Below are 70,886 nucleotides of genomic sequence, written 5' to 3'. Positions count from 1 at the left end.
GATGTGTCAGTCCATTCCAGAGGAACCTGTTTTCCCTGCACTGCCTTGACATTCAAGCCGAGGATCGACTCCCACCACGTGTGCACGTGGGACAGCCCTGTGGGAAAGCCTCGTGGGAAAGCCTCGTGGGAAAGACTCGAGGGAAAACCATAGATCCTTTGAGCCACGCGGCGGGCTGCGTGACACTGCTGCCACAGCTCTGGAGGAAAGCGCAAGTGCATGCCCGCATTCGAGACGAGGACTGACTCCCCTGGGGAGACTCCAGAAGTACCTCAAGATCCATGTCAGCACTGGAGAGGAATCCTCAGGTTCCGGCCTCGACTCCACACAAGGTCTTAGGCCCCGGCATTGACGGGAGAGGAATCCCGATAGGCCCCCGAGGAACTCGCATGGGGACTGGCCTTTCCTGAGGCCACCAGAGCGGGTCCCTGAGGTCCCCGTCGTAAGTCGAGAGCACCTGCCACAACTCGAGAAAATCCACGAGGTTTTGCCCTTCAGGCGAGATGAGGCCCATTTCCGCTGAGGCTTCTGGAGGCTAATCACATCTAACCACTGGAACATACAAAGGGTCCTTCTCACCCTTGCTGCAACTCAAGAAGTTCCCCGACATACCCGTCTCCACTCGAGAGGAAGCACGAGGGTCAAGCACACATCCAGGGGAGCCCCGTTTCCGCCTCCTAGCTCGAGATGAGGGATCCTTTCCCTGTTTCGTAGGGAAAGAATTCCCGGCGTTCCCGTCGCATCTCAAGAGGAGGCGCTCTCCACAGGAAAGGCGAGAGGAACTCCAGGGTCGTGCCACCATTCCAAGGGTCCCCCAGATGTGTCAGTCCATTCCAGAGGAACCTGTTTTTCCTGCACTGCCTTGACGTTCAAGCCGAGGATCGACTCCCACCACGTGTGCACGTGGGACAGCCCTGTGGGAAAGCCTCGTGGGAAAGCCTCGTGGGAAAGACTCGAGGGAAAACCATAGATCCTTTGATCCACGCGGCGGACAGCGTGACACTGCTGCTACCGCTCTGGAGGAAAGCGCAAGTGCATGCCCGCATTCGAGACGAGGACTGTCTCCCCTGGGGAGACTCCAGAAGTACCCCAGGATCCATGTCAGCACTGGAGAGGAATCCTCAGGTTCCGGCCCCGACTCCACACAAGGTCTTAGGCCCCGGTATCGACGGGAGAGGAATCCCGAGAGGCAACCGAGGAACTCGCATGGGGACTGGCCTTTCCTGAGGCCTCCAGAGCGGGTCCCTGAGGTCCCCGTCGTAAGTCGAGAGCACCTGCCGCAACTCGAGAAAATCCAGGAGGTTTTGCCCTCCAGGCGAGATGAGGCCCATTTCCGCTGAGGCTTCTCGAGGCTAATCACATCTAACCACTGGAACTTCCAAAGTGTCCTTCACACCCTTGCTGAAACTCAAGCAGTTCCGCGACATTCCCGTCTCCACTCGAGAGGAAGCACGTGGGTTCCCGCACACATCCAGGGGAGCCCCGTTTCCGCCTCCTAGCTCGAGATGAGGGATCCTTTCCCTGTTTCGTAGGGAAAGAATTCCCGGCGGTCCCGTCGCATCTCAAGAGGAGGCGCTCTCCACAGGAAAGGCGAGAGGAACTCCAGGGTCGTGGCACCATTCCAAGAGACCCCCAGATGTGTCAGTCCATTCCAGAGGAACCTGTTTTCCCTGCACTGCCTTGACGTTCAAGCCGAGGATCGACTCCCACCACGTGTGCACGTGGGACAGCCCTGTGGAAAGCCTCGTGGGAAAGCCTCGTGGGAAAGACTCGAGGGAAAACCATAGATCCTTTGATCCACGCGGCGGACTGCGTGACACTGCTGCTACCGCTCTGGAGGAAAGCGCAAGTGCATGCCCGCATTCGAGACGAGGACTGACTCCCCTGGGGAGACTCCAGAAGTACCCCAAGGTCCATGTCATCACTGGAGAGGAATCCTCAGATTCCGGCCCCGACTCCACATAAGGTCTTAGGCCCCGGCATGGACGGGAGAAGAATCCCGAGAGGCCCCCGAGGAACTCGCATGGGGACTGGCCTTTCCTGAGGCCACCAGAGCGGGTCCCTGAGGTCCCCGTCATAAGTCGAGAGCACCTGCTGCAACTCGAGAAAATCCAGGAGGTTTTGCCCTCCAGGCGAGATGAGGCCCATTTCCGCTGAGGCTTTTCGAGGCTAATCACATCTAACCACTGGAACATCCAAAGGGTCCTTCTCACCCTTGCTGCAACTCAAGAAGTTCCCCGACATACCCGTCTCCACTCGAGAGGAAGCACGAGGGTCCCGCACACATCCAGGTGAGCCCCGTTTCCGCCTCCTAGCTCGAGATGAGGGTTCCTTTCCCTGTTTCGTTGGGAAAGAATTCCCGACGTCCCGTCGCATCTCAAGAGGAGGCGCTCTCCACAGGAAAGGCGAGAGGAACTCCAGGGTCGTGCCACCATTGCAAGAGTCCCCCAGATGTGTCAGTCCATTCCAGAGGAACCTGTTTTCCCTGCACTTCCTTGACGTTCAAGCCGAGGATCGACTCCCACCACGTGTGCATGTGGGACAGCCCTGTGGGAAAGCCTGGTGGGAAAGCCTCTTGGGAAAGACTCGAGGGAAAACCATAGATCCTTTGATCCACGCGGCGGACTGCGTGACACTGCTGCTACCGCTCTGGAGGAAAGCACAAGTGCGTGCCCGCGTTCGAGACGAGGACTGACTCCCCTGGGGAGACTCCAGAAGTACCCCAAGGTCCATGTAAGAACTGGAGAGGAATCCTCAGGTTCCGGCCCCGACTCCACACAAGGTCTTAGGCCCCGGCATCGACGGGAGAGGAATCCCGAGAGGCCCCCGAGGAACTCGCATGTGGACTGGCCTTTCCCGAGGCCACCAGAGCGGGTCCCTGAGGTCCCCGTCGTAAGTCGAGAGCACCTGCCACAACTCGAGAAAATCCAGGAGGTTTTGCCCTCCAGGCGAGATGAGGCCCATTTCCGCTGAGGCTTCTCGAGGCCAATCACATGTAACCACTCGAAATTCCAAAGGGTCCTTCACACCCTTGCTGTAACTCAACCAGTTCCGCGACATACCCATCTCCACTCTAGAGGAAGCACTTGGGGTCCCGCACACATCCAGGGGAGCCCCGTTTCCGCCTCCTAGCTCGAGATGAGGGATCCTTTCCCTGTTTAGTAGGGAAAGAATTCCCGGCGTACCCGTCGCATCTCAAGAGGAGGTGCTCTCCACAGGTAAGGCGAGAGGAACTCCAGGGTCGTGGCACCATAGCAAGAGACCACCAGATGTGTCAGTCCATTCCAGAGGAACCTGTTTTCCCTGCACTGCCTTGACGTTCAAGCCGAGGATCGACTCCCACCACGTGTGCACGTGGGACAGCCCTGTGGGAAAGCCTCGTGGGAAAGCCTCGTGGGAAAGACTCGAGGGAAAACCATAGATCCTTTGATCTACGCGGCGGACTGGGTGACACTGCTGCTACCGCTCTGGAGGAAAGCGCAAGTGCATGCCCGCATTCGAGACGATGACTGACTCCCCTGGGGAGACTCCAGAAGTACCCCAAGATCCATGTCAGCACTGGAGAGGAATCCTCAGGTTCCGGCCCCGACTCCACACAAGGTCTTAGGCCCCGGCATCCACGGGAGAGGAATCCCGAGAGGCCCCCGAGGAACTCGCATGGGGACTGGCATTTCCTGAGGCCACCAGAGCGGGTCCCTGAGGTCCCCGTCGTAAGTCGAGAGCACCTGTCGCAACTCGAGAAAATCCAGGAGGTTTTGCCCTCCAGCCGAGATGAGGCCCAATTCGCTGAGGCTTCTCGAGGCTAATCACATCTAACCACTGGAACTTTCAAAGGGTCCTTCACACCCTTGCTGCAACTCAAGAAGTTCCCCGACATATCCGTCTCCACTCGAGAGGAAGCACGAGGGTCCCGCACACATCCACTGGAGCCCCGTTTCCGCCTCCTAGCTTGAGATGAGGGATCCTTTCCCTGTTTCGTAGAGAAAGAATTCCCGGCGTTCCCGTCGCATCTCAAGAGGAGGCGCTCTCCACAGGAAAGGGGAGAGGAACTCCAGGGTCGTGCCACCATTCCAAGAGTCCACCAGATGTGTCAGTCCATTCCAGAGGAACCTGCTTTCCCTGCACTGCCTTGATGTTCAAGCCGAGGATCGACTCCCACCACGTGTGAACGTGGGACAGCCATGTGGGAAAGCCTCGTGGGAAAGCCTCGTGGGAAAGACTCGAGGGAAAACCATAGATCCTTTGAGCCACGCGGCGGGCTGCGTGACACTGCTGCCACAGCTCTGGAGGAAAGCGCAAGTGCATGCCCGCATTCGAGACGAGGACTGACTCCCCTGGGGAGACTCCAGAAGTACCTCAAGATCCATGTCAGCACTGGAGAGGAATCCTCAGGTTCCGGCCTCGACTCCACACAAGGTCTTAGGCCCCGGCATTGACGGGAGAGGAATCCCGATAGGCCCCCGAGGAACTCGCATGGGGACTGGCCTTTCCTGAGGCCACCAGAGCGGGTCCCTGAGGTCCCCGTCGTAAGTCGAGAGCACCTGCCACAACTCGAGAAAATCCACGAGGTTTTGCCCTTCAGGCGAGATGAGGCCCATTTCCGCTGAGGCTTCTGGAGGCTAATCACATCTAACCACTGGAACATACAAAGGGTCCTTCTCACCCTTGCTGCAACTCAAGAAGTTCCCCGACATACCCGTCTCCACTCGAGAGGAAGCACGAGGGTCAAGCACACATCCAGGGGAGCCCCGTTTCCGCCTCCTAGCTCGAGATGAGGGATCCTTTCCCTGTTTCGTAGGGAAAGAATTCCCGGCGTTCCCGTCGCATCTCAAGAGGAGGCGCTCTCCACAGGAAAGGCGAGAGGAACTCCAGGGTCGTGCCACCATTCCAAGGGTCCCCCAGATGTGTCAGTCCATTCCAGAGGAACCTGTTTTTCCTGCACTGCCTTGACGTTCAAGCCGAGGATCGACTCCCACCACGTGTGCACGTGGGACAGCCCTGTGGGAAAGCCTCGTGGGAAAGCCTCGTGGGAAAGACTCGAGGGAAAACCATAGATCCTTTGATCCACGCGGCGGACAGCGTGACACTGCTGCTACCGCTCTGGAGGAAAGCGCAAGTGCATGCCCGCATTCGAGACGAGGACTGTCTCCCCTGGGGAGACTCCAGAAGTACCCCAGGATCCATGTCAGCACTGGAGAGGAATCCTCAGGTTCCGGCCCCGACTCCACACAAGGTCTTAGGCCCCGGTATCGACGGGAGAGGAATCCCGAGAGGCCCCCGAGGAACTCGCATGGGGACTGGCCTTTCCTGAGGCCTCCAGAGCGGGTCCCTGAGGTCCCCGTCGTAAGTCGAGAGCACCTGCCGCAACTCGAGAAAATCCAGGAGGTTTTGCCCTCCAGGCGAGATGAGGCCCATTTCCGCTGAGGCTTCTCGAGGCTAATCACATCTAACCACTGGAACTTCCAAAGTGTCCTTCACACCCTTGCTGAAACTCAAGCAGTTCCGCGACATTCCCGTCTCCACTCGAGAGGAAGCACGTGGGTTCCCGCACACATCCAGGGGAGCCCCGTTTCCGCCTCCTAGCTCGAGATGAGGGATCCTTTCCCTGTTTCGTAGGGAAAGAATTCCCGGCGGTCCCGTCGCATCTCAAGAGGAGGCGCTCTCCACAGGAAAGGCGAGAGGAACTCCAGGGTCGTGGCACCATTCCAAGAGACCCCCAGATGTGTCAGTCCATTCCAGAGGAACCTGTTTTCCCTGCACTGCCTTGACGTTCAAGCCGAGGATCGACTCCCACCACGTGTGCACGTGGGACAGCCCTGTGGAAAGCCTCGTGGGAAAGCCTCGTGGGAAAGACTCGAGGGAAAACCATAGATCCTTTGATCCACGCGGCGGACTGCGTGACACTGCTGCTACCGCTCTGGAGGAAAGCGCAAGTGCATGCCCGCATTCGAGACGAGGACTGACTCCCCTGGGGAGACTCCAGAAGTACCCCAAGGTCCATGTCATCACTGGAGAGGAATCCTCAGCTTCCGGCCCCGACTCCACATAAGGTCTTAGGCCCCGGCATGGACGGGAGAAGAATCCCGAGAGGCCCCCGAGGAACTCGCATGGGGACTGGCCTTTCCTGAGGCCACCAGAGCGGGTCCCTGAGGTCCCCGTCATAAGTCGAGAGCACCTGCTGCAACTCGAGAAAATCCAGGAGGTTTTGCCCTCCAGGCGAGATGAGGCCCATTTCCGCTGAGGCTTCTCGAGGCTAATCACATCTAACCACTGGAACATCCAAAGGGTCCTTCTCACCCTTGCTGCAACTCAAGAAGTTCCCCGACATACCCGTCTCCACTCGAGAGGAAGCACGAGGGTCCCGCACACATCCAGGTGAGCCCCGTTTCCGCCTCCTAGCTCGAGATGAGGGTTCCTTTCCCTGTTTCGTTGGGAAAGAATTCCCGACGTCCCGTCGCATCTCAAGAGGAGGCGCTCTCCACAGGAAAGGCGAGAGGAACTCCAGGGTCGTGCCACCATTGCAAGAGTCCCCCAGATGTGTCAGTCCATTCCAGAGGAACCTGTTTTCCCTGCACTTCCTTGACGTTCAAGCCGAGGATCGACTCCCACCACGTGTACATGTGGGACAGCCCTGTGGGAAAGCCTGGTGGGAAAGCCTCTTGGGAAAGACTCGAGGGAAAACCATAGATCCTTTGATCCACGCGGCGGACTGCGTGACACTGCTGCTACCGCTCTGGAGGAAAGCGCAAGTGCATGCCCGCGTTCGAGACGAGGACTGACTCCCCTGGGGAGACTCCAGAAGTACCCCAAGGTCCATGTAAGAACTGGAGAGGAATCCTCAGGTTCCGGCCCCGACTCCACATAAGGTCTTAGGCCCCGGCATCGACGGGAGAGGAATCCCGAGAGGCCCCCGAGGAACTCGCATGTGGACTGGCCTTTCCTGAGGCCACCAGAGCGGGTCCCTGAGGTCCCCGTCGTAAGTCGAGAGCACCTGCCACAACTCGAGAAAATCCAGGAGGTTTTGCCCTCCAGGCGAGATGAGGCCCATTTCCGCTGAGGCTTCTCGAGGCCAATCACATGTAACCACTCGAAATTCCAAAGGGTCCTTCACACCCTTGCTGTAACTCAACCAGTTCCGCGACATACCCATCTCCACTCTAGAGGAAGCACTTGGGGTCCCGCACACATCCAGGGGAGCCCCGTTTCCGCCTCCTAGCTCGAGATGAGGGATCCTTTCCCTGTTTAGTAGGGAAAGAATTCCCGGCGTACCCGTCGCATCTCAAGAGGAGGCGCTCTCCACAGGTAAGGCGAGAGGAACTCCAGGGTCGTGGCACCATAGCAAGAGACCACCAGATGTGTCAGTCCATTCCAGAGGAACCTGTTTTCCCTGCACTGCCTTGACGTTCAAGCCGAGGATCGACTCCCACCACGTGTGCACGTGGGACAGCCCTGTGGGAAAGCCTCGTGGGAAAGCCTCGTGGGAAAGACTCGAGGGAAAACCATAGATCCTTTGATCTACGCGGCGGACTGGGTGACACTGCTGCTACCGCTCTGGAGGAAAGCGCAAGTGCATGCCCGCATTCGAGACGATGACTGACTCCCCTGGGGAGACTCCAGAAGTACCCCAAGATCCATGTCAGCACTGGAGAGGAATCCTCAGGTTCCGGCCCCGACTCCACACAAGGTCTTAGGCCCCGGCATCCACGGGAGAGGAATCCCGAGAGGCCCCCGAGGAACTCGCATGGGGACTGGCATTTCCTGAGGCCACCAGAGCGGGTCCCTGAGGTCCCCGTCGTAAGTCGAGAGCACCTGTCGCAACTCGAGAAAATCCAGGAGGTTTTGCCCTCCAGCCGAGATGAGGCCCAATTCGCTGAGGCTTCTCGAGGCTAATCACATCTAACCACTGGAACTTTCAAAGGGTCCTTCACACCCTTGCTGCAACTCAAGAAGTTCCCCGACATATCCGTCTCCACTCGAGAGGAAGCACGAGGGTCCCGCACACATCCACTGGAGCCCCGTTTCCGCCTCCTAGCTTGAGATGAGGGATCCTTTCCCTGTTTCGTAGGGAAAGAATTCCCGGCGTTCCCGTCGCATCTCAAGAGGAGGCGCTCTCCACAGGAAAGGGGAGAGGAACTCCAGGGTCGTGCCACCATTCCAAGAGTCCACCAGATGTGTCAGTCCATTCCAGAGGAACCTGCTTTCCCTGCACTGCCTTGATGTTCAAGCCGAGGATCGACTCCCACCACGTGTGAACGTGGGACAGCCATGTGGGAAAGCCTCGTGGGAAAGCCTCGTGGGAAAGACTCGAGGGAAAACCATAGATCCTTTGAGCCACGCGGCGGGCTGCGTGACACTGCTGCCACAGCTCTGGAGGAAAGCGCAAGTGCATGCCCGCATTCGAGACGAGGACTGACTCCCCTGGGGAGACTCCAGAAGTACCTCAAGATCCATGTCAGCACTGGAGAGGAATCCTCAGGTTCCGGCCTCGACTCCACACAAGGTCTTAGGCCCCGGCATCGACGGGAGAGGAATCCCGAGAGGCCCCCGAAGAACTCGCATGGGGACTGGCCTTCCTGAGGGCACCAGAGCGGGTCCCTGAGATCCCCATCGTAAGTCGAGAGCACCTGCCGCAACTCGAGAAAATCCAGGAGGTTTTGCCCTCCAGGCGAGATGAGGCCCATTTCCGCTGAGGCTTCTCGAAGCTAATCACATCTAACCACTGGAACATCCAAAGGGTCCTTCTCACCCTTGCTGCAACTCAAGAAGTTCCCCGACATACCCGTCTCCACTCGAGAGGAAGCACGAGGGTCAAGCACACATCCAGGGGAGCCCCGTTTCCGCCTCCTAGCTCGAGATGAGGGATCCTTTCCCTGTTTCGTAGGAAAAGAATTCCCGGCGTTCCCGTCGCATCTCAAGAGGAGGCGCTCTCCACAGGAAAGGCGAGAGGAACTCCAGGGTCGTGCCACCATTCCAAGGGTCCCCCAAATGTGTCAGTCCATTACAGAGGAACCTCTTTTCCCTGCACTGCCTTGACGTTCAAGCCGAGGATCGACTCCCACCACGTGTGCATGTGGGACAGCCCTGTGGGAAAGCCTGGTGGGAAAGCCTCTTGGGAAAGACTCGAGGGAAAACCATAGATCGTTTGATCCACGCGGCGGACTGCGTGACACTGCTGCTACCGCTCTGGAGGAAAGCGCAAGTGCATGCCCGCGTTCGAGACGAGGACTGACTCCCCTAGGGAGACTCCAGAAGTACCCCAAGGTCCATGTAAGAACTGGAGAGGAATCCTCAGATTCCGGCCCCGACTCCACACAAGGTCTTAGGCCCCGGCATCGACGGGAGAGGAATCCCGAGAGGCCCCCGAGGAACTCGCATGTGGACTGGCCTTTCCTGAGGCCACCAGAGCGGGTCCCTGAGGTCCCCGTCGTAAGTCGAGAGCACCTGCCACAACTCGAGAAAATCCAGGAGGTTTTGCCCTCAAGGCGAGATGAGGCCCATTTCCGCTGAGGCTTCTCGAGGCTAATCACATCTAACCACTGGAACTTCCAAAGGGTCCTTCACACCCTTGCTGCAACTCAAGCAGTTCCGCGACATTCCCGTCTCCACTAGAGAGGAAGCACGTGGGGTCCCGCACACATCCAGGGGAGCCCCGTTTCCGCCTCCTAGTTCGAGATGAGGGACCTTTCCCTGTTTCGTAGGGAAAGAATTCACGGCGTTCCCGTCGCATCTCAAGAGGAGGCGCTCTCCACAGTAAAGGCGAGAGGAACTTCAGCGTCGTGCCACCATTCCAAGAGTCCCCCAGATATGTCAGTCCATTCCAGAGGAACCTGTTTTCCCTGCACTGCCTTGACGTTCAAGCCGAGGATCGACTCCCACCACGTGTGCACGTGGGACAGCCTTGTGGGAAAGCCTCGTGGGAAAGCCTCGTGGGAAAGACTCGAGGGAAAACCATAGATCCTTTGATCTACGCGGCAGACTGAGTGACACGGCTGCTACCGCTCTGGAGGAAAGCGCAAGTGCATGCCCGCATTCGAGACGAGGACTGACTCCCCTGGGGAGACTCCAGAATTACCCCAAGGTCCATGTCAGCACTGGAGAGGAATCCTCAGATTCCGGCCCCGACTCCACATAAGGTCTTAGGCCCCGGCATCGATGGGAGATGAATCCTGAGAGGCCCCCGAGGAACTCGCATGGGGACTGGCCTTTCCTGAGGCCACCAGAGCGGGTCCCTGAGGTCCCCGTCATAAGTCGAGAGCACCTGCTGCAACTCGAGAAAATCCAGGAGGTTTTGCCCTCCAGGCGAGATGAGGCCCATTTCCGCTGAGGCTTCTCGAGGCTAATCACATCTAACCACTGGAACATCCAAAGGGTCCTTCTCACCCTTGCTGCAACTCAAGAAGTTCCCCGACATACCCGTCTCCACTCGAGAGGAAGCACGAGGGTCCCGCACACATCCAGGTGAGCCCCGTTTCCGCCTCCTAGCTCGAGATGAGGGTTCCTTTCCCTGTTTCGTAGGGAAAGAATTCCCGACGTCCCGTCGCATCTCAAGAGGAGGCGCTCTCCACAGGAAAGGCGAGAGGAACTCCAGGGTCGTGCCACCATTGCAAGAGTCCCCCAGATGTGTCAGTCCATTCCAGAGGAACCTGTTTTCCCTGCACTGCCTTGACGTTCAAGCCGAGGATCGACTCGCACCACGTGTGCACGTGGGACAGCCCTGTGGGAATGCCTCGTGGGTAAGCCTCGTGGGAAAGACTCTAGGGAAAACCATAGATCCTTTGATCCACGCGGCGGACTGCGTGACACTGCTGTTACCGCTCTGGGGGAAAGCGCAAGTGCATGCCCGCATTCGAGACGAGGACTGACACCCCTGGGGAGACTCCAGAAGTAGCCCAAGATCCATGTCAGCACTGGAGAGGAATCCTCAGGTTCCGGCCCCGACTCCACACAAGGTCTTAGGCCCCGGCATTGACAGGAGAGGAATCCCAAGAGGCCCCCGAGGAACTCGCATGGGGACTGGCCTTTCCTGAGGCCACCAGAGCGGGTCCCTGAGGTCCCCGTCGTAAGTCGAGAGCACCTGCCGCAACTCGAGAAAATCCAGGAGGTTTTGCCCTCCAGGCGAGATGAGGCCCATTTCCGCTGAGGCTTCTCGAGGCTAATCACGTCTAACCACTGGAACTTCCTAAGGGTCTTTCACACCATTGCTGCAACTCAAGAAGTTCCCCGACATACCGGTCTACACTCGAGAGGAAGCACGTGGGGTCCCGCACACATCCAGGGGAGCCCCGTTTCCGCCTCCTAGCTCGAGATGAGGGATCCTTTCCCTGTTTCGTAGGGAAAGAATTCCCGGCGTTCCCGTCGCATCTCAAGAGGAGGCGCTCTCCACAGGAAAGGCGAGAGGAACTCCAGGATCGTGCCACCATTCCAAGAGTCCCCTAGATGTGTCAGTCCATTCCAGAGGAACCTGTTTTCCCTGCACTGCCTTGACGTTCAAGCCGAGGATCGAGTCCCACCACGTGTGCACGTGGGACAGCCCTGTGGGATAGCCCCGTGGGAAAGACTCGAGGGAAAACCATAGATCCTTTGATCCACGCGGCAGACTGAGTGACACGGCTGCTACCGCTCTGGAGGAAAGCACAAGTGCATGCCCGCATTCGAGACGAGGACTGACTCCCCTGGGGAGACTCCAGAAGTAGCCAAAGATCCTTGTCAGCACTGGAGAGGAATCCTCAGGTTCCGGCCCCGACTCCACACAAAGTCTTGGCCCCGGCATCGACGGGAGAGGAATCCCGAGAGGCCCCCGAGGAACTCGCATGGGGACTGGCCTTTCCTGAGGCCACCAGAGCGGGTCCCTGTGGTCCCCGTCGTAAGTCGAGAGCACCTGCCGCAACTCGAGAAAATCCAGGAGGTTTTGCCCTCCAGGCGAGATGAGGTCCATTTCCGCTGAGGCTTCTCGAGGCTAATCACATCTAACCTCTGGAACTTCCAAAGGGTCCTTCACACCCTTACTGCAACTCAAGAAGTTCCCCGACATATCCGTCTCACTCGAGAGGAAGCACGTGGGGTCCCGCACACATCCAGGGGAGCCCCGAATTCTCCTCGTAGCTCGAGATGAGGGATCCTTTCCCTGTTTCGTAGGGAAAGAATTCCCGGCGTTCCCGTCGCATCTCAAGAGGAGGCGCTCTCAACAGGAAAGGGGAGAGGATCTCCAAGGTCCTGCCACCATTCCAAGAGACCCCCAGATGTGTCAGTCCATTACAGAGGAACCTCTTTTCCCTGCACTGCCTTGACGTTCAAGCCGAGGATCGACTCCCACCACGTGTGCATGTGGGACAGCCCTGTGGGAAAGCCTGGTGGGCAAGCCTCTTGGGAAAGACTCGAGGGAAAACCATAGATCCTTTGATCCACGCGGCGGACTGCGTGACACTGCTGCTACCGCTCTGGAGGAAAGCGCAAGTGCATGCCCGCGTTCGAGACGAGGACTGACTCCCCTAGGGAGACTCCAGAAGTACCCCAAGGTCCATGTAAGAACTGGAGAGGAATCCTCAGGTTCCGGCCCCGACTCCACACAAGGTCTTAGGCCCCGGCATCGACGGGAGAGGAATCCCGAGAGGCCCCCGAGGAACTCGCATGTGGACTGGCCTTTCCTGAGGCCACCAGAGCGGGTCCCTGAGGTCCCCGTCGTAAGTCGAGAGCACCTGCCACAACTCGAGAAAATCCAGGAGGTTTTGCCCTCAAGGCGAGATGAGGCCCATTTCCGCTGAGGCTTCTCGAGGCCAATCACATGTAACCACTCGAAATTCCAAAGGGTCCTTCACACCCTTGCTGTAACTCAACCAGTTCCACGACATACCCATCTCCACTCTAGAGGAAGCACGTGGGGTCCCGCACACATCCAGGGGAGCCCCGTTTCCGCCTCCTAGCTCGAGATGAGGGATCCTTTCCCTGTTTAGTAGGGAAAGAATTCCCGGCGGTCCCGTCGCATCTCAAGAGGAGGCGCTCTCCACAGGAAAGGCGAGAGGAACTCCAGGGTCGTGGCACCATTCCAAGAGACCCCCAGATGTGTCAGTCCATTCCAGAGGAACCTGTTTTCCCTGCACTGCCTTGACGTTCAAGCCGAGGATCGACTCCCACCACGTGTGCACGTGGGACAGCCCTGTGGAAAGCCTCGTGGGAAAGCCTCGTGGGAAAGACTCGAGGGAAAACCATAGATCCTTTGATCCACGCGGCGGACTGCGTGACACTGCTGCTACCGCTCTGGAGGAAAGCGCAAGTGCATGCCCGCATTCGAGACGAGGACTGACTCCCCTGGGGAGACTCCAGAAGTACCCCAAGATCCATGTCAGCACTGGAGAGGAATCCTCAGGTTTCGGCCCCGACTCCACACATGGTCTTAGTCCCCGGCATCGACGGGAGAGGAATCCCGAGAGGCCCCCGAGGAACTCGCATGGGGACTGGCCTTTTCTGCGGCCACCAGAACGGGTCCCTGAGGTCCCCGTCGTAAGTTGAGAGCACATGCCGCAAGTCGAGAAAATCAGGAGGTTTTGCCCTCCAGGCGAGATGAGGCCCATTTCCGCTGAGGCTTCTCGAGGCTAATCACATCTAACCACTGGAACTTCCAAAGGGTCCTTCACACCCTTGCTGCAACTCAAGCAGTTCCGCGACATTCCCGTCTCCACTAGAGAGGAAGCACGTGGGGTCCCGCACACATCCAGGGGAGCCCCGTTTCCGCCTCCTAGTTCGAGATGAGGGACCTTTCCCTGTTTCGTAGGGAAAGAAATCCCGGCGTTCCCGTCGCATCTCAAGAGGAGGCGCTCTCCACAGTAAAGGCGAGAGGAACTTCAGGGTCGTGCCACCATTCCAAGAGTCCCCCAGATATGTCAGTCCATTCCAGAGGAACCTGTTTTCCCTGCACTGCCTTGACGTTCAAGCCGAGGATCGACTCCCACCACGTGTGCACGTGGGACAGCCTTGTGGGAAAGCCTCGTGGGAAAGCCTCGTGGGAAAGACTCGAGGGAAAACCATAGATCCTTTGATCCACGCGGCAGACTGAGTGACACGGCTGCTACCGCTCTGGAGGAAAGCGCAAGTGCATGCCCGCATTCGAGACGAGGACTGACTCCCCTGGGGAGACTCCAGAAGTACCCCAAGGTCCATGTCAGCACTGGAGAGGAATCCTCAGATTCCGGCCCCGACTCCACACAAGGTCTTAGGCCCCGGCATCGACGGGAGATGAATCCCGAGAGGCCCCCGAGGAACTCGCATGGGGACTGGCCTTTCCTGAGGCCACCAGAGCGGGTCCCTGAGGTCCCCGTCATAAGTCGAGAGCACCTGCTGCAACTCGAGAAAATCCAGGAGGTTTTGCCCTCCAGGCGAGATGAGGCCCATTTCCGCTGAGGCTTCTGGAGGCTAATCACATCTAACCACTGGAACATCCAAAGGGTCCTTCTCACCCTTGCTGCAACTCAAGAAGTTCCCCGACATACCCGTCTCCACTCGAGAGGAAGCACGAGGGTCCCGCACACATCCAGGTGAGCCCCGTTTCCGCCTCCTAGCTCGAGATGAGTGTTCCTTTCCCTGTTTCGTTGGGAAAGAATTCCCCACGTCCCGTCGCATCTCAAGAGGAGGCGCTCTCCACAGGAAGGGCGAGAGGAACTCCAGGGTCGTGCCACCATTGCAAGAGTCCCCCAGATGTGTCAGTCCATTCCAGAGGAACCTCTTTTCCCTGCACTGCCTTGACGTTCAAGCCGAGGATCGACTCCCACCACGTGTGCATGTGGGACAGCCCTGTGGGAAAGCCTGGTGGGAAAGCCTCTTGGGAAAGACTCGAGGGAAAACCATCGATCCTTTGATCCACGCGGCGGACTGCGTGACACTGCTGCTACCGCTCTGGAGGAAAGCGCAAGTGCATGCCCGCGTTCGAGACGAGGACTGACTCCCCTGGGGAGACTCCAGAAGTACCCCAAGGTCCATGTAAGAACTGGAGTGGAATCCTCAGGTTCCGGGCCCGACTCCACACAAGGTCTTAGGCCCCGGCATCGACGGGAGAGGAATCCCGAGAGGCCCCCGAGGAACTCGCATGTGGACTGGCCTTTCCTGAGGCCACCAGAGCGGGTCCCTGAGGTCCCCGTCGTAAGTCGAGAGCACCTGCCACAACTCGAGAAAATCCAGGAGGTTTTGCCCTCAAGGCGAGATGAGGCCCATTTCCGCTGAGGCTTCTCCAGGCCAATCACATGTAACCACTCGAAATTCCAAAGGGTCCTTCACACCCTTGCTGTAACTCAACCAGTTCCGCGACATACCCATCTCCACTCTAGAGGAAGCACGTGGGGTCCCGCACACATCCAGGGGAGCCCCGTTTCCGCCTCCTAGCTCGAGATGAGGGATCCTTTCCCCGTTTAGTAGGGAAAGAATTCCCGGCGGTCCCGTCACATCTCAAGAGGAGGCGCTCTCCACAGGAAAGGCGAGAGGAACTCCAGGGACGTGGCACCATTCCAAGAGACCCCCAGATGTGTCAGTCCATTCCAGAGGAACCTGTTTTCCCTGCACTGCCTTGACGTTCAAGCCGAGGATCGACTCCCACCACGTGTGCACGTGGGACAGCCCTGTGGAAAGCCTCGTGGGAAAGCCTCGTGGGAAAGACTCGAGGGAAAACCATAGATCCTTTGATCCACGCGGCGGACTGCGTGACACTGCTGCTACCGCTCTGGAGGAAAGCGCAAGTGCATGCCCGCATTCGAGACGAGGACTGACTCCCCTGGGGAGACTCCAGAAGTACCCCAAGATCCATGTCAGCACTGGAGAGGAATCCTCAGGTTTCGGCCCCGACTCCACACATGGTCTTAGTCCCCGGCATCGACGGGAGAGGAATCCCGAGAGGCCCCCGAGGAACTCGCATGGGGACTGGCCTTTTCTGCGGCCACCAGACCGGGTCCCTGAGGTCCCCGTCGTAAGTTGAGAGCACTTGCCGCAAGTCGAGAAAATCAGGAGGTTTTGCCCTCCAGGCGAGATGAGGCCCATTTCCGCTGAGGCTTCTCGAGGCTAATCACATCTAACCACTGGAACTTCCAAAGGGTCCTTCACACCCTTGCTGCAACTCAAGCAGTTCCGCGACATTCCCGTCTCCACTAGAGAGGAAGCACGTGGGGTCCCGCACACATCCAGGGGAGCCCCGTTTCCGCCTCCTAGTTCGAGATGAGGGACCTTTCCCTGTTTCGTAGGGAAAGAATTCCCGGCGTTCCCGTCGCATCTCAAGAGGAGGCGCTCTCCACAGTAAAGGCGAGAGGAACTTCAGGGTCGTGCCACCATTCCAAGAGTCCCCCAGATATGTCAGTCCATTCCAGAGGAACCTGTTTTCCCTGCACTGCCTTGACGTTCAAGCCGAGGATCGACTCCCACCACGTGTGCACGTGGGACAGCCTCGTGGGAAAGCCTCGTGGGAAAGCCTCGTGGGAAAGACTCGAGGGAAAACCATAGATCCTTTGATCCACGCGGCAGACTGAGTGACACGGCTGCTACCGCTCTGGAGGAAAGCGCAAGTGCATGCCCGCATTCGAGACGAGGACTGACTCCCCTGGGGAGACTCCAGAAGTACCCCAAGGTCCATGTCAGCACTGGAGAGGAATCCTCAGATTCCGGCCCCGACTCCACATAAGGTCTTAGGCCCCGGCATCGACGGGAGATGAATCCCGAGAGGCCCCCGAGGAACTCGCATGGGGACTGGCCTTTCCTGAGGCCACCAGAGCGGGTCCCTGAGGTCCCCGTCATAAGTCGAGAGCACCTGCTGCAACTCGAGAAAATCCAGGAGGTTTTGCCCTCCAGGCGAGATGAGGCCCATTTCCGCTGAGGCTTCTCGAGGCTAATCACATCTAACCACTGGAACATCCAAAGGGTCCTTCTCACCCTTGCTGCAACTCAAGAAGTTCCCCGACATACCCGTCTCCACTCGAGAGGAAGCACGAGGGTCCCGCACACATCCAGGTGAGCCCCGTTTCCGCCTCCTAGCTCGAGATGAGGGTTCCTTTCCCTGTTTCGTAGGGAAAGAATTCCCGACGTCCCGTCGCATCTCAAGAGGAGGCGCTCTCCACAGGAAGGGCGAGAGGAACTCCAGGGTCGTGCCACCATTGCAAGAGTCCCCCAGATGTGTCAGTCCATTCCAGAGGAACCTGTTTTCCCTGCACTGCCTTGACGTTCAAGCCGAGGATCGACTCCCACCACGGGTGCACGTGGGACAGCCCTGTGGGAATGCCTCGTGGGTAAGCCTCGTGGGAAAGACTCGAGGGAAAACCATAGATCCTTTGATCCACGCGGCGGACTGCGTGACACTGCTGCTACCGCTCTGGGGGAAAGCGCAAGTGCATGCCCGCATTCGAGACGAGGACTGACACCCCTGGGGAGACTCCAGAAGTAGCCCAAGATCCATGTCAGCACTGGAGAGGAATCCTCAGGTTCCGGCCCCGACTCCACACAAGGTCTTAGGCCCCGGCATTGACAGGAGAGGAATCCCAAGAGGCCCCCGAGGAACTCGCATGGGGACTGGCCTTTCCTGAGGCCACCAGAGCGGGTCCCTGAGGTCCCCGTCGTAAGTCGAGAGCACCTGCCGCAACTCGAGAAAATCCAGGAGGTTTTGCCCTCCAGGCGAGATGAGGCCCATTTCCGCTGAGGCTTCTCGAGGCTAATCACGTCTAACCACTGGAACTTCCTAAGGGTCTTTCACACCATTGCTGCAACTCAAGAAGTTCCCCGACATACCGGTCTACACTCGAGAGGAAGCACGTGGGGTCCCGCACACATCCAGGGGAGCCCCGTTTCCGCCTCCTAGCTCGAGATGAGGGATCCTTTCCCTGTTTCTTAGGGAAAGAATTCCCGGCGTTCCCGTCGCATCTCAAGAGGAGGCGCTCTCCACAGGAAAGGCGAGAGGAACTCCAGGGTCGTGCCACCATTCCAAGAGTCCCCTAGATGTGTCAGTCCATTCCAGAGGAACCTGTTTTCCCTGCACTGCCTTGACGTTCAAGCCGAGGATCGAGTCCGACCCCGTGTGCACGTGGAACAGCCCTGTGGGATAGCCTCGTGGGAAAGACTCGAGGGAAAACCATAGATCCTTTGATCCACGCGGCGGACTGCGTGACACTGCTGCTACCGCTCTGGAGGAAAGCGCAAGTGCATGCCCGCATTCGAGACGAGGACTGACTCCCCTGGGGAGACTCCAGAAGTACCCCAAGACCCATGTCAGCACTGGAGAGGAATCCTCAGGTTCCGGCCCCGACTCCACACAAGGTCTTAGGCCCCGGCATCGACGGGAGAGGAATCCAGAGAGGCCCCCGAGGAACTCGCATGGGGACTGGCCTTTCCTGAGGCCAACAGAGCGGGTCCCTGAAGTCCCAGTCGTAAGTCGAGAGCACCTGCCGCAACTCGAGAAAATCCAGGAGGTTTTGCCCTCCAGGCGAGATGAGGCCCATTTCCGCTGAGGCTTCTCGAGGCTAATCACATCTAACCACTGGAACTTCCAAAGGGACCTTCACACAATTGCTGCAACTCAAGAAGTTCCCCGACATACCCGTCTCCACTCGAGAGGAAGCACGTGGGGTCCCGCACACATCCAGGGGAGCCCCGTTTCCGCCTCCTAGCTCGAGATGAGGGATCCTTTCCCTGTTTCGTAGGGAAAGAATTCCCGACGTTCCCGTCGCATCTCAAGAGGAGGCGCTCTCCACAGGAAAGGCGAGAGGAACTCCAGGATCTTGCCACCATTCCAAGAGTCCCCCAGATGTGTCAGTCCATTTCAGAGGAACCTGTTTTCCCTGCACTGCCTTGACGTTCAAGCCGAGGATCGACTCCCACCACGTGTGCACGTGGGACAGCCCTGTGGGAAAGCCTCGTGGGAAAGCCTCGTGGGAAAGACTCGAGGGAAAACCATAGATCTTTGATCCACGCGGCGGACTGCGTGACACTGCTGCTACCGCTCTGGAGGAAAGCGCAAGTGCATGCCGCATTCGAGACGAGGACTGACTCCCCTGGGGAGACTCCAGAAGTACCCTAAGATCCATGTCAGCACTGGAGAGGAATCCTCAGGTTCCGGCCCCGACTCCACACAAGGTCTTAGGCCCCGGCATCGACGGGAGAGGAATCCCGAGAGGCCCCCGAGGAACTCTCATGCGGACTGGCCTTTCCTGAGGCCACCAGAGCGGGTCCCTGAGGTCCCCGTCGTAAGTCGAGAGCACCTGCCGCAACTCGAGAAAATCCAGAAGGTTTTGCCCTCCAGGCGAGATGAGGCCAATTTCCGCTGAGGCTTCTCGAGGCCAATCACATCTAACTACTGGAACTTCCAAAGGGTCCTTCACACCCTTGCTGCAACTCAAGCAGTTCCGCGACATTCCCGTCTCCACTAGAGAGGAAGCACGTGGGGTCCCGCACACATCCAGGGGAGCCCCGTTTCCGCCTCCTAGTTCGAGATGAGGGACCTTTCCCTGTTTCGTAGGGAAAGAATTCCCGGCGTTCCCGTCGCATCTCAAGAGTAGGCGCTCTCCACAGGAAAGGCGAGAGGAACTTCAGGGTCGTGCCACCATTCCAAGAGTCCCCCAGATATGTCAGTCCATTCCAGAGGAACCTGTTTTCCCTGCACTGCCTTGACTTTCAAGCCGAGGATCGACTCCCACCACGTGTGCACGTGGGACAGCCTTGTGGGAAAACCTCGTGGGATAGCCTCGTGGGAAAGACTCGAGGGAAAACCATAGATCCTTTGATCCACGCGGCAGACTGAGTGACACGGCTGCTACCGCTCTGGAGGAAAGTGCAAGTGCATGCCCGCATTCGAGACGAGGACTGACTCCCCTGGGGAGACTCCAGAAGTAGCCCAAAATCCTTGTCAGCACTGGAGAGGAATCCTCAGGTTCCGGCCCCGACTCCACACAAGGTCTTAGGCCCCGTCATCGACGGGAGAGGAATCCCGAGAGGCCCCCGAGGAACTCGCATGGGGACTGGCCTTTCCTGAGGCCACCAGAGCGGGTCCCTGAGGTCCCCGTCGTAAGTCGAGAGCACCTGCCGCAACTCGAGAAAATCCAGGAGGTTTTGCCCTCCAGGCGAGATGAGGCCCATTTCCGCTGAGGCTTCTCGAGGCTAATCACATCTAACCTCTGGAACTTCCAAAGGGTCCTTCACACCCTAACTGCAACTCAAGAAGTTCCCCGACATATCCGTCTCACTCGAGAGGAAGCACGTGGGGTCCCGCACACATCCAGGGGAGCCCCGATTTCTCCTCGTAGCTCGAGATGAGGGATCCTTTCCCTGTTTCGTAGGGAAAGAATTCCCGGCGTTCCCGTCGCATCTCAAGAGGAGGCGCTCTCAACAGGAAAGGGGAGAGGATCTCCAGAGTCGTGCCACCATTCCAAGAGACCCCCAGATATGTCAGTCCATTACAGAGGAACCTCTTTTCCCTGCACTGCCTTGACTTTCAAGCCGAGGATCGACTCCCACCACGTGTGCATGTGGGACAGCCCTGTGGGAAAGCCTCGTGGGAAAGCCTCTTGGGAAAGACTCGAGGGAAAACCATAGATCCTTTGATCCACGCGGCGGACTGCGTGACACTGCTGCTACCACTCTGGAGGAAAGCGCAAGTGCATGCCCGCGTTCGAGACGAGGACTGTCTCCCCTGGGGAGACTCCAGAAGTACCCCAAGGTCCATGTCAGAACTGGAGAGGAATCCTCAGGTTCCGGCCCCGACTCCACACAAGGTCTTAGGCGGGAGAGGAATCCCGAGAGGCCCCCGAGGAACTCGCATGTGGACTGGCCTTTCCTGAGGCCACCAGAGCGGGTCCCTGAGGTCCCCGTCGTAAGTCGAGAGCACCTGACGCAACTCGTGAAAATCCAGGAGGTTTTGCCCTCAAGGCGAGATGAGGCCCATTTCCGTTGAGGCTTCTCGAGGCCAATCACATCTAACCACTCGAAATTCCAAAGGGTCCTTCACACCCTTGCTGTAACACAAGCAGTTCCGCGACATACCCATCTCCACTCTAGAGGAAGCACGTGGGGTCCCGCACACATCCAGGGGAGCCCCGTTTCCGCCTCCTAGCTCGAGATGAGGGATCCTTTCCCTGTTTCGTAGGGAAAGAATTCCCGGCGGTCCCGTCGCATCTCAAGAGGAGGCGCTCTCCACAGGAAAGGCGAGAGGAACTCCAGGGTCGTGGCACCATTCCAAGAGACCCCCAGATGTGTCAGTCCATTCCAGAGGAACCTGTTTTCCCTGCACTGCCTTGACGTTCAAGCCGAGGATCGACTCCCACCACGTGTGCACGTGGGACAGCCCTGTGGAAAGCCTCGTGGGAAAGCCTCGTGGGAAAGACTCGAGGGAAAACCATAGATCCTTTGATCCACGCGGCGGACTGCGTGACACTGCTGCTACCGCTCTGGAGGAAAGCGCAAGTGCATGCCCGCATTCGAGACGAGGACTGACTCCCCTGGGGAGACTCCAGAAGTACCCCAAGGTCCATGTCATCACTGGAGAGGAATCCTCAGATTCCGGCCCCGACTCCACATAAGGTCTTAGGCCCCGGCATGGACGGGAGAAGAATCCCGAGAGGCCCCCGAGGAACTCGCATGGGGACTGGCCTTTCCTGAGGCCACCAGAGCGGGTCCCTGAGGTCCCCGTCATAAGTCGAGAGCACCTGCTGCAACTCGAGAAAATCCAGGAGGTTTTGCCCTCCAGGCGAGATGAGGCCCATTTCCGCTGAGGCTTCTCGAGGCTAATCACATCTAACCACTGGAACATCCAAAGGGTCCTTCTCACCCTTGCTGCAACTCAAGAAGTTCCCCGACATACCCGTCTCCACTCGAGAGGAAGCACGAGGGTCCCGCACACATCCAGGTGAGCCCCGTTTCCGCCTCCTAGCTCGAGATGAGGGTTCCTTTCCCTGTTTCGTTGGGAAAGAATTCCCGACGTCCCGTCGCATCTCAAGAGGAGGCGCTCTCCACAGGAAAGGCGAGAGGAACTCCAGGGTCGTGCCACCATTGCAAGAGTCCCCCAGATGTGTCAGTCCATTCCAGAGGAACCTGTTTTCCCTGCACTTCCTTGACGTTCAAGCCGAGGATCGACTCCCACCACGTGTGCATGTGGGACAGCCCTGTGGGAAAGCCTGGTGGTAAAGCCTCTTGGGAAAGACTCGAGGGAAAACCATAGATCCTTTGATCCACGCGGCGGACTGCGTGACACTGCTGCTACCGCTCTGGAGGAAAGCGCAAGTGCATGCCCGCGTTCGAGACGAGGACTGACTCCCCTGGGGAGACTCCAGAAGTACCCCAAGGTCAATGTAAGAACTGGAGAGGAATCCTCAGGTTCCGGCCCCGACTCCACACAAGGTCTTAGGCCCCGGCATCGACGGGAGAGGAATACCGAGAGGCCCCCGAGGAACTCGCATGTGGACTGGCCTTTCCTGAGGCCACCAGAGCGGGTCCCTGAGGTCCCCGTCGTAAGTCGAGAGCACCTGCCACAACTCGAGAAAATCCAGGAGGTTTTGCCCTCCAGGCGAGATGAGGCCCATTTCCGCTGAGGCTTCTCGAGGCCAATCACATGTAACCACTCGAAATTCCAAAGGGTCCTTCACACCCTTGCTGTAACTCAACCAGTTCCGCGACATACCCATCTCCACTCTAGAGGAAGCACTTGGGGTCCCGCACACATCCAGGGGAGCCCCGTTTCCGCCTCCTAGCTCGAGATGAGGGATCCTTTCCCTTTTTAGTAGGGAAAGAATTCCCGGCGGTCCCGTCGCATCTCAAGAGGAGGCGCTCTCCACAGGAAAGGCGAGAGGAACTCCAGGGTCGTGGCACCATTCCAAGAGACCCCCAGATGTGTCAGTCCATTCCAGAGGAACCTGTTTTCCCTGCACTGCCTTGACGTTCAAGCCGAGGATCGACTCCCACCACGTGTGCACGTGGGACAGCCCTGTGGAAAGCCTCGTGGGAAAGCCTCGTGGGAAAGACTCGAGGGAAAACCATAGATCCTTTGATCCACGCGGCAGATTGCGTGACACTGCTGCTACCGCTCTGGAGGAAAGCGCAAGTGCATGCCCGCATTCGAGACGAGGACTGACTCCCCTGGGGAGACTCCAGAAGTACCCCAAGGTCCATGTCAGCACTGGAGAGGAATCCTCAGATTCCGGCCCCGACTCCACACAAGGTCTTAGGCCCCGGCATCGACGGGAGATGAATCCCGAGAGGCCCCCGAGGAACTCGCATGGGGACTGGCCTTTCCTGAGGCCACCAGAGCGGGTCCCTGAGGTCCCCGTCATAAGTCGAGAGCACCTGCTGCAACTCGAGAAAATCCAGGAGGTTTTGCCCTCCAGGCGAGATGAGGCCCATTTCCGCTGAGGCTTCTCGAGGCTAATCACATCTAACCACTGGAACATCCAAAGGGTCCTTCTAACCCTTGCTGCAACTCAAGAAGTTCCCCGACATACCCGTCTCCACTCGAGAGGAAGCACGAGTGTCCCGCACACATCCAGGTGAGCCCCGTTTCCGCCTCCTAGCTCGAGATGAGTGTTCCTTTCCCTGTTTCGTTGGGAAAGAATTCCCCACGTCCCGTCGCATCTCAAGAGGAGGCGCTCTCCACAGGAAGGGCGAGAGGAACTCCAGGGTCGTGCCACCATTGCAAGAGTCCCCCAGATGTGTCAGTCCATTCCAGAGGAACCTCTTTTCCCTGCACTGCCTTGACGTTCAAGCCGAGGATCGACTCCCACCACGTGTGCATGTGGGACAGCCCTGTGGGAAAGCCTGGTGGGAAAGCCTCTTGGGAAAGACTCGAGGGAAAACCATCGATCCTTTGATCCACGCGGCGGACTGCGTGACACTGCTGCTACCGCTCTGGAGGAAAGCGCAAGTGCATGCCCGCGTTCGAGACGAGGACTGACTCCCCTGGGGAGACTCCAGAAGTACCCCAAGGTCCATGTAAGAACTGGAGAGGAATCCTCAGGTTCCGGCCCCGACTCCACACAAGGTCTTAGGCCCCGGCATCGACGGGAGAGGAATCCCGAGAGGCCCCCGAGGAACTCGCATGTGGACTGGCCTTTCCTGAGGCCACCAGAGCGGGTCCCTGAGGTCCCCGTCGTAAGTCGAGAGCACCTGCCACAACTCGAGAAAATCCAGGAGGTTTTGCCCTCAAGGCGAGATGAGGCCCATTTCCGCTGAGGCTTCTCCAGGCCAATCACATGTAACCACTCGAAATTCCAAAGGGTCCTTCACACCCTTGCTGTAACTCAACCAGTTCCGCGACATACCCATCTCCACTCTAGAGGAAGCACGTGGGGTCCCGCACACATCCAGGGGAGCCCCGTTTCCGCCTCCTAGCTCGAGATGAGGGATCCTTTCCCCGTTTAGTAGGGAAAGAATTCCCGGCGGTCCCGTCACATCTCAAGAGGAGGCGCTCTCCACAGGAAAGGCGAGAGGAACTCCAGGGTCGTGGCACCATTCCAAGAGACCCCCAGATGTGTCAGTCCATTCCAGAGGAACCTGTTTTCCCTGCACTGCCTTGACGTTCAAGCCGAGGATCGACTCCCACCACGTGTGCACGTGGGACAGCCCTGTGGAAAGCCTCGTGGGAAAGCCTCGTGGGAAAGACTCGAGGGAAAACCATAGATCCTTTGATCCACGCGGCGGACTGCGTGACACTGCTGCTACCGCTCTGGAGGAAAGCGCAAGTGCATGCCCGCATTCGAGACGAGGACTGACTCCCCTGGGGAGACTCCAGAAGTACCCCAAGATCCATGTCAGCACTGGAGAGGAATCCTCAGGTTTCGGCCCCGACTCCACACATGGTCTTAGTCCCCGGCATCGACGGGAGAGGAATCCCGAGAGGCCCCCGAGGAACTCGCATGGGGACTGGCCTTTTCTGCGGCCACCAGACCGGGTCCCTGAGGTCCCCGTCGTAAGTTGAGAGCACTTGCCGCAAGTCGAGAAAATCAGGAGGTTTTGCCCTCCAGGCGAGATGAGGCCCATTTCCGCTGAGGCTTCTCGAGGCTAATCACATCTAACCACTGGAACTTCCAAAGGGTCCTTCACACCCTTGCTGCAACTCAAGCAGTTCCGCGACATTCCCGTCTCCACTAGAGAGGAAGCACGTGGGGTCCCGCACACATCCAGGGGAGCCCCGTTTCCGCCTCCTAGTTCGAGATGAGGGACCTTTCCCTGTTTCGTAGGGAAAGAATTCCCGGCGTTCCCGTCGCATCTCAAGAGGAGGCGCTCTCCACAGTAAAGGCGAGAGGAACTTCAGGGTCGTGCCACCATTCCAAGAGTCCCCCAGATATGTCAGTCCATTCCAGAGGAACCTGTTTTCCCTGCACTGCCTTGACGTTCAAGCCGAGGATCGACTCCCACCACGTGTGCACGTGGGACAGCCTCGTGGGAAAGCCTCGTGGGAAAGCCTCGTGGGAAAGACTCGAGGGAAAACCATAGATCCTTTGATCCACGCGGCAGGCTGAGTGACACGGCTGCTACCGCTCTGGAGGAAAGCGCAATTGCATGCCCGCATTCGAGACGAGGACTGACTCCCCTGGGGAGACTCCAGAAGTACCCCAAGGTCCATGTCAGCACTGGAGAGGAATCCTCAGATTCCGGCCCCGACTCCACATAAGGTCTTAGGCCCCGGCATCGACGGGAGATGAATCCCGAGAGGCCCCCGAGGAACTCGCATGGGGACTGGCCTTTCCTGAGGCCACCAGAGCGGGTCCCTGAGGTCCCCGTCATAAGTCGAGAGCACCTGCTGCAACTCGAGAAAATCCAGGAGGTTTTGTCCTCCAGGCGAGATGAGGCACATTTCCGCTGAGGCTTCTCGAGGCTAATCACGTCTAACCACTGGAACTTCCAAAGGGTCCTTCACACCCTTGCTGCAACTCAAGCAGTTGCTCGACAAAGAAGTCTCCACTCGAGAGGAAGCACGAGGGTCCCGCACACATCCAGGGGAGCCCCGTTTCCGCCTCCTAGCTCGAGATGAGGGATCCTTTCCCTGTTTCCTAGGGAAAGAATTCCGGGCGTTCCCGTCGCATCTCAAGAGGAGGCGCTCTCCACAGGAAAGACGAGAGGAACTCCAGGGTCGTGCCACCATTCCAAGAGTCCCCCAGATGTGTCAGTCCATTCCAGAGGAACCTGTTTTCCCTGCACTTCCTTGACGTTCAAGCCGAGGATCGACTCCCACCACGTGTGCACGTGGGACAGCCCTGTGGGAAAGCCTCGTGGGAAAGCCTCGTGGGAAAGACTCGAGGGAAAACCATAGATCCTTTGATCCACGCGGCGGACTGCGTGACACTGCTGCTACCGCTCTGGAGGAAAGCGCAAGTGCATGCCCGCATTCGAGACGAGGACTGACTCCCCTGGGGAGACTCCAGAAGTACCCCAAGATCCATGTCAGCACTGGAGAGGAATCCTCAGGTTCCCGCCCCGAATCCACACAAGGTCTTAGGCCCCGGCATCGACGGGAGAGGAATCCCGAGAGGCCCCCGAGGAACTCGCATGGGGACTGGCCTTTCCTGAGGCCACCAGAGCGGGTCCCTGAGGTCCCCGTCGTAAGTCGAGAGCACCTGCCGCAACTCGAGAAAATCCAGGAGGTTTTGCCCTCCAGGCGAGATGAGGCACATTTCCGCTGAGGCTTCTCGAGGCTAATCACGTCTAACCACTGGAACTTCCAAAGGGTCCTTCACACCCTTGCTGCAACTCAAGATGTTCCCCGACATACCCGTCTCCACTCGAGAGGAAGCACGTGGGGTCCCGCACACATCCAGTGGAGCCCCGTTTCCGCCTAATAGTTCGAGATGAGGGATCCTTTCCCTGTTTCGTAGGGAAAGAATTCCCGGCGTTCCCGTCGCATCTCAAGAGGAGGCGCTCTCCACAGGAAAGGCGAGAGGAACTCCAGGCTCGTGACACCATTCCAAAAGTCCCCCAGATGTGTCAGTCCATTCGAGAGGAACCTGTTTTCCCTGCACTGCCTTGACGTTCAAGCCGAGGATCGACTCCCACCATGTGTGCACGTGGGACAGCCCTGTGGGAAAGCCTCGTGGGAAAGCCTCGTGGGAAAGACTCGAGGGAAAACCATAGATCCTTTGATCCACGCGGTGGACTGCATGACACTGCTGCTACCGCTCTGGAGGAAAGCGCAAGTGCATGCCCGCATTCGAGACGAGGACTGACTCCCCTGGGGAGACTCCAGAAGTACCCCAAGATCCATGTCAGCACTGGAGAGGAATCCTCAGGTTCCGGCCCCGACTCCACACAAGGTATTAGGCCCCGGCATCGACAGGAGAGGTATCCAAAGAGGCCCTCGAGGAACTCGCATGGGGACTGGCCTTTCCTGAGGCCACCAGAGCGGGTCCCTGAGGTCCCCGTCGTAAGTCGAGATCACCTGCCGCAACTCGAGAAAATCCAGGAGGTTTTGCCCTCCATGCGAGATGAGGCCCATTTCCGCTGAGGCTTCTCGAGGCTAATCACGTCTAACCACTGGAACTTCCAAAGGGTCCTTCACACCCTTGCTGCAACTCAAGAAGTTCCCCGACATACCCGTCTCCACTCGAGAGGAAGCACGTGGGGTCCCGCACACATCCAGGGGAGCCCCGTTTCCGCCTCCTAGCTCGAGATGAGGGATCCTTTCCCTGTTTCGTAGGGAAAGAATTCCCGGCGTTCCCGTCGCATCTCAAGAGGAGGCGCTCTCCACAGGAAAGGCGAGAGGAACTCCAGGGTCGTGCCACCATTCCCAGAGTCCCCCAGATGTGTCAGTCCATTCCAGAGGAACCTGTTTTCCCTGCACTGCCTTGACGTTCAAGCTGAGGATCGACTCCCACCACGTGTGCACGTGGGACAGCCCTGTGGGAAAGCCTCGTGGGAAAGCCTCGTGGGAAAGACTCGAGGGAAAACCATAGATCCTTTGATCCACGCGGCGGATTGCGTGACACTGCTGCTACCGCTCTGGAGGAAAGCGCAAGTGCATGCCCGCATTCGAGACGAGGACTGACTCCCCTGGGGAGACTCCAGAAGTACCCCAAGATCCATGTCAGCACTGGAGAGGAATCCTCAGGTTCCGGCCCCGACTCCACACAAGGTCTTAGGCCCCGGCATCGACGGGAGAGGAATCCCGAGAGGACCCCGAGGAACTCGCATGGGGACTGGCCTTTCCTGAGGCCACCAGAGCGGGTCCCTGAGGTCCCCGTCGTAAGTCGAGAGCACCTGCCGCAACTCGAGAAAATCCAGGAGGTTTTGCCCTCCAGGCGAGATGAGGCACATTTCCGCTGAGGCTTCTCGAGGCTAATCACGTCTAACCACTGGAACTTCCAAAGGGTCCTTCACACCCTTGCTGCAACTCAAGATGTTCCCCGACATACCCGTCTCCACTCGAGAGGAAGCACGTGGGGTCCCGCACACATCCAGTGGAGCCCCGTTTCCGCCTCCTAGTTCGAGATGAGGGATCCTTTCCCTGTTTCGTAGGGAAAGAATTCCCGGCGTTCCCGTCGCATCTCAAGAGGAGGCGCTCTCCACAGGAAAGGCGAGAGGAACTCCAGGCTCGTGCCACCATTCCAAGAGTCCCCCAGATGTGTCAGTCCATTCCAGAGGAACCTGTTTTCCCTGCACTGCCTTGACGTTCAAGCCGAGGATCGACTCCCACCATGTGTGCACGTGGGACAGCCCTGTGGGAAAGCCTCGTGGGAAAGCCTCGTGGGAAAGACTCGAGGGAAAACCATAGATCCTTTGATCCACGCGGTGGACTGCATGACACTGCTGCTACCGCTCTGGAGGAAAGCGCAAGTGCATGCCCGCATTCGAGACGAGGACTGACTCCCCTGGGGAGACTCCAGAAGTACCCCAAGATCCATGTCAGCACTGGAGAGGAATCCTCAGGTTCCGGCCCCGACTCCACACAAGGTCTTAGGCCCCAGCATCGACGGGAGAGGAATCCCGAGAGGCCCCCGAGGAACTCGCATGGGGACTGGCCTTTCCTGAGGCCACCAGAGCGGGTCCCTGAGTTCCCCGTCGTGTCGAGAGCACCTGCCGCAACTTGAGAAAATCCAGGAGGTTTTGCCCTCCAGGCGAGATGAGGCCCATTTCCGCTGAGGCTTCTCGAGGCTAATCACGTCTAACCACTGGAACTTCCAAAGGGTCCTTCACGTCCTTGCTGCAACTCAAGAAGTTCCCCGACATACCCGTCTCCACTCGAGAGGAAGCACGTGGGGTCCCGCACACATGCAGGGGAGCCCCGTTTCCGCCTCCTAGCTCGAGATGAGGGATCCTTTCCCTGTTTCGTAGGGAAAGAATTCCCGGCGTTCCCGTCGCATCTCAAGAGGAGGCGCTCTCCACAGGAAAGGCGAGAGGATCTCCAGGGTCGTGCCACCATTCCAAGAGTCCCCCAGATGTGTCAGTCCATTCCAGAGGAACCTGTTTTCCCTGCACTGCCTTGACGTTCAAGCCGAGGATCGACTCCCACCACGTGTGCACGTGGGACAGCCCTGTGGGAAAGCCTCGTGGGAAAGCCTCGTGGGAAAGACTCGAGGGAAAACCATAGATCCTTTGATCCACGCGGCGGACTGCGTGACACTGCTGCTACCGCTCTGGAGGAAAGCGCAAGTGCATGCCCGCATTCGAGACGAGGACTGACTCCCCAGGGGAGACTCCAGAAGTACCCCAAGATCCATGTTAGCACTGGAGAGGAATCCTCAGGTTCCGGCCCCGACTCCACACAAGGTCTTAGGCCCCGGCATCGACGGGAGAGGAATCCCGAGAGGCCCCCGAGGAACTCGCATGGGCACTGGCCTTTCCTGAGGCCACCAGAGCGGGTCCCTGAGGTCCCCGTCGTAAGTCGAGAGCACCTGCCGCAACTCGAGAAAATCCAGGAGGTTTTGCCCTCCAGGCGAGATGAGGCCCATTTCCGCTGAGGCTTCTCGAGGCTAATCACGTCTAACCACTGGAACTTCCAAAGGGTCCTTCACACCCTTGCTGGAACTCAAGTTGTTCCCCGACATACCCGTCTCCACTCGAGAGGAAGCACGTGGGGTCCCGCACACATCCAGGGAACCCCGTTTCCGCCTCCTAGCTCGAGATGAGGGATCCTTTCCCTGTTTCCTAGGGAAAGAATTCCCGGGGTTCCCGTCGCATCTCAAGAGGTGGCGCTCTCCACAGGAAAGGCGAAAGGAACTCCAGGGTCGTGCCACCATTCCAAGAGTCCCCCAGATGTGTCAGTCCATTCCAGAGGAACCTGTTTTCCCTGCACTGCCTTGACGTTCAAGCCGAGGATCGACTCCCACAACGTGTGCACGTGGGACAGCCCTGTGGGAAAGCCTCGTTGGAAAGCCTCGTGGGAAAGACTCGAGGGAAAACCATAGATCCTTTGATCCACGCGGCGGACTGCGTGACACTGCTGCTACCGCTCTGGAGGAAAGCGAAAGTGCATGCCCGCATTCGAGACGAGGACTGTCTCCCCTGGGGAGACTCCAGAAGTACCCCAAGATCCATGTCAGCACTGGAGAGGAATCCTCAGGTTCCGGCCCCGACTCCACACAAGGTCTTAGGCCCCGGCATCGATGGGAGAGGAATCCCGAGAGGCCCCCGAGGAACTCGCATGGGGACTGGCCTTTCCTGACGCCACCAGAGAGGGTCCCTGAGGTCCCCGTCGTAAGTCGAGAGCACCTGCCGCAACTCGAGAAAATCCAGGAGGTTTTGCCCTCCAGGCGAGATGAGGCCCATTTCCGCTGAGCCTTCTCGAGGCTAATCACGTCTAACCACTGGAACTTCCAAAGGGTCCTTCACACCCTTGCTGCAACTCAAGCAGTTCCGCGACATACCCGTCTCCACTCGAGAGGAAGCACGAGGGTCCCGCACACATCCAGGGGAGCCCCGTTTCCGCCTCCTAGCTTGAGATGAGGGATCCTTTCCCTGTTTGGTAGGGAAAGAATTCCCGGCGTTCCCGTCGCATCTCAAGAGGAGGCGCTCTCCACACGAAAGGCGAGAGGAACTCCAGGGTAGTGCCACCATTCCAAGAGACCCCAGATGTGTCAGTCCATTCCAGAGGAACCTGTTTTCCATGTACTGCCTTGACGTTCAAGCCGAAGATAGACTCCCACCACGTGTGCACGTGGGACAGCCCTGTGGGAAAGCCTCGTGGGAAAGCCTCGTGGGAAAGACTCGAGGGAAAACCATAGATCCTTTGATCCACGCGGCGGACTGCGTGACAGTGCTGCTACCGCTCTGGACGAAAGCGCAAGTGCAGGCCCGCATTCGAGACGAGGACTGACTCCCCTGGGGAGACTCCAGAATTACCCAAAGATCCATGTCAGCACTGGAGAGGAATCCTCAGGTTCCGGCCCCGAATCCACACAAGGTCTTAGTCCCCGGAATCGAGGGGAGAGGAATCCCGAGAGGCCCCCAAGGAACTCGCATGGGGACTGGCCTTTCCTGAGGCCACCAGAGCGGGTCCCTGAGGTCCTCGTAGTAAGTCGAGAGCACCTCCGCAACTAGAGAAAATCCAGGAGGTTTTGCCCTCCAGGCGAGATGAGGCCCATTTCCCCTGAGGCTTCTCGAGTCTAATCACGTCTAACCACTGGAACTTCCTAAGGGTCCTTCACACCCTTGCTGCAACTCAAGAAGTTCCCCGACATACCCGTCTCCACTCGAGAGGAAGCACGTGGGGCCCCTCACACATTCAGGGGAGCCCCGTTTCCGCCTCCTAGCTCGAGATGAGGGATCCTTTCCCTGTTTCGTAGGGAAAGAATTCCCGGTGTTCCAATCGAATCTCAAGAGGAGGCGCTCTCCACAGGAAAGGGGAGAGGAACTCCAGGGTCGTGCCACCATTCCAAGAGTCCCCCAGATGTGTCAGTCCATTCCAGAGGAACCTGTTTTCCCTGCACTGCCTTGACGTTCATGCCGACGATCGACTCCCACCACGTGTGCACGTGGGACAGCCCTGTGGGAAAGCCCCGTGGGAAAGCCTCGTGGGAAAGACTCGAGGGAAAACCATAGATCCTTTGATCCACGCGGCGCACTGCGTGACACTGCTGCTACCGCTCTATAGGAAAGCACAAGTGCATGCCCGCATTCGAGACGAGGACTGACTCCCCTGGGGAGACTCCAGAAGTACCCCAAGATCCATGTCAGCACTGGAGAGGAATCCTCAGGTTCCGGCCCCGACTCCACACAAGGTCTTAGGCCCCGGCATCGACGGGAGAGGAATCCCGAGAGGCCCCCGAGGAACACGCATGGGGACTGGCCTTTCCTGAGGCCACCAGAGCGTGTCCCTGTGGTCCCCGTCGTAAGTCGAGAGCACCTGCCACAACTCGAGAAAATCCAGGAGGTTTTGCCCTCCAGGCTTGATGAGGCCCTTTTCCGCTGAGGCTTCTCAAGGCTAATCACATCTAACCAATGGAACTTCCAAAGGGTCCTTCACACCCTTGCTGCAACTCAAGAAGTTCCCCAACATAACCGTCTCCACTCGAGAGGAAGCACGAGTGTCCCGCACACATCCAGGGGAGCCCCGTTTCCGCCTCCTAGCTCGAGATGAGGGATCCTTTCCCTGTTTGGTAGGGAAAGAATTCCCGGCGTTCCCGTCGCATCTCAAGAGGAGGCGCTCTCCACAGGAAAGGCGAGAGGAACTCCAGGGTCGTGCCACCATTCCAAGAGACCCCAGATGTGTCAGTCCATTCCAAAGGAACCTGTTTTCCATGTACTGCCTTGACGTTCAAGCCGAAGATAGACTCCCACCACGTGTGCACGTGGGACAGCCCTGTGGGAAAGCCTCGTGGGAAAGCCTCGTGGGAAAGACTCGAGGGAAAACCATGGATCCTTTGATCCACGCGGCGGATTGCGTGACACTGCTGCTACCGCTCTGGAGGAAAGCGCAAGTGCATGCCCGCATTCGAGACGAGGACTGACTCACCTGGGGAGACTCCAGAAGTACCCCAAGATCCATGTCAGCACTGGAGAGGAATCCTCAGGTTCCGGGACCGACTCCACACAAGGTCTTAGGCCCCGGCATCGACGGGAGAGGAATCCCGAGAAGCCCCCGAGGAACTCGCATGGGGACTGGCCTTTCCTGAGGCCACCAGAGCGGGTCCCTGAGGTCCCCGTCGTAAGTCGAGAGCACCTGCCGCAACTCGAGAAAATCCAGGAGGTTTTGCCCTCCAGGCGAGATGAGGCCCATTTCCGCTGAGGCTTCTCGAGGCTAATCACATTAAAACACTGGAACTTTCAAAGGGTCCTTCACACCCTTGCTGCAACTCAAGAAGTTCCACGACATACCCGTCTCCACTCGAGAGGAAGCACGAGGGTCCCGCACACATCCAGGGGAGCCCCGTTTCCGCCTTCTAGCTCGAGATGAGGGATCCTTTCCCTGTTTCGTAGGGAAAGAATTCCCGGCGTTCCCGTCGCATCTCAAGAGGAGGCACTCTCCACAGGAAAGGCGAGAGGAACTCCAGGGTCGTGTCACCATTCCAAGAGACCCCCAGATGTGTCAGTCCATTCCAGAGGAACCTGATTTCCCTGCACTGCCTTGACTTTCAAGCCGAAGATCGAGTCCCACCAAGTTTGCACGTGGTACAGCCCGTGGGAAAGCCTCGTGGGAAAGCCTCAGGGAAAGACTCGAGGGAAAACCATAGATCCTTTGATCCACGCGGCGGACTGCGTGACACTGCTGCTACCGCTCTGGAGGAAAGCACAACTGCATGCCCGCATTCGAGACGAGGACTGACTCACCTGGGTAGACTCCAGAAGTACCCCAAGATCCATGTCAGCACTGGAGAGGAATATTCAGGTTCCGGCCCCGACACCACACTATGTCCTAGGCCCCGGCATCGACGGGAGAGGAATCCCGAGAGGCCCCCGAGGAACTCGCATGGGGACTGGCCTTTCCTGAGGCCACCAGAGGGGGTCCCTGAGATCCCCGTCGTAAGTCGAGAGCACCTGCCGCAACTCGTGAAAATCCAGGAGGTTTTGCCCTCCAGGCGAGATGAGGCCCATTTCCGCTGAGGCTTCTCGAGGCTAATCACATCTAACCACTGGAACTTCCCAAGGGTCCTTCACACCCTTACTGCAACTCAAGAAGTTCCCCGACATACCCGTCTCCACTCGAGAGGAAGCACGAGGGTCAAGCACACATCCAGGGGAGCCCCGTTTTCGCCTCCTAGCTCGAGATGAGGGATCCTTTCCCTGTTTCGTAGGGAAAGAATTCCCGGCGTTCCCGTCGCATCTCAAGAGGAGGGGCTCTCCACAGGAAAGGCGAGAGGAACTCCAGGGTCGTGCCACCATTTCAAGTGTCCCCCAGATGTGTCAGTCCTTTCCAGAGGAACCTGTTTTCCCTGCACTGCCTTGACGTTCAAGCCGAGGATCGACTCCCACCACGTGTGCACGTGGGACAGCCCTGTGGGAAAGCCTCGTGGGAAAGCCTCGTGGGAAAGACTCGAGGGAAAACCATAGATCCTTTGATCCACGCGGCGGACAGCGTGACACTGCTGCTACCGCTCTGGAGGAAAGCGCAAGTGCATGCCCGCATTCGAGACGAGGACTGTCTCTCCTGGGGAGACTCCAGAAGTACCCCAAGATCCATGTCAGCACTGGAGAGGAATCCTCAGGTTCCGGCCCCGACTCCACACAAGGTCTTAGGCCCCGGCATCCACGGGAGAGGAATCCCGAGAGGCCCCCGAGGAACTCGCATGCGGACTGGCCTTTCCTGAGGCCTCCAGAGCGGGTCCCTGAGGTCCCCGTCGTAAGTCGAGAGCACCTGCCGCAACTCGAGAAAATCCAGGAGGTTTTCCCTCCAGGCGAGATGAGGCCCATTTCCGCTGAGGCTTCTCGAGGCTAATCACATCTAACCACTGGAACTTCCAAAGGGTCCTTCACACCCTTGCTGCAACTCAAGCAGTTCCGCGACATACCCGTCTCCACTCGAGAGGAAGCACGTGGGTTCCCGCACACATCCAGGGGAGCCCCGTTTCCGCCTCCTAGCTCGAGATGAGGGATCCTTTCCCTGTTTCGTAGGGAAAGAATTCCCGGCGTTCCCGTCGCATCTCAAGAGGAGGCGCTCTCCACAGGTAAGGCGAGAGGAACTCCAGGGTCGTGGCACCATAGCAAGAGACCACCAGATGTGTCAGTCCATTCCAGAGGAACCTGTTTTCCCTGCACTGCCTTGACGTTCAAGCCGAGGATCGACTCCCACCACGTGTGCACGTGGGACAGCCCTGTGGGAAAGCCTCGTGGGAAAGCCTCGTGGGAAAGACTCGAGGGAAAACCATAGATCCTTTGATCCACGCGGCGGACTGCGTGACACTGCTGCTACCGCTCTGGAGGAAAGCGCAAGTGCATGCCCGCATTCGAGACGAGGACTGACTCCCCTGGGGAGACTCCAGAAGTACCCCAAGATCCATGTCAGCACTGGAGAGGAATCCTCAGGTTCCGGCCCCGACTCCACACAAGGTCTTAGGCCCCGGCATCCACGGGAGAGGAATCCCGAGAGGCCCCCGAGGAACACGCATGGGGACTGGCCTTTCCTGATGCCACCAGAGCGTGTCCCTGTGGTCCCCGTCGTAAGTCGAGAGCACCTGCCACAACTCGAGAAAATCCAGGAGGTTTTGCCCTCCAGGCGAGATGAGGCCCATTTCCGCTGAGGCTTCTCAAGGCTAATCACATCTAACCAATGGAACTTCCAAAGGGTCCTTCACACCCTTGCTAGAACTCAAGAAGTTCCCCAACATAACCGTCTCCACTCGAGAGGAAGCACGAGTGTCCCGCACACATCCAGGGGAGCCCCGTTTCCGCCTCCTAGCTCGAGATGAGGGATCCTTTCCCTGTTTGGTAGGGAAAGAATTCCCGGCGTTCCCGTCGCATCTCAAGAGGAGGCGCTCTCCACAGGAAAGGCGAGAGGAACTCCAGGGTCGTGCCACCATTCCAAGAGACCCCAGATGTGTCAGTCCATTCCAGAGGAACCTGTTTTCCATGTACTGCCTTGACGTTCAAGCCGAAGATAGACTCCCACCACGTGTGCACGTGGGACAGCCCTGTGGGAAAGCCTCGTGGGAAAGCCTCGTGGGAAAGACTCGAGGGAAAACCATAGATCCTTAGATCCACGCGGCAGACTGCGTGACACTGCTGCTACCGCTCTGGAGGAAAGCGCAAGTGCATGCCCGCATTCGAGACGAGGACTGACTCACCTGGGGAGACTCCAGAAGTACCCCAAGATCCATGTCAGCACTGGAGAGGAATCCTCAGGTTCCGGGACCGACTCCACACAAGGTCTTAGACCCCGGCATCGACGGGAGAGGAATCCCAAGAGGCCCCCGAGGAAGTCGCATGGGGACTGGCCTTTCCTGAGGCCACCAGAGCGGGTCCCTGAGGTCCCCGTCGTAAGTCGAGAGCACCTGCCGCAACTCGAGAAAATCCAGGAGGTTTTGCGCTCCAGGCGAGATGAGGTCCATTTCCGCTGAGGCTTCTCGAGGCTAATCACATCTAACAACTATAACTTCCAAAGGGTCCTTCACACCCTTGCTGCAACTCAAGAAGTTCACCGACATACCCGTCTCCACTCGAGAGGAAGCACGAGGGTCCCGCACACATCCAGAGGAGCCCCGTTTCCGCCTCCTAGCTCGAAATGAGAGATCCTTTCCCTGTTTCGTAGGGAAAGAATTCCCGGCGTTCCCGTCGCATCTCAAGAGGAGGCGCTCTCCACAGGAAAGGCGAGAGGAACTCCAGGGTCGTGCCACCATTCCAAGAGTCCCCCAGATGTGTCAGTCCATTCCAGAGGAACCTGTTTTCCCTGCACTTCCTTGACGTTCAAGCCGACGATCGACTCCCACCACGTGTGCACTTGGGACAGCCCTGTGGGAAAGCCTCGTGGGAAAGCCTCGTGGGAAAGAATCGAGGGAAAACCATAGATCCTTTGATTCACGCGGTGGACTGCGTGACACTGCTGCTACCGCTCTGGAGGAAAGCACAAGTGCATGCCCGCATTCGAGACGAGGACTGACTCCCCTGGGGAGACTCCAGAAGTAGCCCAAGATACATGTCAGCACTGGAGAGGAATCCTCAGGTTCCGGCCCCGACTCCACACTAGGTCCTAGGCCCCGGCATCGACCGGAGAGGAATCCCGAGAAGCCCCCGAGGAACTCGCATGGGGACTGGCCTTTCCTGAGGCCACCAGAGCGGGTCCCTGAGGTCCCCGTCGTAAGTCGAGAGCACCTGCCGCAACTCGAGAAAATCCAGGAGGTTTTGCCCTCCAGGCGAGATGAGGCCCATTTCCGCTGAGGCTTCTCGAGGCTAATCACATTAAAACACTGGAACTTTCAAAGGGTCTTTCACACCCTTGCTGCAACTCAAGAAGTTCCACGACATACCCGTCTCCACTCGAGAGGAAGCACGAGGGTCCCGCACACATCCAGGGGAGCCCCGTTTCCGCCTTCTAGCTCGAGATGAGGGATCCTTTCCCTGTTTCGTAGGGAAAGAATTCCCGGCGTTCCCGTCGCATCTCAAGAGGAGGCACTCTCCACAGGAAAGGCGAGAGGAACTCCAGGGTCGTGTCACCATTCCAAGAGACCCCCAGATGTGTCAGTCCATTCCAGAGGAACCTGATTTCCCTGCACTGTCTTGACTTTCAAGCCGAGGATCGACTCCCACCACGTGTGCACGTGGGACAGCCCTGTGGGAAAGCCTCGTGGTAAAGCCTCGTGGGAAAGACTCGAGGGAAAACCATAGATCCTTTGATCCACGCGGCGGACAGCGTGACACTGCTGCTACCGCTCTGGAGGAAAGCGCAAGTGCATGTCCGCTTTCGAGACGAGGACTGTCTCCCCTGGGGAGACTCCAGAAGTACCCCAAGATCCATGTCAGCACTGGAGAGGAATCCTCAGGTTCCGGCCCCGACTCCACACAAGGTCTTAGGCCCCGGCATCGACGGGAGAGGAATCCCGAGAGGCCCCCGAGGAACTCAAATGCGGACTGGCCTTTCCTGAGGCCTCCAGAGCGGGTCCCTGAGGTCCCCGTCGTAAGTCGAGAGCACCTGCCGCAACTCGAGAAAATCCAGGAGGTTTTGCCCTCCAGGCGAGATGAGGCCCATTACCGCTGAGGCTTCTCGAGGCTAATCACATCTAACCACTGGAACTTCCAAAGGGTCCTTCACACCCTTGCTGCAACTCAAGCAGTTCCGCGACATACCCGTCTCCACTCGAGAGGAAGCACGTGGGGTCCCGCACACATCCAGGGGAGCCCCGTTTCCGCCTCCTAGCTCGAGATGAGGGATCCTTTCCCTGTTTCGTAGGGAAAGAATTCCCGGCGTTCCCGTCGCATCTCAAGAGGAGGCGCTCTCCACAGGAAAGGCGAGAGGAACTCCAGGGTCGTGCCACCATTCCAAGAGTCCCCCAGATGTGTCAGTCCATTCCAGAGGAACCTGTTTTCCCTGCACTGCCTTGACATTCAAGCCGAGGATCGACTCCCACCACGTGTGCACGTGGGACAGCCCTGTGGGAAAGCCTCGTGGGAAAGCCTCGTGGGAAAGACTCGAGGGAAAACCATAGATCCTTTGATCCACGCGGCGGACTGCGTGACACTGCTGCTACCGCTCTGGAGGAAAGCGCAAGTGCATGCCCGCATTCGAGACGAGGACTGACTCCCCTGGGGAGACTCCAGAATTACCCCAAGATCCATGTCAGCACTGGAGAGGAATCCTCAGGTTCCGGCCCCGACTCCACACAAGGTCTTAGGCCCCGGCATTGAAGGGAGAGGAATCCCGATAGGCCCCCGAGGAACTCGCATGGGGACTGGCCTTTCCTGAGGCCACCAGAGCGGGTCCCTGAGGTCCCCGTCGTAAGTCGAGAGCACCTGCCACAACTCGAGAAAATCCACGAGGTTTTGCCATTCAGGCGAGATGAGGCCCATTTCCGCTGAGGCTTCTGGAGGCTAATCACATCTAACCACTGGAACATACAAAGGGTCCTTCTCACCCTTGCTGCAACTCAAGAAGTTCCCCGACATACCCGTCTCCACTCGAGAGGAAGCACGAGGGTCAAGCACACATCCAGGGGAGCCCCGTTTCCGCCTCCTAGCTCGAGATGAGGGATCCTTTCCCTGTTTCGTAGGGAAAGAATTCCCGGCGTTCCCGTCGCATCTCAAGAGGAGGCGCTCTCCACAGGAAAGGCGAGAGGAACTCCAGGGTCGTGCCACCATTCCAAGGGTCCCCCAGATGTGTCAGTCCATTCCAGAGGAACCTGTTTTTCCTGCACTGCCTTGACGTTCAAGCCGAGGATCGACTCCCACCACGTGTGCACGTGGGACAGCCCTGTGGGAAAGCCTCGTGGGAAAGCCTCGTGGGAAAGACTCGAGGGAAAACCATAGATCCTTTGATCCACGCGGCGGACAGCGTGACACTGCTGCTACCGCTCTGGAGGAAAGCGCAAGTGCATGGCCGCATTCGAGACGAGGACTGTCTCCCCTGGGGAGACTCCAGAAGTACCCCAGGATCCATGTCAGCACTGGAGAGGAATCCTCAGGTTCCGGCCCCGACTCCACACAAGGTCTTAGGCCCCGGTATCGACGGGAGAGGAATCCCGAGAGGCCCCCGAGGAACTCGCATGGGGACTGGCCTTTCCTGAGGCCACCAGAGCGGGTCCCTGAGGTCCCCGTCGTAAGTCGAGAGCACCTGCCACAACTCGAGAAAATCCACGAGGTTTTGCCCTTCAGGCGAGATGAGGCCCATTTCCGCTGAGGCTTCTGGAGGCTAATCACATCTAACCACTGGAACATACAAAGGGTCCTTCTCACCCTTGCTGCAACTCAAGAAGTTCCCCGACATACCCGTCTCCACTCGAGAGGAAGCACGAGGGTCAAGCACACATCCAGGGGAGCCCCGTTTCCGCCTCCTAGCTCGAGATGAGGGATCCTTTCCCTGTTTCGTAGGGAAAGAATTCCCGGCGTTCCCGTCGCATCTCAAGAGGAGGCGCTCTCCACAGGAAAGGCGAGAGGAACTCCAGGGTCGTGCCACCATTCCAAGGGTCCCCCAGATGTGTCAGTCCATTCCAGAGGAACCTGTTTTTCCTGCACTGCCTTGACGTTCAAGCCGAGGATCGACTCCCACCACGTGTGCACGTGGGACAGCCCTGTGGGAAAGCCTCGTGGGAAAGCCTCGTGGGAAAGACTCGAGGGAAAACCATAGATCCTTTGATCCACGCGGCGGACAGCGTGACACTGCTGCTACCGCTCTGGAGGAAAGCGCAAGTGCATGCCCGCATTCGAGACGAGGACTGTCTCCCCTGGGGAGACTCCAGAAGTACCCCAAGATCCATGTCAGCACTGGAGAGGAATCCTCAGGTTCCGGCCCCGACTCCACACAAGGTCTTAGGCCCCGGTATCGACGGGAGAGGAATCCCGAGAGGCCCCCGAGGAACTCGCATGGGGACTGGCCTTTCCTGAGGCCTCCAGAGCGGGTCCCTGAGGTCCCCGTCGTAAGTCGAGAGCACCTGCCGCAACTCGAGAAAATCCAGGAGGTTTTGCCCTCCAGGCGAGATGAGGCCCATTTCCGCTGAGGCTTCTCGAGGCTAATCACATCTAACCACTGGAACTTCCAAAGTGTCCTTCACACCCTTGCTGAAACTCAAGCAGTTCCGCGACATTCCCGTCTCCACTCGAGAGGAAGCACGTGGGTTCCCGCACACATCCAGGGGAGCCCCGTTTCCGCCTCCTAGCTCGAGATGAGGGATCCTTTCCCTGTTTCGTAGGGAAAGAATTCCCGGCGGTCCCGTCGCATCTCAAGAGGAGGCGCTCTCCACAGGAAAGGCGAGAGGAACTCCAGGGTCGTGGCACCATTCCAAGAGACCCCCAGATGTGTCAGTCCATTCCAGAGGAACCTGTTTTCCCTGCACTGCCTTGACGTTCAAGCCGAGGATCGACTCCCACCACGTGTGCACGTGGGACAGCCCTGTGGAAAGCCTCGTGGGAAAGCCTCGTGGGAAAGACTCGAGGGAAAACCATAGATCCTTTGATCCACGCGGCGGACTGCGTGACACTGCTGCTACCGCTCTGGAGGAAAGCGCAAGTGCATGCCCGCATTCGAGACGAGGACTGACTCCCCTGGGGAGACTCCAGAAGTACCCCAAGGTCCATGTCATCACTGGAGAGGAATCCTCAGATTCCGGCCCCGACTCCACATAAGGTCTTAGGCCCCGGCATGGACGGGAGAAGAATCCCGAGAGGCCCCCGAGGAACTCGCATGGGGACTGGCCTTTCCTGAGGCCACCAGAGCGGGTCCCTGAGGTCCCCGTCATAAGTCGAGAGCACCTGCTGCAACTCGAGAAAATCCAGGAGGTTTTGCCCTCCAGGCGAGATGAGGCCCATTTCCGCTGAGGCTTCTCGAGGCTAATCACATCTAACCACTGGAACATCCAAAGGGTCCTTCTCACCCTTGCTGCAACTCAAGAAGTTCCCCGACATACCCGTCTCCACTCGAGAGGAAGCACGAGGGTCCCGCACACATCCAGGTGAGCCCCGTTTCCGCCTCCTAGCTCGAGATGAGGGTTCCTTTCCCTGTTTCGTTGGGAAAGAATTCCCGACGTCCCGTCGCATCTCAAGAGGAGGCGCTCTCCACAGGAAAGGCGAGAGGAACTCCAGGGTCGTGCCACCATTGCAAGAGTCCCCCAGATGTGTCAGTCCATTCCAGAGGAACCTGTTTTCCCTGCACTTCCTTGACGTTCAAGCCGAGGATCGACTCCCACCACGTGTGCATGTGGGACAGCCCTGTGGGAAAGCCTGGTGGTAAAGCCTCTTGGGAAAGACTCGAGGGAAAACCATAGATCCTTTGATCCACGCGGCGGACTGCGTGACACTGCTGCTACCGCTCTGGAGGAAAGCGCAAGTGCATGCCCGCGTTCGAGACGAGGACTGACTCCCCTGGGGAGACTCCAGAAGTACCCCAAGGTCCATGTAAGAACTGGAGAGGAATCCTCAGGTTCCGGCCCCGACTCCACACAAGGTCTTAGGCCCCGGCATCGACGGGAGAGGAATCCCGAGAGGCCCCCGAGGAACTCGCATGTGGACTGGCCTTTCCTGAGGCCACCAGAGCGGGTCCCTGAGGTCCCCGTCGTAAGTCGAGAGCACCTGCCACAACTCGAGAAAATCCAGGAGGTTTTGCCCTCCAGGCGAGATGAGGCCCATTTCCGCTGAGGCTTCTCGAGGCCAATCACATGTAACCACTCGAAATTCCAAAGGGTCCTTCACACCCTTGCTGTAACTCAACCAGTTCCGCGACATACCCATCTCCACTCTAGAGGAAGCACTTGGGGTCCCGCACACATCCAGGGGAGCCCCGTTTCCGCCTCCTAGCTCGAGATGAGGGATCCTTTCCCTGTTTAGTAGGGAAAGAATTCCCGGCGTACCCGTCGCATCTCTAGAGGAGGCGCTCTCCACAGGTAAGGCGAGAGGAACTCCAGGGTCGTGGCACCATAGCAAGAGACCACCAGATGTGTCAGTCCATTCCAGAGGAACCTGTTTTCCCTGCACTGCCTTGACGTTCAAGCCGAGGATCGACTCCCACCACGTGTGCACGTGGGACAGCCCTGTGGGAAAGCCTCGTGGGAAAGCCTCGTGGGAAAGACTCGAGGGAAAACCATAGATCCTTTGATCTACGCGGCGGACTGGGTGACACTGCTGCTACCGCTCTGGAGGAAAGCGCAAGTGCATGCCCGCATTCGAGACGATGACTGACTCCCCTGGGGAGACTCCAGAAGTACCCCAAGATCCATGTCAGCACTGGAGAGGAATCCTCAGGTTCCGGCCCCGACTCCACACAAGGTCTTAGGCCCCGGCATCCACGGGAGAGGAATCCCGAGAGGCCCCCGAGGAACTCGCATGGGGACTGGCATTTCCTGAGGCCACCAGAGCGGGTCCCTGAGGTCCCCGTCGTAAGTCGAGAGCACCTGTCGCAACTCGAGAAAATCCAGGAGGTTTTGCCCTCCAGCCGAGATGAGGCCCAATTCGCTGAGGCTTCTCGAGGCTAATCACATCTAACCACTGGAACTTTCAAAGGGTCCTTCACACCCTTGCTGCAACTCAAGAAGTTCCCCGACATATCCGTCTCCACTCGAGAGGAAGCACGTGGGTCCCGCACACATCCACTGGAGCCCCGTTTCCGCCTCCTAGCTTGAGATGAGGGATCCTTTCCCTGTTTCGTAGGGAAAGAATTCCCGGCGTTCCCGTCGCATCTCAAGAGGAGGCGCTCTCCACAGTAAAGGGGAGAGGAACTCCAGGGTCGTGCCACCATTCCAAGAGTCCACCAGATGTGTCAGTCCATTCCAGAGGAACCTGCTTTCCCTGCACTGCCTTGATGTTCAAGCCGAGGATCGACTCCCACCACGTGTGAACGTGGGACAGCCATGTGGGAAAGCCTCGTGGGAAAGCCTCGTGGGAAAGACTCGAGGGAAAACCATAGATCCTTTGAGCCACGCGGCGGGCTGCGTGACACTGCTGCCACAGCTCTGGAGGAAAGCGCAAGTGCATGCCCGCATTCGAGACGAGGACTGACTCCCCTGGGGAGACTCCAGAAGTACCTCAAGATCCATGTCAGCACTGGAGAGGAATCCTCAGGTTCCGGCCTCGACTCCACACAAGGTCTTAGGCCCCGGCATAGACGGGAGAGGAATCCCGATAGGCCCCCGAGGAACTCGCATGGGGACTGGCCTTTCCTGAGGCCACCAGAGCGGGTCCCTGAGGTCCCCGTCGTAAGTCGAGAGCACCTGCCACAACTCGAGAAAATCCACGAGGTTTTGCCCTTCAGGCGAGATGAGGCCCATTTCCGCTGAGGCTTCTGGAGGCTAATCACATCTAACCACTGGAACATACAAAGGGTCCTTCTCACCCTTGCTGCAACTCAAGAAGTTCCCCGACATACCCGTCTCCACTCGAGAGGAAGCACGAGGGTCAAGCACACATCCAGGGGAGCCCCGTTTCCGCCTCCTAGCTCGAGATGAGGGATCCTTTCCCTGTTTCGTAGGGAAAAAAATCCCGGCGTTCCCGTCGCATCTCAAGAGGAGGCGCTCTCCACAGGAAAGGCGAGAGGAACTCCAGGGTCGTGCCACCATTCCAAGGGTCCCCCAGATGTGTCAGTCCATTCCAGAGGAACCTGTTTTTCCTGCACTGCCTTGACGTTCAAGCCGAGGATCGACTCCCACCACGTGTGCACGTGGGACAGCCCTGTGGGAAAGCCTCGTGGGAAAGCCTCGTGGGAAAGACTCGAGGGAAAACCATAGATCCTTTGATCCACGCGGCGGACAGCGTGACACTGCTGCTACCGCTCTGGAGGAAAGCGCAAGTGCATGCCCGCATTCGAGACGAGGACTGTCTCCCCTGGGGAGACTCCAGAAGTACCCCAGGATCCATGTCAGCACTGGAGAGGAATCCTCAGGTTCCGGCCCCGACTCCACACAAGGTCTTAGGCCCCGGTATCGACGGGAGAGGAATCCCGAGAGGCCCCCGAGGAACTCGCATGGGGACTGGCCTTTCCTGAGGCCTCCAGAGCGGGTCCCTGAGGTCCCCGTCGTAAGTCGAGAGCACCTGCCGCAACTCGAGAAAATCCAGGAGGTTTTGCCCTCCAGGCGAGATGAGGCCCATTTCCGCTGAGGCTTCTCGAGGCTAATCACATCTAACCACTGGAACTTCCAAAGTGTCCTTCACACCCTTGCTGAAACTCAAGCAGTTCCGCGACATTCCCGTCTCCACTCGAGAGGAAGCACGTGGGTTCCCGCACACATCCAGGGGAGCCCCGTTTCCGCCTCCTAGCTCGAGATGAGGGATCCTTTCCCTGTTTCGTAGGGAAAGAATTCCCGGCGGTCCCGTCGCATCTCAAGAGGAGGCGCTCTCCACAGGAAAGGCGAGAGGAACTCCAGGGTCGTGGCACCATTCCAAGAGACCCCCAGATGTGTCAGTCCATTCCAGAGGAACCTGTTTTCCCTGCACTGCCTTGACGTTCAAGCCGAGGATCGACTCCCACCACGTGTGCACGTGGGACAGCCCTGTGGAAAGCCTCGTGGGAAAGCCTCGTGGGAAAGACTCGAGGGAAAACCATAGATCCTTTGATCCACGCGGCGGACTGCGTGACACTGCTGCTACCGCTCTGGAGGAAAGCGCAAGTGCATGCCCGCATTCGAGACGAGGACTGACTCCCCTGGGGAGACTCCAGAAGTACCCCAAGGTCCATGTCATCACTGGAGAGGAATCCTCAGATTCCGGCCCCGACTCCACATAAGGTCTTAGGTCCCGGCATGGACGGGAGAAGAATCCCGAGAGGCCCCCGAGGAACTCGCATGGGGACTGGCCTTTCCTGAGGCCACCAGAGCGGGTCCCTGAGGTCCCCGTCATAAGTCGAGAGCACCTGCTGCAACTCGAGAAAATCCAGGAGGTTTTGCCCTCCAGGCGAGATGAGGCCCATTTCCGCTGAGGCTTCTCGAGGCTAATCACATCTAACCACTGGAACATCCAAAGGGTCCTTCTCACCCTTGCTGCAACTCAAGAAGTTCCCCGACATACCCGTCTCCACTCGAGAGGAAGCACGAGGGTCCCGCACACATCCAGGTGAGCCCCGTTTCCGCCTCCTAGCTCGAGATGAGGGTTCCTTTCCCTGTTTCGTTGGGAAAGAATTCCCGACGTCCCGTCGCATCTCAAGAGGAGGCGCTCTCCACAGGAAAGGCGAGAGGAACTCCAGGGTCGTGCCACCATTGCAAGAGTCCCCCAGATGTGTCAGTCCATTCCAGAGGAACCTGTTTTCCCTGCACTTCCTTGACGTTCAAGCCGAGGATCGACTCCCACCACGTGTGCATGTGGGACAGCCCTGTGGGAAAGCCTGGTGGGAAAGCCTCGTGGGAAAGACTCGAGGGAAAACCATAGATCCTTTGATCTACGCGGCGGACTGCGTGACACTGCTGCTACCGCTCTGGAGGAAAGCGCAAGTGCATGCCCGCGTTCGAGACGAGGACTGACTCCCCTGGGGAGACTCCAGAAGTACCCCAAGGTCCATGTAAGAACTGGAGAGGAATCCTCAGGTTCCGGCCCCGACTCCACACAAGGTCTTAGGCCCCGGCATCGACGGGAGAGGAATCCCGAGAGGCCCCCGAGGAACTCGCATGTGGACTGGCCTTTCCTGAGGCCACCAGAGCGGGTCCCTGAGGTCCCCGTCGTAAGTCGAGAGCACCTGCCACAACTCGAGAAAATCCAGGAGGTTTTGCCCTCCAGGCGAGATGAGGCCCATTTCCGCTGAGGCTTCTCGAGGCCAATCACATGTAACCACTCGAAATTCCAAAGGGTCCTTCACACCCTTGCTGTAACTCAACCAGTTCCGCGACATACCCATCTCCACTCTAGAGGAAGCACTTGGGGTCCCGCACACATCCAGGGGAGCCCCGTTTCCGCCTCCTAGCTCGAGATGAGGGATCCTTTCCCTGTTTCGTAGGGAAAGAATTCCCGGCGTACCCGTCGCATCTCAAGAGGAGGCGCTCTCCACAGGTAAGGCGAGAGGAACTCCAGGGTCGTGGCACCATAGCAAGAGACCACCAGATGTGTCAGTCCATTCCAGAGGAACCTGTTTTCCCTGCACTGCCTTGACGTTCAAGCCGAGGATCGACTCCCACCACGTGTGCACGTGGGACAGCCCTGTGGGAAAGCCTCGTGGGAAAGCCTCGTGGGAAAGACTCGAGGGAAAACCATAGATCCTTTGATCTACGCGGCGGACTGGGTGACACTGCTGCTACCGCTCTGGAGGAAAGCGCAAGTGCATGCCCGCATTCGAGACGATGACTGACTCCCCTGGGGAGACTCCAGAAGTACCCCAAGATCCATGTCAGCACTGGAGAGGAATCCTCAGGTTCCGGCCCCGACTCCACACAAGGTCTTAGGCCCCGGCATCCACGGGAGAGGAATCCCGAGAGGCCCCCGAGGAACTCGCATGGGGACTGGCATTTCCTGAGGCCACCAGAGCGGGTCCCTGAGGTCCCCGTCGTAAGTCGAGAGCACCTGTCGCAACTCGAGAAAATCCAGGAGGTTTTGCCCTCCAGCCGAGATGAGGCCCAATTCGCTGAGGCTTCTCGAGGCTAATCACATCTAACCACTGGAACTTTCAAAGGGTCCTTCACACCCTTGCTGCAACTCAAGAAGTTCCCCGACATATCCGTCTCCACTCGAGAGGAAGCACGAGGGTCCCGCACACATCCACTGGAGCCCCGTTTCCGCCTCCTAGCTTGAGATGAGGGATCCTTTCCCTGTTTCGTAGGGAAAGAATTCCCGGCGTTCCCGTCGCATCTCAAGAGGAGGCGCTCTCCACAGGAAAGGGGAGAGGAACTCCAGGGTCGTGCCACCATTCCAAGAGTCCACCAGATGTGTCAGTCCATTCCAGAGGAACCTGCTTTCCCTGCACTGCCTTGATGTTCAAGCCGAGGATCGACTCCCACCACGTGTGAACGTGGGACAGCCATGTGGGAAAGCCTCGTGGGAAAGCCTCGTGGGAAAGACTCGAGGGAAAACCATAGATCCTTTGAGCCACGCGGCGGGCTGCGTGACACTGCTGCCACAGCTCTGGAGGAAAGCGCAAGTGCATGCCCGCATTCGAGACGAGGACTGACTCCCCTGGGGAGACTCCAGAAGTACCTCAAGATCCATGTCAGCACTGGAGAGGAATCCTCAGGTTCCGGCCTCGACTCCACACAAGGTCTTAGGCCCCGGCATCGACGGGAGAGGAATCCCGAGAGGCCCCCGAAGAACTCGCATGGGGACTGGCCTTCCTGAGGGCACCAGAGCGGGTCCCTGAGATCCCCATCGTAAGTCGAGAGCACCTGCCGCAACTCGAGAAAATCCAGGAGGTTTTGCCCTCCAGGCGAGATGAGGCCCATTTCCGCTGAGGCTTCTCGAAGCTAATCACATCTAACCACTGGAACATCCAAAGGGTCCTTCTCACCCTTGCTGCAACTCAAGAAGTTCCCCGACATACCCGTCTCCACTCGAGAGGAAGCACGAGGGTCAAGCACACATCCAGGGGAGCCCCGTTTCCGCCTCCTAGCTCGAGATGAGGAATCCTTTCCCTGTTTCGTAGGAAAAGAATTCCCGGCGTTCCCGTCGCATCTCAAGAGGAGGCGCTCTCCACAGGAAAGGCGAGAGGAACTCCAGGGTCGTGCCACCATTGCAAGAGTCCCCCAGATGTGTCAGTCCATTCCAGAGGAACCTGTTTTCCCTGCACTTCCTTGACGTTCAAGCCGAGGATCGACTCCCACCACGTGTGCATGTGGGACAGCCCTGTGGGAAAGCCTGGTGGTAAAGCCTCGTGGGAAAGACTCGAGGGAAAACCATAGATCCTTTGATCCACGCGGCGGACTGCGTGACACTGCTGCTACCGCTCTGGAGGAAAGCGCAAGTGCATGCCCGCGTTCGAGACGAGGACTGACTCCCCTGGGGAGACTCCAGAAGTACCCCAAGGTCCATGTAAGAACTGGAGAGGAATCCTCAGGTTCCGGCCCCGACTCCACACAAGGTCTTAGGCCCCGGCATCGACGGGAGAGGAATCCCGAGAGGCCCCCGAGGAACTCGCATGTGGACTGGCCTTTCCTGAGGCCACCAGAGCGAGTCCCTGAGGTCCCCGTCGTAAGTCGAGAGCACCTGCCACAACTCGAGAAAATCCAGGAGGTTTTGCCCTCCAGGCGAGATGAGGCCCATTTCCGCTGAGGCTTCTCGAGGCCAATCACATGTAACCACTCGAAATTCCAAAGGGTCTTTCACACCCTTGCTGTAACTCAACCAGTTCCGCGACATACCCATCTCCACTCAAGAGGAAGCACTTGGGGTCCCGCACACATCCAGGGGAGCCCCGTTTCCGCCTCCTAGCTCGAGATGAGGGATCCTTTCCCTGTTTAGTAGTGAAAGAATTCCCGGCGGTCCCGTCGCATCTCAAGAGGAGGCGCTCTCCACAGGAAAGGCGAGAGGAACTCCAGGGTCGTGGCACCATTCCAAGAGACCCCCAGATGTGTCAGTCCATTCCAGAGGAACCTGTTTTCCCTGCACTGCCTTGACGTTCAAGCCGAGGATCGACTCCCACCACGTGTGCACGTGGGACAGCCCTGTGGAAAGCCTCGTGGGAAAGCCTCGTGGGAAAGACTCGAGGGAAAACCATAGATCCTTTGATCCACGCGGCGGATTGCGTGACACTGCTGCTACCGCTCTGGAGGAAAGCGCAAGTGCATGCCCGCATTCGAGACGAGGACTGACTCCCCTGGGGAGACTCCAGAAGTACCCCAAGATCCATGTCAGCACTGGAGAGGAATCCTCAGGTTTCGGCCCCGACTCCACACATGGTCTTAGTCCCCGGCATAGACGGGAGAGGAATCCCGAGAGGCCCCCGAGGAACTCGCATGGGGACTGGCCTTTTCTGCGGCCACCAGACCGGGTCCCTGAGGTCCCCGTCGTAAGTTGAGAGCACATGCCGCAAGTCGAGAATATCAGGAGGTTTTGCCCTCCAGGCGAGATGAGGCCCATTTCCGCTGAGGCTTCTCGAGGCTAATCACATCTAACCACTGGAACTTCCAAAGGGTCCTTCACACCCTTGCTGCAACTCAAGCAGTTCCGCGACATTCCCGTCTCCACTAGAGAGGAAGCACGTTGGGTCCCGCACACATCCAGGGGAGCCCCGTTTCCGCCTCCTAGTTCGAGATGAGGGACCTTTCCCTGTTTCGTAGGGAAAGAATTCCCGGCGTTCCCGTCGCATCTCAAGAGGAGGCGCTCTCCACAGTAAAGGCGAGAGGAACTTCAGGGTCGTGCCACCATTCCAAGAGTCCCCCAGATATGTCAGTCCATTCCAGAGGAACCTGTTTTCCCTGCACTGCCTTGACGTTCAAGCCGAGGATCGACTCCCACCACGTGTGCACGTGGGACAGCCTTGTGGGAAAGCCTCGTGGGAAAGCCTCGTGGGAAAGACTCGAGGGAAAACCATAGATCCTTTGATCTACGCGGCAGACTGAGTGACACGGCTGCTACCGCTCTGGAGGAAAGCGCAAGTGCATGCCCGCATTCGAGACGAGGACTGACTCCCCTGGGGAGACTCCAGAATTACCCCAAGGTCCATGTCAGCACTGGAGAGGAATCCTCAGATTCCGGCCCCGACTCCACATAAGGTCTTAGGCCCCGGCATCGATGGGAGATGAATCCCGAGAGGCCCCCGAGGAACTCGCATGGGGACTGGCCTTTCCTGAGGCCACCAGAGCGGGTCCCTGAGGTCCCCGTCATAAGTCGAGAGCACCTGCCGCAACTCGAGAAAATCCAGGAGGTTTTGCCCTCCAGGCGAGATGAGGCCCATTTCCGCTGAGGCTTCTCGAGGCTAATCACATCTAACCACTGGAACATCCAAAGGGTCCTTCTCACCCTTGCTGCAACTCAAGAAGTTCCCCGACATACCCGTCTCCACTCGAGAGGAAGCACGAGGGTCCCGCACACATCCAGGTGAGCCCCGTTTCCGCCTCCTAGCTCGAGATGAGGGTTCCTTTCCCTGTTTCGTAGGGAAAGAATTCCCGACGTCCCGTCGCATCTCAAGAGGAGGCGCTCTCCACAGGAAAGGCGAGAGGAACTCCAGGGTCGTGCCACCATTGCAAGAGTCCCCCAGATGTGTCAGTCCATTCCAGAGGAACCTGTTTTCCCTGCACTGCCTTGACGTTCAAGCCGAGGATCGACTCGCACCACGTGTGCACGTGGGACAGCCCTGTGGGAATGCCTCGTGGGTAAGCCTCGTGGGAAAGACTCTAGGGAAAACCATAGATCCTTTGATCCACGCGGCGGACTGCGTGACACTGCTGTTACCGCTCTGGGGGAAAGCGCAAGTGCATGCCCGCATTCGAGACTAGGACTGACACCCCTGGGGAGACTCCAGAAGTAGCCCAAGATCCATGTCAGCACTGGAGAGGAATCCTCAGGTTCCGGCCCCGACTCCACACAAGGTCTTAGGCCCCGGCATTGACAGGAGAGGAATCCCAAGAGGCCCCCGAGGAACTCGCATGGGGACTGGCCTTTCCTGAGGCCCCCAGAGCGGGTCCCTGAGGTCCCCGTCGTAAGTCGAGAGCACCTGCCGCAACTCGAGAAAATCCAGGAGGTTTTGCCCTCCAGGCGAGATGAGGCCCATTTCCGCTGAGGCTTCTCGAGGCTAATCACGTCTAACCACTGGAACTTCCTAAGGGTCTTTCACACCATTGCTGCAACTCAAGAAGTTCCCCGACATACCGGTCTACACTCGAGAGGAAGCACGTGGGGTCCCGCACACATCCAGGGGAGCCCCGTTTCCGCCTCCTAGCTCGAGATGAGGGATCCTTTCCCTGTTTCGTAGGGAAAGAATTCCCGGCGTTCCCGTCGCTTCTCAAGAGGAGGCGCTCTCCACAGGAAAGGCGAGAGGAACTCCAGGATCGTGCCACCATTCCAAGAGTCCCCTAGATGTGTCAGTCCATTCCAGAGGAACCTGTTTTCCCTGCACTGCCTTGACGTTCAAGCCGAGGATCGAGTCCCACCACCTGTGCACGTGGGACAGCCCTGTGGGATAGCCCCGTGGGAAAGACTCGAGGGAAAACCATAGATCCTTTGATCCACGCGGCAGACTGAGTGACACGGCTGCTACCGCTCTGGAGAAAGCGCAAGTGCATGCCCGCATTCGAGACGAGGACTGACTCCCCTGGGGAGACTCCAGAAGTAGCCAAAGATCCTTGTCAGCACTGGAGAGGAATCCTCAGGTTCCGGCCCCGACTCCACACAAAGTCTTGGCCCCGGCATCGACGGGAGAGGAATCCCGAGAGGCCCCCGAGGAACTCGCATGGGGACTGGCCTTTCCTGAGGCCACCAGAGCGGGTCCCTGTGGTCCCCGTCGTAAGTCGAGAGCACCTGCCGCAACTCGAGAAAATCCAGGAGGTTTTGCCCTCCAGGCGAGATGAGGTCCATTTCCGCTGAGGCTTCTCGAGGCTAATCACATCTAACCTCTGGAACTTCCAAAGGGTCCTTCACACCCTTACTGCAACTCAAGAAGTTCCCCGACATATCCGTCTCACTCGAGAGGAAGCACGTGGGGTCCCGCACACATCCAGGGGAGCCCCGAATTCTCCTCGTAGCTCGAGATGAGGGATCCTTTCCCTGTTTCGTAGGGAAAGAATTCCCGGCGTTCCCGTCGCATCTCAAGAGGAGGCGCTCTCAACAGGAAAGGGGAGAGGATCTCCAAGGTCCTGCCACCATTCCAAGAGACCCCCAGATGTGTCAGTCCATTACAGAGGAACCTCTTTTCCCTGCACTGCCTTGACGTTCAAGCCGAGGATCGACTCCCACCACGTGTGCATGTGGGACAGCCCTGTGGGAAAGCCTGGTGGGCAAGCCTCTTGGGAAAGACTCGAGGGAAAACCATAGATCCTTTGATCCACGCGGCGGACTGCGTGACACTGCTGCTACCGCTCTGGAGGAAAGCGCAAGTGCATGCCCGCGTTCGAGACGAGGACTGACTCCCCTAGGGAGACTCCAGAAGTACCCCAAGGTCCATGTAAGAACTGGAGAGGAATCCTCAGGTTCCGGCCCCGACTCCACACAAGGTCTTAGGCCCCGGCATCGACGGGAGAGGAATCCCGAGAGGCCCCCGAGGAACTCGCATGTGGACTGGCCTTTCCTGAGGCCACCAGAGCGGGTCCCTGAGGTCCCCGTCGTAAGTCGAGAGCACCTGCCACAACTCGAGAAAATCCAGGAGGTTTTGCCCTCAAGGCGAGATGAGGCCCATTTCCGCTGAGGCTTCTCGAGGCCAATCACATGTAACCACTCGAAATTCCAAAGGGTCCTTCACACCCTTGCTGTAACTCAACCAGTTCCACGACATACCCATCTCCACTCTAGAGGAAGCACGTGGGGTCCCGCACACATCCAGGGGAGCCCCGTTTCCGCCTCCTAGCTCGAGATGAGGGATCCTTTCCCTGTTTAGTAGGGAAAGAATTCCCGGCGGTCCCGTCGCATCTCAAGAGGAGGCGCTCTCCACAGGAAAGGCGAGAGGAACTCCAGGGTCGTGGCACCATTCCAAGAGACCCCCAGATGTGTCAGTCCATTCCAGAGGAACCTGTTTTCCCTGCACTGCCTTGACGTTCAAGCCGAGGATCGACTCCCACCACGTGTGCACGTGGGACAGCCCTGTGGAAAGCCTCGTGGGAAAGCCTCGTGGGAAAGACTCGAGGGAAAACCAAAGATCCTTTGATCCACGCGGCGGACTGCGTGACACTGCTGCTACCGCTCTGGAGGAAAGCGCAAGTGCATGCCCGCATTCGAGACGAGGACTGACTCCCCTGGGGAGACTCCAGAAGTACCCCAAGATCCATGTCAGCCCTGGAGAGGAATCCTCAGGTTTCGGCCCCGACTCCACACATGGTCTTAGTCCCCGGCATCGACGGGAGAGGAATCCCGAGAGGCCCCCGAGGAACTCGCATGGGGACTGGCCTTTTCTGCGGCCACCAGAACGGGTCCCTGAGGTCCCCGTCGTAAGTTGAGAGCACATGCCGCAAGTCGAGAAAATCAGGAGGTTTTGCCCTCCAGGCGAGATGAGGCCCATTTCCGCTGAGGCTTCTCGAGGCTAATCACATCTAACCACTGGAACTTCCAAAGGGTCCTTCACACCCTTGCTGCAACTCAAGCAGTTCCGCGACATTCCCGTCTCCACTAGAGAGGAAGCACGTGGGGTCCCGCACACATCCAGGGGAGCCCCGTTTCCGCCTCCTAGTTCGAGATGAGGGACCTTTCCCTGTTTCGTAGGGAAAGAAATCCCGGCGTTCCCGTCGCATCTCAAGAGGAGGCGCTCTCCACAGTAAAGGCGAGAGGAACTTCAGGGTCGTGCCACCATTCCAAGAGTCCCCCAGATATGTCAGTCCATTCCAGAGGAACCTGTTTTCCCTGCACTGCCTTGACGTTCAAGCCGAGGATCGACTCCCACCACGTGTGCACGTGGGACAGCCTCGTGGGAAAGCCTCGTGGGAAAGCCTCGTGGGAAAGACTCGAGGGAAAACCATAGATCCTTTGATCCACGCGGCAGACTGAGTGACACGGCTGCTACCGCTCTGGAGGAAAGCGCAAGTGCATGCCCGCATTCGAGACGAGGACTGACTCCCCTGGGGAGACTCCAGAAGTACCCCAAGGTCCATGTCAGCACTGGAGAGGAATCCTCAGATTCCGGCCCCGACTCCACACAAGGTCTTAGGCCCCGGCATCGACGGGAGATGAATCCCGAGAGGCCCCCGAGGAACTCGCATGGGGACTGGCCTTTCCTGAGGCCACCAGAGCGGGTCCCTGAGGTCCCCGTCATAAGTCGAGAGCACCTGCTGCAACTCGAGAAAATCCAGGAGGTTTTGCCCTCCAGGCGAGATGAGGCCCATTTCCGCTGAGGCTTCTCGAGGCTAATCACATCTAACCACTGGAACATCCAAAGGGTCCTTCTAACCCTTGCTGCAACTCAAGAAGTTCCCCGACATACCGGTCTACACTCGAGAGGAAGCACGTGGGGTCCCGCACACATCCAGGGGAGCCCCGTTTCCGCCTCCTAGCTCGAGATGAGGGATCCTTTCCCTGTTTCGTAGGGAAAGAATTCCCGGCGTTCCCGTCGCATCTCAAGAGGAGGCGCTCTCCACAGGAAAGGCGAGAGGAACTCCAGGATCGTGCCACCATTCCAAGAGTCCCCTAGATGTGTCAGTCCATTCCAGAGGAACCTGTTTTCCCTGCACTGCCTTGACGTTCAAGCCGAGGATCGAGTCCCACCACGTGTGCACGTGGGACAGCCCTGTGGGATAGCCTCGTGGGAAAGACTCGAGGGAAAACCATAGATCCTTTGATCCACGCGGCGGACTGCGTGACACTGCTGCTACCGCTCTGGAGGAAAGCGCAAGTGCATGCCCGCATTCGAGACGAGGACTGACTCCCCTGGGGAGACTCCAGAAGTACCCCAAGACCCATGTCAGCACTGGAGAGGAATCTTCAGGTTCCGGCCCCGACTCCACACAAGGTCTTAGGCCCCGGCATCGACGGGAGAGGAATCCAGAGAGGCCCCCGAGGAACTCGCATGGGGACTGGCCTTTCCTGAGGCCAACAGAGCGGGTCCCTGAAGTCCCAGTCGTAAGTCGAGAGCACCTGCCGCAACTCGAGAAAATCCAGGAGGTTTTGCCCTCCAGGCGAGATGAGGCCCATTTCCGCTGAGGCTTCTCGAGGCTAATCACATCTAACCACTGGAACTTCCAAAGGGACCTTCACACAATTGCTGCAACTCAAGAAGTTCCCCGACATACCCGTCTCCACTCGAGAGGAAGCACGTGGGGTCCCGCACACATCCAGGGGAGCCCCGTTTCCGCCTCCTAGCTCGAGATGAGGGATCCTTTCCCTGTTTCGTAGGGAAAGAATTCCCGACGTTCCCGTCGCATCTCAAGAGGAGGCGCTCTCCACAGGAAAGGCGAGAGGAACTCCAGGATCTTGCCACCATTCCAAGAGTCCCCCAGATGTGTCAGTCCATTTCAGAGGAACCTGTTTTCCCTGCACTGCCTTGACGTTCAAGCCGAGGATCGACTCCCACCACGTGTGCACGTGGGACAGCCCTGTGGGAAAGCCTCGTGGGAAAGCCTCGTGGGAAAGACTCGAGGGAAAACCATAGATCTTTGATCCACGCGGCGGACTGCGTGACACTGCTGCTACCGCTCTGGAGGAAAGCGCAAGTGCATGCCGCATTCGAGACGAGGACTGACTCCCCTGGGGAGACTCCAGAAGTACCCTAAGATCCATGTCAGCACTGGAGAGGAATCCTCAGGTTCCGGCCCCGACTCCACACAAGGTCTTAGGCCCCGGCATCGACGGGAGAGGAATCCCGAGAGGCCCCCGAGGAACTCTCATGCGGACTGGCCTTTCCTGAGGCCACCAGAGCGGGTCCCTGAGGTCCCCGTCGTAAGTCGAGAGCACCTGCCGCAACTCGAGAAAATCCAGAAGGTTTTGCCCTCCAGGCGAGATGAGGCCAATTTCCGCTGAGGCTTCTCGAGGCCAATCACATCTAACTACTGGAACTTCCAAAGGGTCCTTCACACCCTTGCTGCAACTCAAGCAGTTCCGCGACATTCCCGTCTCCACTAGAGAGGAAGCACGTGGGGTCCCGCACACATCCAGGGGAGCCCCGTTTCCGCCTCCTAGTTCGAGATGAGGGACCTTTCCCTGTTTCGTAGGGAAAGAATTCCCGGCGTTCCCGTCGCATCTCAAGAGTAGGCGCTCTCCACAGGAAAGGCGAGAGGAACTTCAGGGTCGTGCCACCATTCCAAGAGTCCCCCAGATATGTCAGTCCATTCCAGAGGAACCTGTTTTCCCTGCACTGCCTTGACTTTCAAGCCGAGGATCGACTCCCACCACGTGTGCACGTGGGACAGCCTTGTGGGAAAACCTCGTGGGATAGCCTCGTGGGAAAGACTCGAGGGAAAACCATAGATCCTTTGATCCACGCGGCAGACTGAGTGACACGGCTGCTACCGCTCTGGAGGAAAGTGCAAGTGCATGCCCGCATTCGAGACGAGGACTGACTCCCCTGGGGAGACTCCAGAAGTAGCCCAAAATCCTTGTCAGCACTGGAGAGGAATCCTCAGGTTCCGGCCCCGACTCCACACAAGGTCTTAGGCCCCGTCATCGACGGGAGAGGAATCCCGAGAGGCCCCCGAGGAACTCGCATGGGGACTGGCCTTTCCTGAGGCCACCAGAGCGGGTCCCTGAGGTCCCCGTCGTAAGTCGAGAGCACCTGCCGCAACTCGAGAAAATCCAGGAGGTTTTGCCCTCCAGGCGAGATGAGGCCCATTTCCGCTGAGGCTTCTCGAGGCTAATCACATCTAACCTCTGGAACTTCCAAAGGGTCCTTCACACCCTAACTGCAACTCAAGAAGTTCCCCGACATATCCGTCTCACTCGAGAGGAAGCACGTGGGGTCCCGCACACATCCAGGGGAGCCCCGATTTCTCCTCGTAGCTCGAGATGAGGGATCCTTTCCCTGTTTCGTAGGGAAAGAATTCCCGGCGTTCCCGTCGCATCTCAAGAGGAGGCGCTCTCAACAGGAAAGGGGAGAGGATCTCCAGAGTCGTGCCACCATTCCAAGAGACCCCCAGATATGTCAGTCCATTACAGAGGAACCTCTTTTCCCTGCACTGCCTTGACTTTCAAGCCGAGGATCGACTCTCACCACGTGTGCATGTGGGACAGCCCTGTGGGAAAGCCTCGTGGGAAAGCCTCTTGGGAAAGACTCGAGGGAAAACCATAGATCCTTTGATCCACGCGGCGGACTGCGTGACACTGCTGCTACCACTCTGGAGGAAAGCGCAAGTGCATGCCCGCGTTCGAGACGAGGACTGTCTCCCCTGGGGAGACTCCAGAAGTACCCCAAGGTCCATGTCAGAACTGGAGAGGAATCCTCAGGTTCCGGCCCCGACTCCACACAAGGTCTTAGGCGGGAGAGGAATCCCGAGAGGCCCCCGAGGAACTCGCATGTGGACTGGCCTTTCCTGAGGCCACCAGAGCGGGTCCCTGAGGTCCCCGTCGTAAGTCGAGAGCACCTGACGCAACTCGTGAAAATCCAGGAGGTTTTGCCCTCAAGGCGAGATGAGGCCCATTTCCGCTGAGGCTTCTCGAGGCCAATCACATCTAACCACTCGAAATTCCAAAGGGTCCTTCACACCCTTGCTGTAACTCAAGCAGTTCCGCGACATACCCATCTCCACTCTAGAGGAAGCACGTGGGGTCCCGCACACATCCAGGGGAGCCCCGTTTCCGCCTCCTAGCTCGAGATGAGGGATCCTTTCCCTGTTTCGTAGGGAAAGAATTCCCGGCGGTCCCGTCGCATCTCAAGAGGAGGCGCTCTCCACAGGAAAGGCGAGAGGAACTCCAGGGTCGTGGCACCATTCCAAGAGACCCCCAGATGTGTCAGTCCATTCCAGAGGAACCTGTTTTCCCTGCACTGCCTTGACGTTCAAGCCGAGGATCGACTCCCACCACGTGTGCACGTGGGACAGCCCTGTGGAAAGCCTCGTGGGAAAGCCTCGTGGGAAAGACTCGAGGGAAAACCATAGATCCTTTGATCCACGCGGCGGACTGCGTGACACTGCTGCTACCGCTCTGGAGGAAAGCGCAAGTGCATGCCCGCATTCGAGACGAGGACTGACTCCCCTGGGGAGACTCCAGAAGTACCCCAAGGTCCATGTCATCACTGGAGAGGAATCCTCAGATTCCGGCCCCGACTCCACATAAGGTCTTAGGCCCCGGCATGGACGGGAGAAGAATCCCGAGAGGCCCCCGAGGAACTCGCATGGGGACTGGCCTTTCCTGAGGCCACCAGAGCGGGTCCCTGAGGTCCCCGTCATAAGTCGAGAGCACCTGCTGCAACTCGAGAAAATCCAGGAGGTTTTGCCCTCCAGGCGAGATGAGGCCCATTTCCGCTGAGGCTTCTCGAGGCTAATCACATCTAACCACTGGAACATTCCAAAGGGTCCTTCTCACCCTTGCTGCAACTCAAGAAGTTCCCCGACATACCCGTCTCCACTCGAGAGGAAGCACGAGGGTCCCGCACACATCCAGGTGAGCCCCGTTTCCGCCTCCTAGCTCGAGATGAGGGTTCCTTTCCCTGTTTCGTTGGGAAAGAATTCCCGACGTCCCGTCGCATCTCAAGAGGAGGCGCTCTCCACAGGAAAGGCGAGAGGAACTCCAGGGTCGTGCCACCATTGCAAGAGTCCCCCAGATGTGTCAGTCCATTCCAGAGGAACCTGTTTTCCCTGCACTTCCTTGACGTTCAAGCCGAGGATCGACTCCCACCACGTGTGCATGTGGGACAGCCCTGTGGGAAAGCCTGGTGGTAAAGCCTCTTGGGAAAGACTCGAGGGAAAACCATAGATCCTTTGATCCACGCGGAGGACTGCGTGACACTGCTGCTACCGCTCTGGAGGAAAGCGCAAGTGCATGCCCGCGTTCGAGACGAGGACTGACTCCCCTGGGGAGACTCCAGAAGTACCCCAAGGTCCATGTAAGAACTGGAGAGGAATCCTCATGTTCCGGCCCCGACTCCACACAAGGTCTTAGGCCCCGGCATCGACGGGAGAGGAATCCCGAGAGGCCCCCGAGGAACTCGCATGTGGACTGGCCTTTCCTGAGGCCACCAGAGCGGGTCCCTGAGGTCCCCGTCGTAAGTCGAGAGCACCTGCCACAACTCGAGAACATCCAGGAGGTTTTGCCCTCCAGGCGAGATGAGGCCCATTTCCGCTGAGGCTTCTCGAGGCCAATCACATGTAACCACTCGAAATTCCAAAGGGTCCTTCACACCCTTGCTGTAACTCAACCAGTTCCGCGACATACCCATCTCCACTCTAGAGGAAGCACTTGGGGTCCCGCACACATCCAGGGGAGCCCCGTTTCCGCCTCCTAGCTCGAGATGAGGGATCCTTTCCCTGTTTAGTAGGGAAAGAATTCCCGGCGGTCCCGTCGCATCTCAAGAGGAGGCGCTCTCCACAGGAAAGGCGAGAGGAACTCCAGGGTCGTGGCACCATTCCAAGAGACCCCCAGATGTGTCAGTCCATTCCAGAGGAACCTGTTTTCCCTGCACTGCCTTGACGTTCAAGCCGAGGATCGACTCCCACCACGTGTGCACGTGGGACAGCCCTGTGGAAAGCCTCGTGGGAAAGCCTCGTGGGAAAGACTCGAGGGAAAACCATAGATCCTTTGATCCACGCGGCGGATTGCGTGACACTGCTGCTACCGCTCTGGAGGAAAGCGCAAGTGCATGCCCGCATTCGAGACGAGGACTGACTCCCCTGGGGAGACTCCAGAAGTACCCCAAGATCCATGTCAGCACTGGAGAGGAATCCTCAGGTTTCGGCCCCGACTCCACACATGGTCTTAGTCCCCGGCATAGACGGGAGAGGAATCCCGAGAGGCCCCCGAGGAACTCGCATGGGGACTGGCCTTTTCTGCGGCCACCAGACCGGGTCCCTGAGGTCCCCGTCGTAAGTTGAGAGCACATGCCGCAAGTCGAGAATATCAGGAGGTTTTGCCCTCCAGGCGAGATGAGGCCCATTTCCGCTGAGGCTTCTCGAGGCTAATCACATCTAACCACTGGAACTTCCAAAGGGTCCTTCACACCCTTGCTGCAACTCAAGCAGTTCCGCGACATTCCCGTCTCCACTAGAGAGGAAGCACGTGGGGTCCCGCACACATCCAGGGGAGCCCCGTTTCCGCCTCCTAGTTCGAGATGAGGGACCTTTCCCTGTTTCGTAGGGAAAGAAATCCCGGCGTTCCCGTCGCATCTCAAGAGGAGGCGCTCTCCACAGTAAAGGCGAGAGGAACTTCAGGGTCGTGCCACCATTCCAAGAGTCCCCCAGATATGTCAGTCCATTCCAGAGGAACCTGTTTTCCCTGCACTGCCTTGACGTTCAAGCCGAGGATCGACTCCCACCACGTGTGCACGTGGGACAGCCTTGTGGGAAAGCCTCGTGGGAAAGCCTCGTGGGAAAGACTCGAGGGAAAACCATAGATCCTTTGATCCACGCGGCAGACTGAGTGACACGGCTGCTACCGCTCTGGAGGAAAGCGCAAGTGCATGCCCGCATTCGAGACGAGGACTGACTCCCCTGGGGAGACTCCAGAAGTACCCCAAGGTCCATGTCAGCACTGGAGAGGAATCCTCAGATTCCGGCCCCGACTCCACACAAGGTCTTAGGCCCCGGCATCGACGGGAGATGAATCCCGAGAGGCCCCCGAGGAACTCGCATGGGGACTGGCCTTTCCTGAGGCCACCAGAGCGGGTCCCTGAGGTCCCCGTTATAAGTCGAGAGCACCTGCTGCAACTCGAGAAAATCCAGGAGGTTTTGCCCTCCAGGCGAGATGAGGCCCATTTCCGCTGAGGCTTCTCGAGGCTAATCACATCTAACCACTGGAACATCCAAAGGGTCCTTCTAACCCTTGCTGCAACTCAAGAAGTTCCCCGACATACCCGTCTCCACTCGAGAGGAAGCACGAGGGTCCCGCACACATCCAGGTGAGCCCCGTTTCCGCCTCCTAGCTCGAGATGAGTGTTCCTTTCCCTGTTTCGTTGGGAAAGAATTCCCCACGTCCCGTCGCATCTCAAGAGGAGGCGCTCTCCACAGGAAGGGCGAGAGGAACTCCAGGGTCGTGCCACCATTGCAAGAGTCCCCCAGATGTGTCAGTCCATTCCAGAGGAACCTCTTTTCCCTGCACTGCCTTGACGTTCAAGCCGAGGATCGACTCCCACCACGTGTGCATGTGGGACAGCCCTGTGGGAAAGCCTGGTGGGAAAGCCTCTTGGGAAAGACTCGAGGGAAAACCATCGATCCTTTGATCCACGCGGCGGACTGCGTGACACTGCTGCTACCGCTCTGGAGGAAAGCGCAAGTGCATGCCCGCGTTCGAGACGAGGACTGACTCCCCTGGGGAGACTCCAGAAGTACCCCAAGGTCCATGTAAGAACTGGAGAGGAATCCTCAGGTTCCGGCCCCGACTCCACACAAGGTCTTAGGCCCCGGCATCGACGGGAGAGGAATCCCGAGAGGCCCCCGAGGAACTCGCATGTGGACTGGCCTTTCCTGAGGCCACCAGAGCGGGTCCCTGAGGTCCCCGTCGTAAGTCGAGAGCACCTGCCACAACTCGAGAAAATCCAGGAGGTTTTGCCCTCAAGGCGAGATGAGGCCCATTTCCGCTGAGGCTTCTCCAGGCCAATCACATGTAACCACTCGAAATTCCAAAGGGTCCTTCACACCCTTGCTGTAACTCAACCAGTTCCGCGACATACCCATCTCCACTCTAGAGGAAGCACGTGGGGTCCCGCACACATCCAGGGGAGCCCCGTTTCCGCCTCCTAGCTCGAGATGAGGGATCCTTTCCCCGTTTAGTAGGGAAAGAATTCCCGGCGGTCCCGTCACATCTCAAGAGGAGGCGCTCTCCACAGGAAAGGCGAGAGGAACTCCAGGGTCGTGGCACCATTCCAAGAGACCCCCAGATGTGTCAGTCCATTCCAGAGGAACCTGTTTTCCCTGCACTGCCTTGACGTTCAAGCCGAGGATCGACTCCCACCACGTGTGCACGTGGGACAGCCCTGTGGAAAGCCTCGTGGGAAAGCCTCGTGGGAAAGACTCGAGGGAAAACCATAGATCCTTTGATCCACGCGGCGGACTGCGTGACACTGCTGCTACCGCTCTGGAGGAAAGCGCAAGTGCATGCCCGCATTCGAGACGAGGACTGACTCCCCTGGGGAGACTCCAGAAGTACCCCAAGATCCATGTCAGCACTGGAGAGGAATCCTCAGGTTCCGGCCCCGACTCCACACAAGGTCTTAGGCCCCGGCATCGACGGGAGAGGAATCCCGAGAGGCCCCCGAGGAACTCGCATGGGGACTGGCCTTTTCTGCGGCCACCAGACCGGGTCCCTGAGGTCCCCGTCGTAAGTTGAGAGCACCTGCCGCAACTCGAGAAAATCCAGGAGGTTTTGCCCTCCAGGCGAGATGAGGCCCATTTCCGCTGAGGCTTCTCGAGGCTAATCACATCTAACCACTGGAACTTCCAAAGGGTCCTTCACACCCTTGCTGCAACTCAAGCAGTTCCGCGACATTCCCGTCTCCACTAGAGAGGAAGCACGTGGGGTCCCGCACACATCCAGGGGAGCCCCGTTTCCGCCTCCTAGTTCGAGATGAGGGACCTTTCCCTGTTTCGTAGGGAAAGAATTCCCGGCGTTCCCGTCGCATCTCAAGAGGAGGCGCTCTCCACAGTAAAGGCGAGAGGAACTTCAGGGTCGTGCCACCATTCCAAGAGTCCCCCAGATATGTCAGTCCATTCCAGAGGAACCTGTTTTCCCTGCACTGCCTTGACGTTCAAGCCGAGGATCGACTCCCACCACGTGTGCACGTGGGACAGCCTCGTGGGAAAGCCTCGTGGGAAAGCCTCGTGGGAAAGACTCGAGGGAAAACCATAGATCCTTTGATCCACGCGGCAGACTGAGTGACACGGCTGCTACCGCTCTGGAGGAAAGCGCAAGTGCATGCCCGCATTCGAGACGAGGACTGACTCCCCTGGGGAGACTCCAGAAGTACCCCAAGGTCCATGTCAGCACTGGAGAGGAATCCTCAGATTCCGGCCCCGACTCCACATAAGGTCTTAGGCCCCGGCATCGACGGGAGATGAATCCCGAGAGGCCCCCGAGGAACTCGCATGGGGACTGGCCTTTCCTGAGGCCACCAGAGCGGGTCCCTGAGGTCCCCGTCATAAGTCGAGAGCACCTGCTGCAACTCGAGAAAATCCAGGAGGTTTTGCCCTCCAGGCGAGATGAGGCCCATTTCCGCTGAGGCTTCTCGAGGCTAATCACATCTAACCACTGGAACATTCCAAAGGGTCCTTCTCACCCTTGCTGCAACTCAAGAAGTTCCCCGACATACCCGTCTCCACTCGAGAGGAAGCACGAGGGTCCCGCACACATCCAGGTGAGCCCCGTTTCCGCCTCCTAGCTCGAGATGAGGGTTCCTTTCCCTGTTTCGTAGGGAAAGAATTCCCGACGTCCCGTCGCATCTCAAGAGGAGGCGCTCTCCACAGGAAGGGCGAGAGGAACTCCAGGGTCGTGCCACCATTGCAAGAGTCCCCCAGATGTGTCAGTCCATTCCAGAGGAACCTGTTTTCCCTGCACTGCCTTGACGTTCAAGCCGAGGATCGACTCCCACCACGTGTGCACGTGGGACAGCCCTGTGGGAATGCCTCGTGGGTAAGCCTCGTGGGAGAGACTCGAGGGAAAACCATAGATCCTTTGATCCACGCGGCGGACTGCGTGACACTGCTGCTACCGCTCTGGGGGAAAGCGCAAGTGCATGCCCGCATTCGAGACGAGGACTGACACCCCTGGGGAGACTCCAGAAGTAGCCCAAGATCCATGTCAGCACTGGAGAGGAATCCTCAGGTTCCGGCCCCGACTCCACACAAGGTCTTAGGCCCCGGCATTGACAGGAGAGGAAGCCCAAGAGGCCCCCGAGGAACTCGCATGGGGACTGGCCTTTCCTGAGGCCACCAGAGCGGGTCCCTGAGGTCCCCGTCGTAAGTCGAGAGCACCTGCCGCAACTCGAGAAAATCCAGGAGGTTTTGCCCTCCAGGCGAGATGAGGCCCATTTCCGCTGAGGCTTCTCGAGGCTAATCACGTCTAACCACTGGAACTTCCTAAGGGTCTTTCACACCATTGCTGCAACTCAAGATGTTCCCCGACATACCGGTCTACACTCGAGAGGAAGCACGTGGGGTCCCGCACACATCCAGGGGAGCCCCGTTTCCGCCTCCTAGCTCGAGATGAGGGATCCTTTCCCTGTTTCGTAGGGAAAGAATTCCCGGCGTTCCCGTCGCATCTCAAGAGGAGGCGCTCTCCACAGGAAAGGCGAGAGGAACTCCAGGATCGTGCCACCATTCCAAGAGTCCCCTAGATGTGTCAGTCCATTCCAGAGGAACTTGTTTTCCCTGCACTGCCTTGACGTTCAAGCCGAGGATCGAGTCCCACCACGTGTGCACGTGGGACAGCCCTGTGGGATAGCCTCGTGGGAAAGACTCGAGGGAAAACCATAGATCCTTTGATCCACGCGGCGGACTGCGTGACACTGCTGCTACCGCTCTGGAGGAAAGCGCAAGTGCATGCCCGCATTCGAGACGAGGACTGACTCCCCTGGGGAGACTCCAGAAGTACCCCAAGACCCATGTCAGCACTGGAGAGGAATCCTCAGGTTCCGGCCCCGACTCCACACAAGGTCTTAGGCCCCGGCATCGACGGGAGAGGAATCCAGAGAGGCCCGCGAGGAACTCGCATGGGGACTGGCCTTTCCTGAGGCCAACAGAGCGGGTCCCTGAAGTCCCAGTCGTAAGTCGAGAGCACCTGCCGCAACTCGAGAAAATCCAGGAGGTTTTGCCCTCCAGGCGAGATGAGGCCCATTTCCGCTGAGGCTTCTCGAGGCTAATCACATCTAACCACTGGAACTTCCAAAGGGACCTTCACACAATTGCTGCAACTCAAGAAGTTCCCCGACATACCCGTCTCCACTCGAGAGGAAGCACGTGGGGTCCCGCACACATCCAGGGGAGCCCCGTTTCCGCCTCCTATCTCGAGATGAGGGATCCTTTCCCTGTTTCGTAGGGAAAGAATTCCCGACGTTCCCGTCGCATCTCAAGAGGAGGCGCTCTCCACAGGAAAGGCGAGAGGAACTCCAGGATCTTGCCACCATTCCAAGAGTCCCCCAGATGTGTCAGTCCATTTCAGAGGAACCTGTTTTCCCTGCACTGCCTTGACGTTCAAGCCGAGGATCGACTCCCACCACGTGTGCACGTGGGACAGCCCTGTGGGAAAGCCTCGTGGGAAAGCCTCGTGGGAAAGACTCGAGGGAAAACCATAGATCTTTGATCCACGCGGCGGACTGCGTGACACTGCTGCTACCGCTCTGGAGGAAAGCGCAAGTGCATGCCGCATTCGAGACGAGGACTGACTCCCCTGGGGAGACTCCAGAAGTACCCTAAGATCCATGTCAGCACTGGAGAGGAATCCTCAGGTTCCGGCCCCGACTCCACACAAGGTCTTAGGCCCCGGCATCGACGGGAGAGGAATCCCGAGAGGCCCCCGAGGAACTCTCATGCGGACTGGCCTTTCCTGAGGCCACCAGAGCGGGTCCCTGAGGTCCCCGTCGTAAGTCGAGAGCACCTGCCGCAACTCGAGAAAATCCAGAAGGTTTTGCCCTCCAGGCGAGATGAGGCCAATTTCCGCTGAGGCTTCTCGAGGCCAATCACATCTAACTACTGGAACTTCCAAAGGGTCCTTCACACCCTTGCTGCAACTCAAGCAGTTCCGCGACATTCCCGTCTCCACTAGAGAGGAAGCACGTGGGGTCCCGCACACATCCAGGGGAGCCCCGTTTCCGCCTCCTAGTTCGAGATGAGGGACCTTTCCCTGTTTCGTAGGGAAAGAATTCCCGGCGTTCCCGTCGCATCTCAAGAGTAGGCGCTCTCCACAGGAAAGGCGAGAGGAACTTCAGGGTCTTGCCACCATTCCAAGAGTCCCCCAGATATGTCAGTCCATTCCAGAGGAACCTGTTTTCCCTGCACTGCCTTGACTTTCAAGCCGAGGATCGACTCCCACCACGTGTGCACGTGGGACAGCCTTGTGGGAAAACCTCGTGGGATAGCCTCGTGGGAAAGACTCGAGGGAAAACCATAGATCCTTTGATCCACGCGGCAGACTGAGTGACACGGCTGCTACCGCTCTGGAGGAAAGTGCAAGTGCATGCCCGCATTCGAGACGAGGACTGACTCCCCTGGGGAGACTCCAGAAGTAGCCCAAAATCCTTGTCAGCACTGGAGAGGAATCCTCAGGTTCCGGCCCCGACTCCACACAAGGTCTTAGGCCCCGTCATCGACGGGAGAGGAATCCCGAGAGGCCCCCGAGGAACTCGCATGGGGACTGGCCTTTCCTGAGGCCACCAGAGCGGGTCCCTGAGGTCCCCGTCGTAAGTCGAGAGCACCTGCCGCAACTCGAGAAAATCCAGGAGGTTTTGCCCTCCAGGCGAGATGAGGCCCATTTCCGCTGAGGCTTCTCGAGGCTAATCACATCTAACCTCTGGAACTTCCAAAGGGTCCTTCACACCCTAACTGCAACTCAAGAAGTTCCCCGACATATCCGTCTCACTCGAGAGGAAGCACGTGGGGTCCCGCACACATCCAGGGGAGCCCCGATTTCTCCTCGTAGCTCGAGATGAGGGATCCTTTCCCTGTTTCGTAGGGAAAGAATTCCCGGCGTTCCCGTCGCATCTCAAGAGGAGGCGCTCTCAACAGGAAAGGGGAGAGGATCTCCAGAGTCGTGCCACCATTCCAAGAGACCCCCAGATATGTCAGTCCATTACAGAGGAACCTCTTTTCCCTGCACTGCCTTGACTTTCAAGCCGAGGATCGACTCCCACCACGTGTGCATGTGGGACAGCCCTGTGGGAAAGCCTCGTGGGAAAGCCTCTTGGGAAAGACTCGAGGGAAAACCATAGATCCTTTGATCCACGCGGCGGACTGCGTGACACTGCTGCTACCACTCTGGAGGAAAGCGCAAGTGCATGCCCGCGTTCGAGACGAGGACTGTCTCCCCTGGGGAGACTCCAGAAGTACCCCAAGGTCCATGTCAGAACTGGAGAGGAATCCTCAGGTTCCGGCCCCGACTCCACACAAGGTCTTAGGCGGGAGAGGAATCCCGAGAGGCCCCCGAGGAACTCGCATGTGGACTGGCCTTTCCTGAGGCCACCAGAGCGGGTCCCTGAGGTCCCCGTCGTAAGTCGAGAGCACCTGACGCAACTCGTGAAAATCCAGGAGGTTTTGCCCTCAAGGCGAGATGAGGCCCATTTCCGCTGAGGCTTCTCGAGGCCAATCACATCTAACCACTCGAAATTCCAAAGGGTCCTTCACACCCTTGCTGTAACTCAAGCAGTTCCGCGACATACCCATCTCCACTCTAGAGGAAGCACGTGGGGTCCCGCACACATCCAGGGGAGCCCTGTTTCCGCCTCCTAGCTCGAGATGAGGGATCCTTTCCCTGTTTCGTAGGGAAAGAATTCCCGGCGGTCCCGTCGCATCTCAAGAGGAGGCGCTCTCCACAGGAAAGGCGAGAGGAACTCCAGGGTCGTGGCACCATTCCAAGAGACCCCCAGATGTGTCAGTCCATTCCAGAGGAACCTGTTTTCCCTGCACTGCCTTGACGTTCAAGCCGAGGATCGACTCCCACCACGTGTGCACGTGGGACAGCCCTGTGGAAAGCCTCGTGGGAAAGACTCGAGGGAAAACCATAGATCCTTTGATCCACGCGGCGGACTGCGTGACACTGCTGCTACCGCTCTGGAGGAAAGCGCAAGTGCATGCCCGCATTCGAGACGAGGACTGACTCCCCTGGGGAGACTCCAGAAGTACCCCAAGGTCCATGTCATCACTGGAGAGGAATCCTCAGATTCCGGCCCCGACTCCACATAAGGTCTTAGGCCCCGGCATGGACGGGAGAAGAATCCCGAGAGGCCCCCGAGGAACTCGCATGGGGACTGGCCTTTCCTGAGGCCACCAGAGCGGGTCCCTGAGGTCCCCGTCATAAGTCGAGAGCACCTGCTGCAACTCGAGAAAATCCAGGAGGTTTTGCCCTCCAGGCGAGATGAGGCCCATTTCCGCTGAGGCTTCTCGAGGCTAATCACATCTAACCACTGGAACATCCAAAGGGTCCTTCTCACCCTTGCTGCAACTCAAGAAGTTCCCCGACATACCCGTCTCCACTCGAGAGGAAGCACGAGGGTCCCGCACACATCCAGGTGAGCCCCGTTTCCGCCTCCTAGCTCGAGATGAGGGTTCCTTTCCCTGTTTCGTTGGGAAAGAATTCCCGACGTCCCGTCGCATCTCAAGAGGAGGCGCTCTCCACAGGAAAGGCGAGAGGAACTCCAGGGTCGTGCCACCATTGCAAGAGTCCCCCAGATGTGTCAGTCCATTCCAGAGGAACCTGTTTTCCCTGCACTTCCTTGACGTTCAAGCCGAGGATCGACTCCCACCACGTGTGCATGTGGGACAGCCCTGTGGGAAAGCCTGGTGGTAAAGCCTCTTGGGAAAGACTCGAGGGAAAACCATAGATCCTTTGATCCACGCGGCGGACTGCGTGACACTGCTGCTACCGCTCTGGAGGAAAGCGCAAGTGCATGCCCGCGTTCGAGACGAGGACTGACTCCCCTGGGGAGACTCCAGAAGTACCCCAAGGTCCATGTAAGAACTGGAGAGGAATCCTCAGGTTCCGGCCCCGACTCCACACAAGGTCTTAGGCCCCGGCATCGACGGGAGAGGAATCCCGAGAGGCCCCCGAGGAACTCGCATGTGGACTGGCCTTTCCTGAGGCCACCAGAGCGGGTCCCTGAGGTCCCCGTCGTAAGTCGAGAGCACCTGCCACAACTCGAGAAAATCCAGGAGGTTTTGCCCTCCAGGCGAGATGAGGCCCATTTCCGCTGAGGCTTCTCGAGGCCAATCACATGTAACCACTCGAAATTCCAAAGGGTCCTTCACACCCTTGCTGTAACTCAACCAGTTCCACGACATACCCATCTCCACTCTAGAGGAAGCACGTGGGGTCCCGCACACATCCAGGGGAGCCCCGTTTCCGCCTCCTAGCTCGAGATGAGGGATCCTTTCCCTGTTTAGTAGGGAAAGAATTCCCGGCGGTCCCGTCGCATCTCAAGAGGAGGCGCTCTCCACAGGAAAGGCGAGAGGAACTCCAGGGTCGTGGCACCATTCCAAGAGACCCCCAGATGTGTCAGTCCATTCCAGAGGAACCTGTTTTCCCTGCACTGCCTTGACGTTCAAGCCGAGGATCGACTCCCACCACGTGTGCACGTGGGACAGCCCTGTGGAAAGCCTCGTGGGAAAGCCTCGTGGGAAAGACTCGAGGGAAAACCATAGATCCTTTGATCCACGCGGCGGACTGCGTGACACTGCTGCTACCGCTCTGGAGGAAAGCGCAAGTGCATGCCCGCATTCGAGACGAGGACTGACTCCCCTGGGGAGACTCCAGAAGTACCCCAAGATCCATGTCAGCACTGGAGAGGAATCCTCAGGTTTCGGCACCGACTCCACACATGGTCTTAGTCCCCGGCATCGACGGGAGAGGAATCCCGAGAGGCCCCCGAGGAACTCGCATGGGGACTGGCCTTTTCTGCGGCCACCAGAACGGGTCCCTGAGGTCCCCGTCGTAAGTTGAGAGCACATGCCGCAAGTCGAGAAAATCAGGAGGTTTTGCCCTCCAGGCGAGATGAGGCCCATTTCCGCTGAGGCTTCTCGAGGCTAATCACATCTAACCACTGGAACTTCCAAAGGGTCCTTCACACCCTTGCTGCAACTCAAGCAGTTCCGCGACATTCCCGTCTCCACTAGAGAGGAAGCACGTGGGGTCCCGCACACATCCAGGGGAGCCCCGTTTCCGCCTCCTAGTTCGAGATGAGGGACCTTTCCCTGTTTCGTAGGGAAAGAAATCCCGGCGTTCCCGTCGCATCTCAAGAGGAGGCGCTCTCCACAGTAAAGGCGAGAGGAACTTCAGGGTCGTGCCACCATTCCAAGAGTCCCCCAGATATGTCAGTCCATTCCAGAGGAACCTGTTTTCCCTGCACTGCCTTGACGTTCAAGCCGAGGATCGACTCCCACCACGTGTGCACGTGGGACAGCCTTGTGGGAAAGCCTCGTGGGAAAGCCTCGTGGGAAAGACTCGAGGGAAAACCATAGATCCTTTGATCCACGCGGCAGACTGAGTGACACGGCTGCTACCGCTCTGGAGGAAAGCGCAAGTGCATGCCCGCATTCGAGACGAGGACTGACTCCCCTGGGGAGACTCCAGAAGTACCCGAAGGTCCATGTCAGCACTGGAGAGGAATCCTCAGATTCCGGCCCCGACTCCACACAAGGTCTTAGGCCCCGGCATCGACGGGAGATGAATCCCGAGAGGCCCCCGAGGAACTCGCATGGGGACTGGCCTTTCCTGAGGCCACCAGAGCGGGTCCCTGAGGTCCCCGTCATAAGTCGAGAGCACCTGCTGCAACTCGAGAAAATCCAGGAGGTTTTGCCCTCCAGGCGAGATGAGGCCCATTTCCGCTGAGGCTTCTCGAGGCTAATCACATCTAACCACTGGAACATCCAAAGGGTCCTTCTAACCCTTGCTGCAACTCAAGAAGTTCCCCGACATACCCGTCTCCACTCGAGAGGAAGCACGAGGGTCCCGCACACATCCAGGGGAGCCCCGTTTCCGCCTCCTAGCTCGAGATGAGTGTTCCTTTCCCTGTTTCGTTGGGAAAGAATTCCCGACGTCCCGTCGCATCTCAAGAGGAGGCGCTCTCC

This window comes from Ovis canadensis, chromosome 26 (assembly GCF_042477335.2).
Source record: "Ovis canadensis isolate MfBH-ARS-UI-01 breed Bighorn chromosome 26, ARS-UI_OviCan_v2, whole genome shotgun sequence".
Lineage (NCBI taxonomy): Eukaryota > Metazoa > Chordata > Mammalia > Artiodactyla > Bovidae > Ovis > Ovis canadensis.
This window is presented reverse-complemented; position numbering follows the sequence as displayed.